Consider the following 72,089-nt stretch of genomic DNA (forward strand, 5'->3'; position numbering starts at 1 on the left):
CTACTATATAGAATAAAAGACACACATGCATAATTATTAAATAAATAATGTCATGCAAACATTGCTCACAAAAATTCGTACTAAAATGGAATAATTGAAGTTATTAATAAATGCTAAAACCGATTACATAAAGTATATCTTTCAGTATAAATCCCTAACAATATTAATGAGCTTTAAAATTTGAATCTAAAATTTTGCCTCAATAAACAATTAATTCATTTAAAACATAAGTATAATGTTATTGGAAAATGCTGAATGGTGCAAGCTCGTGATGACACGGGTTGTGTTGCATAACATTACTCAATATTATTATATTTGTATTTTGCTAACTTTAAAAAAAATTAAAATGTAAAAAAAATTGATTAGTTATAATTAGGGAGAAAATATCTTTAAAAGACATATATGTAAAACAATGTTAATTTTAGATCATCACTAAACACACACACACACACACACACACACACACACACACACACACAAATATATATATATATATATATATATATATGTTGCTGTCAAAAATCAAATGACCTCTATAAATCGTTCATTGATCACGACCACCTGAAAAGAATCTAGTGAGAATGGCTTGAAGGACTCGGGGTGTATTCCGGAGAATCACTTCGATGCCTAAGTAAGGGACTAATGGAAAGCTTTGTATTGCAACAATAGCAATAAGTTGAAATGAGTGAAAATGAAATGCTTACCTCCCATTGGGATCCCTTTTTTATAGTAACGAGAGCAAGTCTTTCCCTAACTTGGCATTCATGAGCTATCCTTATATCTAGAGGGAGTTACAAGCAACTCATGGATTACAAATAACTCATTGGCGATTAGGTAAGCTATCAATTGTAGCTCCCATAACTGCACTAGGGATTATTGATTGTTAAGTGGGAGTTATGCGAGATGCCCAATGTCACCGAAGGCCAACCTTGTGGCTACCCGCCTCAATGGGGCATATTTGCCAAATTTGAGCGAACTTATTTTGGCTGTATCAATATATATATATATATATATATATATATATATATATATAATGCTCTTAACAAGCAACTTTTTTTTTTTTATCATTATGAACAAAAAAAAAATTTGTGAACTTAATTATTTAGTTAACTAAATTATTATACAAACCTATAATTTGAATTTTTTTTTTAAACAAACCTACTTGTAAGTTAGTTAAATAAACCAACTTGCGAACTTAAAGAGTCGAGTATCATCTAACTCAAACTTGACTCATTTAGTTTTTGAATTTATAATTTAAATTCAAACTTGACTCATTAATCTTAATAAATTAGTTTGGACAAGTCATTATAAAGCACCAAACAACTTTTGAATGACTTGCCTTATTTATAGCTCTTCGACTATAATGTATATTCGATTCTTATAAATAGGGGTGAGCATAATTTGGGTTTAACCGAATTAATCGACCAAGTTCGGTAGGTTCGGTTTGGTTAATATAGAGGTTCAGTTCAGTTCAGTTACATATTTGGATAATTTCGGGTATTCGATTTTCGGTTCAGGTATGAGGAATTTTAATTCAGTTAACCGAAATACCTGAATTATTACTTATTTAAAAATTAAATATAAATTAGTAATATTAAATAAAACTGATATATTATATATTATATATTATATAATTGTTTGATTTTCTTAATTTATTTATTAAGTCAATATCATTCTTCTAAAAGAAAGGGTAAACATTAATTTTATTATTAATTTTAAAATTTACAATTATATTTTATTTTTTATAATTAATTTTAAATTATTTCAGTCAAATTTGGTTAATCGAATTATCCAAAAAGTTCATTTGGTCGGGTACGATTCGATTACAACATCTAATTCGGTTTGTTCGATTAGAGATTATTGTTAATAAAAAATTTTGATTAATTCGGTTAATTAACCGAATTTGGCCTAACCGACAATTTGCACACCCCTACTTATAAAAGAGACCAAGATTCTGATCTTAATTAAGGGGAAGATTTAGAATTAAAAAGGTTTTAAGAGTTTGTTTGAAATCACTTATAAAAAAAATACTTACCTAAAAAAGAAATTATTTAAAAGTTGTATGAAACTACTTATTATAAATACTTTTTTCATATAAATTTTTAAAAAAAAAAATATTTTAAAGTATATTTTTAAAAAGAATTACTTATTTAAGTTTTAATTAATACTATTTATTTATACATGTATTTATAACAAAAATAATTTTTTAAAAATATTTATTTTTAAGACTTTCCAAATATGAAGTTATTGAAGAATAGTATTTGTAATTTGTCTTAGGTGGAGCTAATTATAAATAAACACACCTTAAACTTACCAAAAACAAAAAAATAAAAATAAAAAGATATGAACTGAGGTAGTATAGGGAGTTTTTTCCCAATTTATATTTTTTTTTAAAAATATATTAAATAATAAATTTTTTGGAAAAATAATTCCCGGAATGATTCTGACGTGAAGTAGCGAGATTTGTCACATGTCATTTCGAGAATTAATTTCCTAAAAAATTATATATTATATTATATATATTTTTTAAAAAATAAATGGGAAAATAACTCCAGCATGGTCCTGCAAAACTAAAGCGTATAAAAGGCAATGACCCTTAATTGCTCACACTGCCACACCCATCACACTTCACAAGGGCTCCTCGGGAGCAGAGCATCCCAGTATGTTCGATTGTACCCTACATATGTAGGTCCTCTACCCTTCCTGACAATGAAATGCCCAAAACCCTGCCCACTGAACAGAGAAATCATGGAGATGAGGCCTCAACAGTCGGTGAGCATATGAGTAGTTAAAAAAATTAAAAGGAAGATCAAACACTTTTTAATATGCATTTTTACGTGTCATGTTCCAAAAATGTCTTTCAATTTTGATAAATTTATATTGAAACTAACAATTTTAGTTAATGGATAATTTAGTTAATTTAAATCCTAACCATAACTACTCATGAGTACCAATAATTAATCATAACTCTCATTAATTTATGCATGCACAATTCTGAGACAACAATGATGTGGTTGGAGGAGTTTCCATTGTCAGACTCATTAATACCTTGGAGCTGACCGTAGAGGCCTCATCTCTAGAGTTTTTTCTCAAATTATCTTTTTTTTTTTTTAAATATATTAAATAATATCTTTTTCTGGAAAATATTTTCCAGAATGACTCTGACGTAATCCCGCTACTCCAGGTAGCGAGATTTTGCCACGTGTATTAAGGCTGAGAATTGTAAATTGCAAATTATAAATTAAGCAAATCTCACTACTTGGAGTAGCGAGATTTCGCTGCCACGCGTCTCCACAAGAATATGGCCTCGCATTTAAATATCGCTACTTGGAGTAGCGAGATTTGCTTAATTTACAATTTTGTGATTTAGTTAAAAGGTAATATATAACAATCATATACTATAAATATACATTAATTATATTTAATTAAATAAGAAAATCTTTATTTATTTTATTATTTAGTAGGAAATATTTAAATGTTATGTTCCATTTATTACCGTTATCTGTAGCACAAAGAGAGTCGATGATCCATCAATTTATCATACTGTTTTTTTGATTGAAAAGTAAATATATTGATCAAAATGAGTATTTACATGGAACATTAGGCAAATATAGGGGGAAATGAGCCCCATCAAAATTACAAGCAATAAAGTTAACACTCAGGATCTTAAAAGAGCCTGAGCAAATCTAGGGACCTTTTGACCTAGTACCGTGTATATATGTTTCTGAATGGTCACAATCAACTCCATTAGGGATATGAATTTTCCTTCAAACCTTTTCCTATTTTTGGCATTCCATATGAGATAAATAGTAGAGGCCATACCAACTCTTTTACCAACCAAAAGGAACAATACAGGTTTCCTTCAAACCCAATAAGTCTATCACAAGTAGGTAGTTTCCTTAAAATTCCCAACAAAAGAGTGAAAGCATGTATAGGGGTACTTCCACTCTTCCAAACCACCATGGACGAAGGAATCGTAGTTTCTTTAGTTATCCAGAAGTTATAGCAAATGAAAAAGCTAGAATGATCGAGGTCCTATTCCTAAAAAAGCTGAAGCAATGCATTCAAGTGGTTCACACATCTTCACATAATCTGATTCTTAATTCCAATGAGCTTTTTGTATAGTGAGAATTCATCATTTGTTATCCTGGCCTCCCACAGACTTGAACCTTTCAGGTAGATTTGATTGACGCATTTGGACAAGACAAAGTCTTTTTTAGAGTGGATATTCCAGAGTGTTTTTGTGAGCAAGGAAAGATTCCAAGCTTTAAGATCCAGCACACCCAGACCACCTATCATTTCACATTCCCTCTCCTTTCCCATCTATCATTTCACAGTCCTTCTCCTTTCATTCAGTAGTAGTTGCACGTCACCAGCCGAGAAATTGTCGTGCAGTTTTTGTTGGGAGAAATGGGATGCACTAAGAGCCTTTACAGGTTTTTTTAGGCCTTGAAGTCTCCTCACCAATTTGAATTGCTCAAAGCCTTGGACTTGCGCATCCCAACCTTGTCTGATAATGTCGAGAAAGTTATGGTTTAGAGTCCACATGTTCAAAATTTTTAATGATCGTCTTCTCAGACACCCCTTTTCAAACAGGGAAATTAGGCACAACGAGTGATTAGAGAGAATCCTAGGGAAAAGGAATTCAACCTTAGCCCTCAGATCTCCTAGAATCCATCTCTGATTAGAAATCACCTTGGCCAATTTGCTCCAAACTATACCATTTGTCCAAGTACGGAAACACCCTGATGATCTCAGATCAGATAGATAAGTCATTACTCCTTCAATGACTACTACAATTATACTTATCGAGTCTTCTGCTCATTTCAAAACTTATTGTTCTTGATGTTGGGAATTAACATGAAATTCCCCAAGTGCCAGCAAGGAAGAAAGTATCAAAGGCTGCAGCACAGAAAAGTCGTTAACTGTTACAAAGATATCTGATGGGGAAGATGAAAATGATGATTTCAGTGATGAAGATTTTAAGGTGGATGTGGTAGCTGCTGGCCCAGAATTTGGAAAGAATGGGGATAAAAGAAAACAAGTAGCAACAAATGCCAAATCGGCAGCAACAGCTGCATGAAAGAAAAGAGGACAAGATAATAAGCAGCAGCCTCAGCTAGTAGGCCAGAAGTTGCTGACAGACATTTTGAAGCTTGCAGAGAATCCATGGATTTCACCAGAGAAGAAGAGTAGTTCAGTGTTCGGCAGGGTAGGTGGTAATGAAGAGAAGGCAGCGAGTAGCTGAGAGAAGTTGAATTCTGATTCTGCTTCTCCTTCAGACGACAATCCCCCTTTGGATTGTCTTTACATTTCCGAATGTTAAAACCATTTCACCCTTTATGAATCCTACAAAATTTAGAGATTTATAAATTATTTCCTTCTTCTATGTTATTAACATGTTCTAGCATATAGAGTTGGGACAACACTGTCCTGCATTTAATGTTTTTTAACTTTGACTTCTTCATCATATATGTATCCATTATCGATAGGAGTTAATAGAACTTCCTCCTTTACAAATCATAGGTTATTATTTTCGTCTGGCTCATGTTTAACTTTCTACATTTTGGATTGTCATTACATTTCTGATTTAATGATTGGTTCTATTGTGCCTTTGCTCGGCATTTGGTTTGTGCATTCAATGATTCCAAAGTATTCCAATGTTTTCCCTCGTTTAGTTCGAATTCCATTATCGAGAATAAAGATTTTTCATTGAAACTGTTTATTCATATCTAAATTCGCAACTTGGTATTAATTAACAAAAAATCTTAATTTATATTTAAAAAAATAAGACATACCCTCTTTTCCATATCAATCTTATTATGAACAAAAGATTAATGCTCCATGCCAAAGAATCTATTAGCAATATGTTTGTGGTCAAAACATTAAAATTCTTATGTTCATGAAAATTTTGTATTTTGAGTAACACAATTCCGAAGCATCCGAAAGTGGAAGGATACAATGATGCCATGAGCCAAATGTTGTAGAAATACAAATGGCTCGGTATACACTTTTTAGGATTTTATTTTTTTTGGGTAGTTCTAAAGATAAATCATCATATCATACAACTCTTTTACTGAGTATACATTTCAACCCTATTCAAGTTGAATTGCACCTAATTGAATTCCTTCCTTTTTCCTCAGGGGCCCGTTTGGTGTTACTTTCAATATTGTGAAAATAAAAGTAGAAATAAAACCTAAGAAGCATAAATAGAGAGACTAAATTATATTTCACAACGTTATATTCACGAGATTCATATACATTCAACTTATCAAAACACTATACTAATTTTAGCAGAATCCTGTTTACAAATTGAGCATATCCATCGACGCACCTGTGCAAAGAAAATATTATTCAAATACAATTGATACCAATATGTTCACAACGTTACACGAGATTCATATACAATGAACCTATCAAAATACTATACTAATTTCGGCAGAGTCCTGCTTACAAATTAACCATATCCATCCATGCACCTGTGGAAAGAAAACATTATTCAAATACAATTGATACCAGTATGTTCACAACGTTACATTCACGAGATTCGTATACATTCAACCTATCAAAACACTATACTAATTTCGGTAGAGTCCTGTTTACAAATTGAGCATATCCCTCGACGCACCTGTGCAAAGAAAATATTATTCAAATACAATTGATATCAGTATGTTCACAACGTTACATTCACGAGATTCGTATACATTCAACCTATCAAATTACTATAGTAATTTCAGTAGAGTCCTGTTTACAAATTGAGCATATCCATCGATGCACATGTGCAAAGAAAACATTATTCAAATATAATTGATACCAGGATGTTCACAATGTTACATTCACGAGATTCGTATACATTCAACCTATCAAATTACTATACTAATTTTGGCAGAGTCCTGTTTACAAATTGAGCATATCCATCGACACACCTGTGCAAAGAAAACATTATTCAAATACAATTGATACCAGTATGTTCACAACATTACATTCACAAGATTCGTATACATTGAACCTATCAAAATACTAAACTAATTTCGGTAGAGTCCTGTTTACAAATTGACTATATCCATCCACGCACCTGTGCAAAGAAAACATTCTTCAAATACAATTGATACCAGTATGTTCACAACGTTACATTCATAAGATTCGTATACATTTAACATATCAAATTACTACACTAAATGATACCTGCTTGGCACTTTACCTAGTGCTGCTCTATAGATTCAAAATTAAGAAAATTACATTATGTACAAGTGATACTCCAAACAATTACATTATGTACAAATGATATATTCTATACAAATAGATGCTGTACAAATGAAGTCATGAATAAATACATTATACCCAAATGAATAATGAATAAATACATTATGTACAAATGAAGTTGTAAACATATATCTGATGTACAAATGAAAGTATGAACTAATTAACAAATACATATATCGCCTACTCGGTACTGCATGGAGGTCGTCTCCGGTGTCGGGGTGGCTACTATTTGCGTCTGCCCTCACCTGGCTGCTCGTCCGCATCTGGCGTCTGGTCACGTCGAGGGACTGCATGTCTGTCGTCTCCGCCCATATGTACTGGATAATCTATCTCTAGGTGAAGCAGACGGGGAGCTATGTCGTATGTAGTCTCTGGACGAGTCTGAGCTAGCAACCCCGGTGCGTCCACCTCCTCCGCATCGAGAGGGTCGTCTAGTAAGTATGACATCGACGGCGTCATGGCAGAGTTAGATCGATAATCCGCCGGTCTACTGGAGGGTCCTGTAAAATCAGTAACTGTCGATGGGGCATACGGTGCAGACGGCCCAAACACATACTCCTCATGTACAATGGGTAGTGAGAAGGCCGGACTCGATGGACGGCTGGAGGTAGCTGCTCGACCCCTTCGTACTGGAGCTACTCGACCACCTCGTGGGGTCGGGGGCCGGCGTGGGGTAGGGATTCGTTGCCTGTTCTCGTAGACAATGTCCAAACCAGCTCTTGCTAAATCGCTCACAGCGGGGTCTGATGATAGTGAGTCGACTTGGTGTAATACGTCAGCCTGCAGCATACGAAAATAGTGCTTACAACATTGAATTGCTAATGTAAACGGTGACAAATTAGGTGTACATTTGAGTAAGCGTACGAGGCTCATGTAGATCGCCGCAGTCCTATCTACGAAGCAACGTGTGATCGACCTGTACCACGTGTAATACGGATCCTCCGGACGCATCGGGCCGTCTGCCTGCACTCCCTCCACAATGTACTCCCGCCTATGTCCCCACATACTCACGTACATCGTGTGCTCCGCAGCCCAATCTGTGTTCCCTCAACCGTGATCATCAATCTCGTGCAAGTCTTCCCCACGTACATCGACCCTCGAAGTACAGAAGTGGCTAGGGATGTCCTGTCGAAAGCCAAACTGGTGCATCACTCGGTCTAGGAGATGCCACTCGACAATATGAAAACATAAGAGTGACACTCGGGCAACCCAGAGGTCCGACCCAACTGCATAGCCAGTCGGTAGGTCGGCAACAATGTCATCAGTGTAGGGCGCCCATACGAACTGCGCATATACATATAGTAAATGTAAGAGGTGTGACGGGAATATATGCAAATATTGAAAAACACTGTCAATACACATAACCGAGACTACCTCGTGCTCTCGGTGCATGTCTAGCTCGAATCTGTACTAGGGCAGTGTGTGTTGCGCAACATTAGGCGCCAACAACTGATCCCTCCACCTGTACACAATGAAACGTAAGTTAATAAGGTGTAACCACCAGTACGGAGTACAACTCAAGGAAATGATTGTGAGTGGAGTTACTAACCTCCACACGAGTGGAGTTGGGTCAATCGGCCGTCCGTCCTTGTCCCTCTGAATAAGACGCTGGAGACCGCGGCGCGTATGAGCTAACGACATGAATCTCTCCCATGCCCAAACTTGCAATAAGCGGAGTGCTCCTCCGATCTGTGAGTGAGAAACGTCAGCGGCGTGGCACATCTCTCGGTACAGCCAAGCTAACGTCGCAGAGCCCCAACTATAATGACGTAACTCTGCTCGCTCCGCGAGCAGTGGAAGGAACATCAAGTGTGCGTAACTCCCTGATAGGTCGCAGAACAGCGTCCCACATATCAATTGCAGCATGTGGGCACGTGCGTGACACACTATAGTGTGATTATCGACATTAGCCAGAAGCTGGCGAAACATCTCCCCCTCTAGAAACCGCATGCGAATGCGGGCACCAACAAGCTCACCATCTAGAGGCACCACTCCTAACAATCTCTTGCACATGCGGCGAAGTCCTCCCCCCTGACCGATGCCTCCATCCTGTACTGGTCCAGCTGTACGACCAGTGACGACAACCCATCAATCGGTAGCCCGAACAACACCGTGACATCCTGTAATGTGATAGTCGCCTCCCTGTGCGGCAAGTGGAAAGTGTGTGTCTCTGGCCTCCATCGCTCCACCAACGCGGTCACAAGATGCCAATCCAACTAGATATGGCCAATCTGATATATCCCATAAAAACCCGCGTCACGTATCCAATCAATAATGCAAGGGTCTGCGCCTATCCTATCCTGTACGCTCTGATTGCCCCCTCGATAATATAACATGTTAGCATGCGAATCGGTCCACGCCCGACTAGACCGGTGCCGATCGTCCATACTCAGTAGACTAGTATCAGACGACCCTAGATTGATCCTACAAACAAGCCAGCATATTGAAAGCATAAACATAAAAATCATCAGAATTGAGTATATGTCACGGGTGCTTTGTATGGTGGAACCGAAAAAAAATCTCAGGGTTTATCCTATATGTGTACAAATGAAAATATCTCACCAAGTTTTCATCTGAAGATGCACTATTCTCGATTGATGAACACAGTGACTCAATTGCTTAGAGCCAAATTGAGCATGGAGCATTCGCGTGTTCATCAAAAAATGAAAGCGGCCTGAGGATCTTACATTAGGAATATAGGAAAAAGGCTCTCCTAACCCATGCCCAAGTTAATGAATCTTCACGTAGATGGATGCGGCTGACTTATTTACAATCGCCTTGTTCAGAAGGAGGGAGTAGAATGGTAGTTGAAAACTTGTCGTGACGCGAGGAGTACGAGTACGCAAATCGCCTTAACCTATAAGTTATAGGTCAGTGCGAAGGTCCAGCTGCATCCCCAGGTTGTGTCCTTCTCGGACATCTTGTGCGGTTATGTCCTTCTTGATGACATATGCTACACGTGATATGTTTCCGACCTTCCCGAGCATCCATCTCGTTCTGTATATGTGAGCTCCTAGGCCGACCTTTATGTCGAGCGTATGCAGGATTTGCCTACAATTTCGGCAACGAGCAAGTTGGCCAATATGCCTCATGCATAATTGGATAAAATTCGGTAGCATATGTTGCATAGTGCTCGGCAGTGCTCCAATATGGCTCAACATACTGGCTCGCATTTAGTCGTGTCTCGACACAGGCTACAAGAAGGTGAGAGCAGGGATAGTGTAAAGATTGCCACTTCCCGCAGGAGCATTCGCTCCTTTGGATGCTCAAAGTTTGGACATTGTTTCCTTTATGGGTCCCCGCTGTGCTGTCGTGATGCTAAAAGTACCCCTAGACCGGTTGAACGTCGTGACTCGTTGTCCGGTCGCCTTCAGCTTCCTTCTTTCCATCGCTAGCAATATATGTGGAGTCAACATATTTCCTCCAGATATTGCGTTACGAGCAGCCTCCCGTTGGCTATTAAAGTAATGTGCAACGCGATAAAATGTTAGTTGCACGATAGTCGTTATGGGAAGGCTACGTGCGCCTTTTAGGATGGCGTTGAAACATTCGACCAGGTTGGTGGTCATGTTTCGATACCTCTTTCCACCGTCGTGGCACTAAGTCCACATATGAGAAGGGATCTGATCGAATAACGACTTGGCTGGCTCTCCACCCTCATCGAATATCTTCTCCATCCACGTGTCAAATTTTCTCACCTGATGCTCTCTTCCCGCTCGCTCAACCATTCGTTTCATATTGACACTCCGCACTTTCGTATTAAAGTTGCTCACCACATGTTGAAGGCAGAATCAGTGGTGCGCACGTGGTGGTTGCCAATTAGGATTGTGCTGCACCGCAGTGATAATCCTTGGATGCCGATCTGATATGAGGCAAATGTCGTCCCTGTTAGTAATCAAACGCAGAGAATAGAGAAACCAATTCCATGTGTCGAGGCTTTCCTCTTGCACAATAGAGAATGCAAGGGGAAATATTTGCCTATTTGCATCGGGGCACATCGCAATAAGGAGTTTGCCCTTGTACTTACCGTACAAGTGTGTCCCGTCCACACATATAACAAGAGGGCAGTGACGAAAACCCTGAATAGATGCTGCAAATGACCAAAATACAGATACGAAGGTTGCGCTGTTAGTGTTACCTGGAACAAGAGTTGACCTCCACCTGATTATAGTCCCAGGATTGTACGCGCGCATCGCTTCCATCCACTTCAGTAACGTTTCATACGATTTCTCCCAATCGCCGAAGACTTGGGCTATTGCCTTCTGTTTGCCCAACTAAACCTTCTTATAAGAGATTGAATACCCGAATCGACGATCAATGAACTCCTTCAATGTAGCGATCGACGTCGACGCATCTCCCCTGATCATATTCACTATCTTCCCAGCAATAAGGGACAGCGTGATTTGGTTATGGTCTTGCGATATAAGTTCATTCAGACAAGTATGCGGACCACCATATTGGGTGATTTCGAAAAAACGGTGTATCATCCGATACATGGCACGCAATCTCCACTCGCAATCTTGGTCCTTACACCTAGCAACCAACAACTTAGGAGTAGATCGCACCACGTGGAAGTCATGGTGGGTGCGAGTGTGATATATTCGCACTGCGGCGATTAGCTGATCCTTTGATCCGAAGAGCATCCCCTTACTCAACTTAGAGGATTCTTCCCAACGAGTGACGCGTATAGGAAGCTCATCGACTGCAGTTAAATCTGCAGTAGCTAGGTCAATATGACCGTACATCGGAAGCTCGCCCATGAATTGCACGTCAAACGTTGCGTCGTCCGTGTCATGGGGAGGTAAGTTCATATCATCGGGGACATCATTTAACCCTTCACCCATTTCCTGCTCGTGCATGTGTTCGTCTTCAATATGAACATCGTTCGTAATGTTCATGCCCTCGTCCAATGCGTCGTTTGCAATGGCGAACAACGATACTGGTCCTGCACTCGGGATGTCTTCGCAACCTCCCTACGAAAACGTGTGAGGAACAGGTGCTTTGTACTCCAACGGCTAGAATGACGATCCTGGATATTCGTTAAAATCGACCGTGGACATAGTACGAACCTCCCCACCAACATCGACCTGATGTGTTTGTTCGGTGTTTTCACCGACTTCATCCAATTGCTCCGCGGGCGTGTCTGGCTGCCTAACCGTGACTACACCCACTTGAGGAATGGTCTCGACATACAATTGCATCGTTAAATATGTCTCACCGACACAGTGTGCGTCTAATACAATGCGCAGCCCATAATCATCTGATATGGGAACAGCCTCGTAGAAGGCTGTATTATTTAACTCTCGCGTAGGGTATCTTGCGGTCACCCGCAATGCATATTGATCTGGATCAATATGCAAATATTTATATATCTTCGTATATAATTTACTTAATTTACACCAACGGCCAATTCGAATAAGTCGAACTGGCCGACTACTATACCTAACACCATCTAATGCGGTTATAATGTTCCCCCTTATATATAAAAATACCGTCACTGGAGCACTGCTTGAGCTTCCGGCCATTTAGATCAGCGATCGGGAAATAAAAAAAACCTATGCAAGACAAAATTGTATGTATAAGTGATATGTGTAAATTAGACGAAATAACTAATAACTATAAACCAAATAGATGTATACAAATTCTAATGAATGAATGAACTTAGAGTTTGGACCTAACTTTCCCACCAAGAAAATAAATAGATGAATTCAACGTCTATGAATAAACAAACTCTAGAGTTTGGAGTTAAGTTCAATTTCCACCAACAAAGCAAATATATTAATTGAAAAGTGTAATGAATAAACTGTTAAAACATGAATATGTATTGATTTTCCCCATATGACATATTCTTCAGATTTTCCCAAAATGGCAATTCAACTTAGAATCCAAAGAACTATGAAATGGTGCTCTTAAGAGTAATTTTTCCAAAATGGTACTTCGTACTCTGGCTCATTATGGGTTGGGTTGCCACTTAATTTGAAGTTCAATTTTGTTCAGTAGCCTTTTGAGGATTCATTGCTGATCCGAACAGCTATACTCAAAGGAGTTGAAGGTATCTTTTGGAAAAATGTTACTTAGGACGCATAACATCTCAATTCATGAAATGGGAATGGGATCATCTTATGGCAAGTGCTTTAAAATGTGAACACTACATTTATATCGACATATTGGTGAAAAATACATAAATTCGGGGAGGAAAAAACTCATTACTACTCTCCTATAATAATGTGACCTTTTAGCTATCATCTCTACGGTGTTCCCAGTCAGCGTCATTGACGGTGACTAGTCGAGGCCAGCTTCGCCCCTCGTACCGTTGAATCTTTAATGGTGCTCTGTGGACTGTGGCCTCCTCAGCCACCCCCCACCCTAGGATCTTATACATACGGGGCTTGTCTCATGATGAATTCCCCACCTTATCCTTCCTTTGGATATTTTTATTTATTTTAAATATAATTTTTGCAAGTTTCAATTTTTTAGTGTGATTGGTGAACTAAATTATTAGGTAATTTTAATAAAGTATATTAATTTAGGCAAAGACACTAATCTTTCCAAAAATTTGATAAAAAAACAATCACATTTCCTAAGGTTTCAAGAATTTTAAATATCTCCTCAGGGGTTTTAAGAATTTTAAGGACGTCCGTTGACATTTCAAGAATTTTAAGGATCTCTCTTGAGATTTGTTAAAAATACACAAATCTCACTTTAAACTTTGCAAAAAGACAAGTTTTTTTTTTAAGAGAAAGTTCATTTTCTTTTGACAAACATCAAATAAGGTTTTTAACATTTTTGATACTTTAGGAGACGTCTGTGACATTTTTAAATTTCAGGAAAGATATTTGTCTTTTAAGCAAACTTAAAAAAAGATGAATATCTTTTATCCTATTAATTATTGTATTCTATTAATCATAAGAGAGGGAGAGGGGACTTAATCCCGTCACTAGGACCTCTTATTTGAGAATAAAAATTTCACAAATGATACTCCTTATATTATAATTATAAAGTTCTATTCTAATCTATTCCAAATGTTTCAAACATTCAGTTCAACTTGAACTTTATTACGTGGTTGGTTCAAGGTATGAGCTTGATTCATTAGGAATTGAAACTAAAATTCAAGGAAAACTAAAGTTTGAAATTAAATATAAGAAACATCAAAGGCACGTATATATATATATATATACTCTATGCGTTATCTATGAAATCTATCATAGGTATTACATTCTTAAATGAGCTAAAATTATTAAAGTTTGTGTAGGAAATAAAATAAGTGAATATTAAAATTCTAAAATTCATTAACTTGTAGAAAATTATATGCACGTAATACGATAAATGACAATACAATTTATAATTACAATGTGCACTCACATTAACTCAAAGCACAAATTAAAACCATACAATTTACATGTTCTTGAAAAACTTTAGTGGATGTGCCCAATTATATTAAAAACAGTAGAAGGAAATTCAAGGATTGAATAACAAAATTTCCCATCGATCTTTTGAAGGTAAACCATATGATCTAATTATAATTGCATAATTATATTAAAAAAAGCAAAATGAAATTCAACAAATTTAGTGAGTAGATGAAACTTCAACAAATTCTAGGGTAGGAAAGATAATGCATTTTACAATGAAACAACAATCCAAAAAAATAAAAATAAATATTGAACAACAGTTTGAATGAAAAAAATTAAATATTCTCAGCAAAAAATCATATTCAAATACCAAAAAAATGAAATACAAACCTTAAGAAAGGTGTTTATCCACGAATCTTTCAACACAAATCACAAACTCTGTCTCTCTGCTTATCAAAGCTTTGGATGAAATAAAAATAATTTAAAAATCTATGCACCGAATATGGAAAACATAACTTACCCCATCTCGTTCTTATATAACTCTTGATTTGAAGCCCGCAACGGTCACCTGAGCGCTCCGGAGTCTCCTTCAACGGTAACCTGCACTCGGCTTTGCAGCAAAGGTACTGTCTGTTCGCACAAGAAAGGAGGAAGAACGGGCGAGGTTATTCTGAAGCGAATCTCGCTACTCCAAGTAGTGAGATTTGCCACGCGTTGATAGCTGGGTGGATGGTCATTTCAAATCCGAAGTAAATCTCGCTACTTGGAGTAGCGAGATTTACCACACGTCAAAAGATGGTTGGCAGAGCATTAATTATCCGAAGAAAATCTCGCTACTTGGAGTAGCGAGATTTACCACACGTCAAAAGGCGGTTGGCAGAGCAAAAAGTATCCCAAGAAAATCTCGCTACTCCAAGTAGCGAGATTTGTCACGCGTCAACACGAGCCCTTCAGTTAAAAGTAAATCTCGCTACTTGGAGTAGCGAGATTACGTCAGAGTCATTCTGGGAAATATTTCCCAGAAAGAGGTATTATTTAATATATTTAAAAAAAAAAAGATAATTCGGAAAAAAACTCCTCATTTCCATGATTTCTCAGTTTAGTGGGCTGGGTTTTGGGCATTTCATTGTTAGGAGGGGCAGAGGACCTACATGTGTAGGGTACAATCGAACATACTAGGATGCTTTGTTCCTGAGGAGTCCTTGTGAAGTGTGATGGGTGCGTCAGTGTGAGCAATTAAGGGTGATTATCTTTTATATGCTTTGCTTTTGCAGTACCATGCCTGGAGTTTTTTATTTTAATTTTTTTTTAAATATATTAAATAGTATATTTTTTTTGAAAAAATAATTTCCGAAATGAAACGTGGCAAATCTTTTTAGTTCAAGTAACGAGATTACGTCAAAGTCATTTGGGAATTATTTTTTTTAAAAAATATTATTTAATATATATTTTTAAAAAAAGATAGATCGGAAAAAACTGGTAGTATAGGCCCTCAGTAGTCAGTAAGCTACGTGTAAGCAGTCTGAAACGGACACCCTCATTCCCATCCTGAGCGAGAGAGAGAGAGGGGTAGTGAGAGCGAGAGATTAAGAGAGAGAGAGAGAGAGAGAGAGAGAGAGAGAGAGAGGATTGAAGAAGAGAAACATGAGGATGCCATTCAAAGGAGGAATCGGGGGAGGAAGCGGAAACAGGGGCATGTTGAGGTCAGTCGGAAGAGGTGTTAGAGCCGGTGTTGGCAGTGTCCAAGACCCTTTCTCCACCTCCACCGCCACCGCCACCGCCACCGCCGCTTCTAGACCCACCCATCAAAAACCCACTTCCGCCAATCACCGCCCTCTCTCTTCCACATCCTCATTTTCTTCATCTAACCTTCCCATCCCTGCCACTTCCTTTGCTCCCGGTAGGCCCTCTCCTCTCTCTCGCTCTGATGAGTGGGACTGGGAGTGTGTGGACGCCATTGAGGATGAAAGAGCAAGTGGGTATTTCGATGACTATGTTTTTGGGTCTCTTCCTTCCAAGGATGAGGTTGAAACTGCCCTTTCTGCTCTTCGACAGTAAGCACTTCAATTTATTTTGCTTATTTTGTCTTATGGGTTCTTTTTTTCTTTGTTAGTTTTGCTCTGTTCCGTTTTGAACATAATATGTTGAAGTATGAGGGCGTTTTGTTAGCTATTCTTTATTATTATTTTTTATGTTATTGATTAAAATTAGACCAGGTGAAGTGATGTTTCTTGTTTGTGGCAATGATTCTAGTGATGATGGGTTTTTATTTTTTATTTTTTATTTTTATTTTATTTTAATGGTGCATTGCTTTTAACTAAAGATCTTAGGTTATATTTGGTTGGGATGTTTATTTTTAGGTGTAGAATAAAATATGGTGAGAATGTGACACAAATTGTATGTTGATATAATAATTTTAAAAAAGATACTCATGCAAAAATTTTTGGTGCCTCACTCAACATAGATAGAATAGGAGAATAAACATTCGATGACGAAATTTGGGAATAGTGATATAGGATGAGAATTAGGTTATTGGACGGATCTCTTTGACGAAATTTGGATAAAAAACAGGGTCTTGGGTCTTGAACCTAAAGGTGTTTAGCTAATTAGTTGTTGTTATGTGTTTATCGCTTTAATTTGTGGTAGGATTATGCGTATTTGGAAGTTATAGATGTGTCTTTTAAGAATTTTATTTATAGTTTATCGTATCTTTAAGATTTTATTTGTGATTTTTTTTTTTTTTTGTAATCTAGGCTTTCTTATAATAAGGTGTGAAATGTAAGAGTTTTCTCTTGTCTCTATTTCTCTTCCAATTCCTCTCTTGGCAGTGAATACTGATTGTTGTTCTGCATCATTTGGTTTCGGAATCCATTCATGATCTCCAACAACAACAACAACAAAACCAAGCCTTAGTCCCACTAAGTGGGGTCGGTTATATGAATCATTTTCCGCCAATTTATGCGATCATGGACCATTTCTTTTGATAGATTCAAAGACATTAAATCCTTACTCACTATCTCCTCTCAAGTTATTTTAGGTCTACCCCTACCCCTTCTACTGCCCCCCACAGTAACTAAGTCACTCTTCCTCACAGGTGCACTATAAGGCCTACGTTGCAAATGTCCATACCATCTGAGTTGTCCTTCCCTTATCTTATCTTCTATAGGAGTTACACCTAATTTACCACGAAAATGTTCATTCCTTAATTTATCTTTTAATGTTATACCACTCATCTATCTAAGCGTCCTCATCTCGGTAACTTTTACTTTTTGGATATTATGTTTCTTCGTCACCCAACATTTTGATCCATATAGCATAGCTGGTCTTATAGCTGTCCTATAAAATTTTCCTTTCAATTTTAAGGGTATTCTACGATCACATAGAATACTTGAAGAACTTCTCCATTTTACCCGACCTGCTTTAACTCTATGCATTACATTATCTTCAATTTCTCCTTCAGCTTGCATAATAGATCCAAGGTATCGAAATCTACAAGTACTATTTATTTTTTCATCATCAAGTTTAACTTTGTCTCCAATATTCCTTCTATCATTACTAAAATTACATGTCATACATTCTGTTTTATTTCTACTTATCTTAAAGCCTCTAGATTCCAAAGCTTCTCTCCATAATTCTAACTCAGCCTCTACTCCATCCCTAGTTTCGTCAATTAATACAATATCATCTGCAAACAACATACACTATGGAACCTCCTTTTGAATACTCTTAGTCAATTGGTCCATCACTAAAGTAAAAAGATAAGGACTCAAAGCAGATCCTTGATGTACACTTATGGTAATTGGAAATTCTCTAGTTTCTCCATCTATAGTCTTTACACTAGTCATTACTCCATCGTACATATCCTTAATGACATCGGTATACCTACAACATACACCCTTTTTTTCTAAAACCCACCATAGAATTTCCCTAGGTATCCTATCATATACTTTCTCAAGGTCAATAAATATCATATGCAAGTCCCTCTTCTTTTCCCTAAATTTTTCCATTAATCTTCTTAAAAGATAAATAGCTTCTGTGGTAGATCTCCCAGGCATAAAACCAAATTGATTTTCTAAGATCTTCGTTTCTAACCTTAATCTTTGTTCAACTACTCTTTCCCATAGTTTCATCGTATGACTCATAAGTTTAATTCCATGATAGTTATTACAATTTTGAATATCTTCTTTATTTTTGTATATAGGTATTAAAGTGCTTTTCCTCCATTCATCTGACATTTTCTTAGTTTTTACAATTGTATTAAATAAATTAGTTAACCATATAATTCCGTTATCACCCAAGCATTTCCAAACTTCAAGTGGGATGTTATCTGGTCCCATAGCTTTCCCATTTTTCATCTTTTTTAGTGCAAACTTAACTTCGTTAACTCTAATTTTTCGAATAAATCTTATATTTTTAGTCTTTTCCTCATTTGACAATTCTAAATTTAAGCCTTCCATTCTTCTATTTTTAATCCCCTATTTCCTCTCTCATTCATTATTTCTTCTTCCTTTCCTTTTGTTAAATTCCAGCCCCTTTCCCTTTGCAGTTAGCCAAAATAAAATAATAAAATAAATAAAATAAAAATTCCGCAGAATCCTTAAACTAATGTCTCTTCTCCATCTTTGGTCCTATCCCTTTACCCTCCTTTCTTGAGTCTACATTTCTCTGTTCATTGCCAGCACTCATCATTGAAGAACAGTTCATTGCAGAAATAACCAAAAATTACGGCTGCTGCCCCTCAGTTTCAAACCTCACTTTCTAATAATTATTATGCAAGATCTCCGCCATCATCAAAGACACAGACCTCTGAAAGCTTTTCTTTAAAATTTTGTCATTGCTACTTCTAATTGCAGAACTGTTCATCTCCAGAAAATAACCAAAATTATGGCAGTTGCCCCTCAGTTTTAAACACCATATTCCAAGAACCATTTTTCTGATACCTCCACTGCCATCAGAGACAGAGACCTCTGGAAAGCCCTACCCAAAGTTTTGTTTCTGTTTGACAACTGTAGATCTCCCACACGCTGGTCAAATGTCCTAGCCATTGCGCACGCTCAAAATCCCACCTTTTGTGGAGTTCTCTCTACACATCGTCAGTAGATTCACCACCCCTCAATCCACCAACAGCTAAATGGTCATCCTCAGAGGATGCTGTCCGGTTGTGCAAGTGCCCCATGTTCAGATGATGCAGGTGACTGAAATTCAGCAACTTATCTTGATCCGCAGCACAATAATTTGATTCCAGGCATGATATTTTGCATGCATGTGTGATATTTTGATCAAAATTGCTAGAAATCGGACTGCCATTGTATCATCAGCATTTTGGAGAATCAACTGATGCTGCCAGCAGTAAGAATCGGGCTCCGCTGCTGTATTTTGTGAGTTTCTGCATGGATTTGTTTAATCTGTGCAAGATACTCAAGGTTAAAGGTGAATCAAAGATATTTCTTGAGAAATCGAGAGTGAAGTTTGAGAAATTGCATGAATAGATCCTCAATTGTTGGCAAATGTGTTAGGTCCTTGGAGATATATAGTTGCAGTGTGTGTTGTCAACTCTGCTATTTTTTTATTTCTTCTCCCCTATCCATTCTTTACTTTGAGAGAATACGGTTAAATAGGAAAACTTGCAATCCTATTTTTGGTAATACAAATATCACAGCAAAGAGGATGATTCTATATTTGCATTTACAGCTATATCTTTCATAAGTTAATTTCTAACAGCTCACGCCAACACTCCCCCGCAAGTTGATGTATACAAGTCTCTGATGCACAACTTGTTGAGTGAGTTGTGAAACTCTTTGCTTGATTCCGCCTTTGTGAGTATGTCTGCTAGTTGGTCTTTGGACTTTCCAAATGGAAATCGAATTATTTTTGCTGCCAGGTTTTCCTTGATAAAATGTCGATCCACTTCCACATGTTTTGTACGGTCATGTTGGACTAGGTCGTGAGATATTGCAATAGCAGTTTTGTGGTCACAAAAGAGATCCATTTCTGAAGTAAAGGTGAAGCCTAGCTCAGTAAGTAGTCTCTTGATCCAGAGTAGTTCACAAAGCCCTTTTGCCATTCCATGGAATTCTGCTTTAGCACTGGAAAGTGCTACTACCTTTTGCTTATTGCTTCTCCATGTAACAAGATTCCCACCAACAAACATAAAATAACCTGAAGTAGATCTTCTGTCTAAGATATTTCTTGCCCAGTTTGCATCTGAATAGCCATTAATTCTTAAATAACTATTCTTTGAAAACATAAGTCCCTTCCTAGCGAGAACTTCATGTATCTTAGTATTCGGGTTACAGCATCCATATGATCTTCACTAGGATCATGCATGAATTGGCTAACTATGCTTACAACATATGCAATGTTTGGATGAGTATGTGAGAGGTATATAAGTTTGCCAACTAACCTTTGGTACCTCCCTTTATTCGTTGGTGCTTGATCGGAGTATTCTCCAAGTCAGTGGTTTTGAACAATTGGAGTGTCCACTAGTTTGCACACCTACATTCCTACTTCAGTTAATACATCCAACATATACTTCCTTTGGGAAAGAAATATTCCTTGTCTGGACCTGGCAACTTCAATTCCCAGAAAGTTCTTGAATCCTCCCAAGTTCTTCATCTCAAATTCGGTGGCCAACTCCTTTTGTAGTTTGGGTATTTCTTCTTGATCATCTCCTGTGATAATCATGTCATCCACATAGACTATCAACGCGGTTACCTTGCCCAATTTGTGCTTCAGGAACAGTGTATGGTCAGAGTTGCTTTGCTTGAACCCGTATTTCCTCATTGCTAGACTAAACCGCCAAAACCATGCTCGGGGCGATTGTTTCAATCCATATAGTGCTCGTTGCAGTTTGCACACAACCTCGATTTCAGTGGATGTCGTGTAGCTCGGAGGAAGGTCCATGTACACTTCTTCTTCAAGGTCGTCATGTAGAAAGGCATTTTTTACATCAAATTGATGTAATGGCCAGTCAAGGTTAGCTGCAAGAGATAACAATATCCTTGCAGTGCTCAGTTTTGCGACTGGGAAAAAGTCTCTTGGTAGTCTACCCCATATGTCTGTGTATAGCCTTTTGCCACCAGTCTTGCTTTGTACCTTTTGATCGATCCATCTGCCTTGTGTTTGATGGAAAATACCCATTTGCATCCTATTGCTTTCTTCCCTTCAGGTAATGAAAATATGGTCCATGTGTCATTCTTTAGTAGTGCCTCCATTTCTTCCTTTATTGCTTCAATCCATTTTGGATCAAACAAGGCTTCCTGAACTCCAGTTGGAACTTGACTTGAGGAAAGTACATGCACAAATGCTCTGAGGGGTTTGGATAATCTCCTAGTAGACATGTAGTTGGCAATTGGATACTGTGATCTTCACTCTTCAATATCAGGAGAGTATCTATTTGGTGGCTTGCCACGATTTTCCCTGAAAGGCAATGTATATCCAGTAGGAGTATTCAAGTAACTTATATTTGAAGGTGTGTCGAGAGTGCTTACCTTAGGGATATTCTCAGGAGATGGGTTTGCACGTATTGAGGAAGGTGGGGGGGGGGGGGGGAGCGTGGTTCAATTTTCGAAGGCTTACCATTTCCTGAAGGTGTATTATGCTCTGTAGGCCCATCCGGCCCTGTGGGCTCAACCGGCCCTGGGCTTGGTGCTTCGTCCGCCACTGTTTGGCTAGTCAAAGTGCAATCAATTCTGCTCTTCTTCTTGTGTCTCCCCTTGAAGAGAAGAATTGGGGGTCAGGAAAAAGGTGTTAGACTTCAGGAAGGTGACATCCATAGTCACATAGGTGCGTCGGGTAAAGGGATCATAGCATTGATAGCCTTTTTGGTGCATGACGTAGCCCAAGAAAAGGCAACGGAGAGCACACGAATCTAGTTTGGTTCTTTGATTTTTGTGAAGATGTACATAAGCCCCACACCCAAATACTCGGGGAGGGAGCATTAGGGCTGTGGGTTAAGAGACATGGGACACCAGAACTGGAGCGGAGTCTTAAAATTTAAGACTTTGGAGGGTAGTCTGTTGAGCAAATATACAACGATAGACACTGCATCAGACTAGTATCGAGTCGGCACATGAGTTCATGTTGTAAAGCTCGTGCAGCTTCGAGAATATGGCGGTTCTTCTTCCACTCAGCTACGCCGTTTTGCTGAGAAGTCTGAGGACATGATGTCTCATGAACGAGTCCATGGTGTTCAAAATAGGTGCGGAAGCGCTAATTAACATATTTGCCGCCATTATCAGAGCGGAAAACTCGTAGCTTAGTTGAAACCTGAGTTTGGATCATTGCATGGAATGATTGAAACACGTGTAACACTTCATCCTTATGTTTTATCAAGTAAAGCCAAGTCATACGGGTACAGTCGTCAACAAAAATAACAAACCAATGAACACCGGACCCAGTAGAGATAGGGGAAGGACCCCACACATCAGAGTGAACTAAAGCAAAGGGAATAGTGCTTTTATTCATACTTCGCGGATAGGAAGTATGGTGACTTTTGGCTAAAATACAGTAATTACATTAAGGTCAGACAACACCATATTTGAAAAAATATCAAGTAATAAATGTTTCAGATAACTAAAATTTGGATGCCCCAAACGTCGATGCCTTAGCCAGATTTGTCATTCCCTCCCATCACTTTGTATGTGATGAGCATGACCCACGCTGACGTCTTCCATGTAGTATAGGCCCCCCCTTTTAGTACCACGCCCAATTATCTCCTTGGTGAGAATATCCTGAAGAAGAGAAAATGTAAAATAAATTAGGACAACACAATTTAATTCAGTAGTAACTTGACTAACAGATAGTAACTTATGTGAAAGCGATGGTACAAGTAACGTATTCGACAATTGGAGGGAAGGAGACAGATATACGGATCCGGCCCCTGTGACCGAAGAGACAACCCCATTAGCATTTGCAACACTAATGTGTCGCGGTGGAGATGTCGTAGTAAAATCGGTAGCTGCAAAATTCATGTGGATTGTGGCTTCAGAGTCAAGGAGCCAAGCACCACGATCAACATCACAGGAGGAGATAACTAAACCAGAGCCAAAGTTACCTATATTGGAGACGGGTCCCGCAATTTGGGAAGAATCGGCTTGGGGAATCAAGGGAAGGTGGGGTTCGGCTGACACTACAACCACCTTGCCCGTGTTCGCATCAACTGAGTCCTTCTTCTTTGCTTGCAACTCATACCACCAATCAGGGTAACCATTTTTTTAAACCAATTCTCACTTGTGTGGCGCTAGTTCCCAATGGGAAAATTTTGTTCTATTAGGAATAGTCAGTGACTTAGAGGATGCAGTGGATTTTCCAGTGGGCTGGTTGGAGACCGCAACAAAGTGTGAGGTGGCTAAACTCAGTTTCCGCCCTTTGGTGGCCGGAACCGTGGCGGAGGTATTGTTGGGGTTGCCAGCGCTCATGACTACCTGCCAGAGAGCCTCCTTGCGAACATGAGCATAAGCGTGATCAATGGAAGGAAATTGGCGCATCTAAAGCACATTGCTACGGATGTTGTCGAGACGATCAACAAGACTGTCAAGGAAGGTGTAAACGCGATCCTCTTGGAGTAGGTTGTTGTAGTGGTGGATGTCGGTGGCGCATTCCATCTGATTCGGATGGCGGAAATCGATTTCCCGCCAAAGTCCTTGTAGTTCGGTGTAGAACTTCTCAAGAGAGCCGCCGGCTTGTCGCAGGTGAGCCACACGTTGCCGGAGTTCGTAGACTTGAGAAGTATCGTTGCCATCGAAATAAGTCGTAGCAATGGCATCCTAGACCAATTTTGCAGTGGGAAATCAGATGAAATTGCCAATGAGTGCCGGATCCATAGAATTTATCAACCATCCTTTGACAATGGCATTATTGGTACGCCATTTTTGAAAGGATGGGTTTGGCTGCGGCGGTGGTGGACAGTCGCCGTTGATATAGCCTAGTTTGTCTTTGCCGGAAATGTACATCTCGACAACCTGGGACCAAAGGGCGTAGTTGGAACCATCCAACTTGATGCCGATTGGAGCGGTTGAGTTTTCGGTGGTCAAAGTTGGGACCTGGACTTTGGATAAAGCTTCGGTCATTTGGTTGGTAAGGGTAGTGAAGATGGAGTTGGTATGTGGTGAAAAGTCACCGGAGTTGATGTTAACATTGGTGTTGGCCATAGCTAGAAGGCATAGATCAAACAAAGAAAGCTAGAGTTTTTTTGGTGGAGGGAGCCAAGGATTGGATTCCTTGCTCTGATACCATGTCAACTCTGCTATCTTTTTATTTCTCCTCCCCTATCCATTCTTTACATTGAGAGAATACTGTAAAATAGGAAAACTTGCAATCTTATTTTTGGTAATACAAATTTCACAGCAAAGAGGATGATTCTATATTTACATTTACAGCTATATCTTCCCTAAGTTGGTTAACAGCTCACGCCAACATGTGTGTGTGTGTGTGTTGCAAAAGTGAAGTAGTTGTTTAATAGGGCATAAAACATGGAGAATGCATTGGAGGGTTGTTTCACTAATGCTTTGAATAGGCTAACAACTAAAGTTGCAGACTTGGGTAAGAGGTACCAAATAGGAATGTAGTATGGCTGCTGTTGCTTCCTGCACTTTTGAGTTGACTGAAGACCAAACTGATCATTTAAATAGGGGAATTAAATAGGAAATTTCAAATTTCAATGGTGATGATTCTCTTGATGAATTTGATGATTGAGTGTATTCTTTGGAGTACTATTGGAGATGGTATGACGTGAATGAAGCTCAAAAGTTTTATTTGGATGAATTGAAATTGAAGGGACTTACAAGCATTTGGTGGATAAAATAATAGTAGTTTTTAGGAGGAGCTGGGGAGGAGATATGGTGAGATCACAATATGGGATGAGATGAAGTGACGCATGCGGGAGCAATTTTTACCTTCTGACTACCTGCAATGAAAATGGGATGAGATGAAGCGACCCATGTGGGAGAAATTTTTAACTTCAAACTGCCAACAGCATGTTCATTGCAACTTGTTGATTTGAAGCAAGTAGAAAAGTCAATGGTTGATTGCACATGTAGGTTTTATAATTAGGCTACTTGTGCCAACATAGAGTTGAAGGAGGACGTGCTTTGTACGTGAAAGGGTTTGTTAATGCTTGATATGTAAGCTTTTAGGTAAAGTGGTATTTTAACATGGTATCAGAACTGGTTACTGAGAGGTCCTGGATTCTAGTCTCATTGCTCACATTTATCATGCGGTGTCTAAAAATAATTGTATTCCCTATAATGGGTGTTATTTATTGTGTGTTTATCTCTCCTTGCTATAAAGCTGCACATGCAGGGGAGTAAAGCTTGGTATACATTGTTGGCCCACAATCTAATAGCTTAATCTTTTAGGTAAAGTGATAATCTAACAAGGCTGAAGCCAGTTATTGCCGCCAATCTTGTTGCACTTCTTGTTACATTTGGAGATGTAGCGCTAGTTGCCGCTTGGATAGGGAGGATATGTTGCGTAATCCTCCTAAGACAAGACTACTTACCCTTAGAGATTATATCACTCTCCAATACAACTTTTAAGGTCTAACCAACAATCAAATGCTTTAAATGCCAAGGTCTTGGGCATCGAGTTGCTTAACCTTATTTCTCAATATATTCCTAAGCACTCCACTGGATTCCAAAAGTTGCAGAAAATTCTCTCTATATTGCAAGTGTTTAACCAGCAATTAATCTTCATATATTGGATGGAATAATGAGTAATGAGCCCTTGCAAACTGGTTTCAAATTATGTACTTGACTTGAAAAGAGTGCAAAATTTATGCATGCCATCCATTTGGAGGTGCATCTTACAATAAAAAATGTCTGTCCATGTTAACATACATATATATATTTATGTCAGTTCAAGCCCCTGGCTTCCAATGCTGATTTAAAAAGATTCTTTGGTCTTTTCAGTATATTATTGGCACCTACAGGCTAAAAGCAATTGCTAGCCAAACACATCTTGACGTGTTCATTTTTCAAGAATTTTTAACCCAAGGGAAAAATTGATCCAGCAAGAATTGTTAAAGGTAAGATTGCTCCAGTTAAGACATAAAATCCATTTTCTCAATTCGTTAACATGATGAGGGGATTACTTGTCGAAACATGGAATTTGCTTTGGATCTTAGCCAGCTGAACGAGTTAAATTACTTTAAATGGCTAGTTATATTTGCAACCAATTGCCTTAAGTTCTACTCTCTACTCTTCAACAGTAATCGGTTGATTTAGACAAGAAGTACATGGTTGTAAGTACATCATACAAATATCATCCGTAGCCAAGCCTGTCCCTGTGTAGAGTTATTTACTTTGTCTATAATTGCTTGTGGCTGCATGAGTTCTTCTATTTTGAATTTACTTTAATATCAATAAATATGATTGCAAATAGAAGTGGAAATATGATTTCTTTTTAGTTCTTTTATTTATTTAATTATTTAGTTGTTTTTGCTTTGATACTGTTGTTGTTGGGGTGCATGGGTTTGGTGATGGATAATTTCTGAGATATTGGTGGCATTCCTTGTGCTCTTGAAATTGTTTATCATCTTAAATTTGTTGTTTTCATCATTATTGTAATAAAGATTCTTATAAAAAAAATTGTAGAAGTGATGATAAGGAAAAATGCCTCAGTTTCCCCAACAAGTCAAATTACTCTACATACAATCATGGTTTTAAATAAAGGCCGCGACCGTTACGTAACAGTTTTTTGGGTTACCGATACCGTTACACACCGCGAAATCAGTGGGAAGAAAATTCATGGCCGTAGTGGCCATTACGGACCGCAATCGTTACGTAAAGGCCGCTACGGCTATTATGTAACCGCTATAGGACTGTTACACCAAATTATTATTATTTTTTTTATACTTTTTCTTCTCACTTTTTCCCTCTCTTTCATATATCATTCTCAACATACCTAGTGGCAAGAGGGGGAAAATATTATAATGAGGATGACAATGATACAAAAGTTACTATTTTTTTGAATACTCACAGTAGATGCATTAATTAGCAATTTGAATATACTAACTTGTTAGGAAAATATTTTATTTTGATAATATTAGTAATGTGATATTTATGTTCTATATTTTTCAACTTCAACCTTCTTTCTTTTCTCGTTATATTATATTTGTATTATTTGTATGTCTTATGTGTCTAATAGATTATGGAGTGTATAATGTATTTTTTTTATTAATTAATTTAGCACACACAAGAATTTATCACAGATAAGAACAATGAGAAGTATAAATACGCTCATACACGTAATTTTTCTATCAATGGTGGTTTAAAACAAATGTAAACTTGTTTCCCTTACCAAATAAATTAGTTACACGAACTCAAGGATCCAAAATACACTAAAACTCTTTCTAAGAAGGGCTAAAAGCTTAAAACATGCAAGTACGCTAATATGCACAAGGTTGTGCTTGCTTCAAAAAATTCACGGCCGTTACACCGCTTCCCATTATGTAACATCCGTTACTCCCGCTTCCCGTTCCACCCGTTACCGTTATGTTACGCTACCTGCTACCCGCTACTGCGATTTAAAACCATGCATACAATGCACACTTTTCTCATATTTAATCTAAACAGAGTACTGATGAAGATGGCAATGCCAATGATGATCATGATGATAAAACAAGAGCCTGTGTGTTATGATCTACCTCCAATCGAACTAAATCCCTGCTACAAATAGAATGAAATAGCTAATTTGATCTAAAGTTGCTTTATATGCTTCCTACATGCACCACATAACAAAAAGTTTGACTGCTATAACTGAAGAAAGTGAAACTGAAAAATTGAAGTACTTACGCCTTTCACATCAACAACAAGCTTCTGTGTGTAATTCATGATACTAAGAAGCCAAAGAAATGAGTGGGTTAAAAGCTAGAAATTTCTAATCCTAGTGCTGGACCTGCCAAAAGGAAAAAAAAGAAAATTGAAATGTTTGTTTATACAGGATGCAGTTTTTTTGTTTTTAACAAAACAATGAAAAACATTCTTGCTTCACTGTCACTTCTTTTTTGAAGGTGCTTGTCAACCAGTGATGTCAATGTTTATCTCCTTTTAAATGTTATGTAACATAACATAATTAGAATCTGAATAAAATTTTTATGAACAAATACGTCTCTAGATGTAGATGCTAAAATTTTAATCTTAAGTGCTTGATAGTTTAGTTGATTGGATGCTGCTTTTTTTTTTTTTTTTTAATTCCCCCCCTTTTCCCACCTTTTAAAAAACCAAATTTCAAAACTAAGCAGTGGATTGAATTAATGTATGTGCACTTAAACTTTCTCCTGCTGGATGGAGAGTTTCAAACTCGAAAAAAAAAAAAGCTGTCCATAGGTAGGATACACATATCTTGACTCGAGCACTTTGAATCTTTTACAAGCATTTTGTTTGCTTGTATCAAAATTAGACTATGTTCCAAGAGTTCCATGTATAAGGACATAAGAAAAAGACATGTAGTGTGGGAGTTTTGTGCAAACTAACAGCCAGTATTTCCCTGCTTTTCAGTTCCACTTGTGAATAAATTGGCTGATATACATACTGACTTGTCTTTTTGATCAAGATGTTGAGACTCCTATTAAATATTTTCTTTAACAGCCTTATTTTAGTTTGATAGAGGATACATATCTGGGTAATCTTCTCTTTAATATCATTTTTTTTCAATGTTTGTAAGTAGCTACACAGAAAGAGAGGAGAGATCTTGGGCCTTCTATAGTGGGAAAAGGGAACCTTAGATTGATAAGTGTTTGAGGTGGAATGGACCCATGATAAGTGGTCCATGGCCATGGGGAACAGGACATTTTGTCATGGGTTGTCATGGGTGTGGGCCTCTTTGATTGGGGTGGTAGATTGGTCTGGGATCCTAACATGTCTTGTCCCATGCTAGTGAACCTGGAGTACTAATTTCGTAGTGGAATGGACGTGTGATAAATGGTGTTGGGGTTGGCTCCATGGCCATATGAGGCAGGGATGCTGCATAATGGGATCTGCACAAGGGTGTAGGTGCCTCTGATGACTGATGGGAGTGCCAGGATCGGCAAGGGAGCTTGTTCAATCACATTGACAGGCCTTGCTGCACCTCATAAATAAAAGAAGTCTTAGGGTCATATCACAGGGCAGGGCTCCAACACATAACCTAGTTAACTTCACCTAACAAGCCCCAAGAACACCCTCATTCTATATGATTTTGAACTTTGTAACACACTCCCATACCTAAATCTTTAGCCTTCTGCATGGTTGAACCACTCTCTGCCCACCCTTCCACTGTGCCTGTCCACCCTCTTGAATGCGTGGTAAATTGGCAGGATCACCCTCTCTAATGCTGAACTCTGTAACATATTAAGGCCCCATTTGGATCAAGGATTTTGTCTGAGGAAATGAAAGGAAAGCAAAATAAGAAGGAAATGCATTTTCTATTGTATTTTTTCTCTATGTCGAATAGCATTAAAAAATGGAAAGTAGTCTACATCGATAGACCAAGAAAATCCTTGAAGAAAAATATGTGCTAAGGAAGATGTAAAGTGCTGCATCTAAGGATGAACGGGAAAGGAAGGGAAGAAGACCTGCTGTGACCATTTCGCGTGGTTCGGGGGGCACTTGAGTCAGCCGTCGGCACCCGACAAGACACAGTGTCTTGACCCCCTATCATGATGGGAATGGAAACCAGAAGCATGACCGGGATCTTCATGGTCCAAGATAATAAAACCATCAGTAACAGTAACGTAAGCTTGAGACTTTTTGGTTGAAATATGGTCGAAAGAAAAAATCTCTATTTTATAGGACTTCTTCAAAGGAATCAAAGATTGTTCTTGTTCCTATATAATTCTCATGTTGAAATTTTGTTCATTGATTTGCTATATACTTTATTTTCCTTCTTGCTTTCCTTAATACCCAAACATGAAAAGTGAATTCCTTTATATTTTCCTCTTCTTTACCTCATATTTTCCAAATTCCAAACGGGGCCTAAATGGTGGGGGAAGGGACACTTCACTTTGACCAGTCAACTGAGGTGCAAGAAACCCATTTGTGCATCCCCTCACCGGATATTAGCTGGAAATATTATTTAACAGCTTATATGGTGGGCGAAGGGAAACTTCTTTAACAAGTCATTCGAGATGGAACAATCCCATTTTGTGTATTTTCTTGGCAGATTTTAATTAGAAATATCATTTAATTAGAAGTATTATTCTATCTATTTGAGTCTTGAAAGTTTTTCTTTTCTCCTATAGCATAGTCTTCTTGAACTTTTGCTTGCTCTGGTTTGCATTTGCATTCACTGCCAAGCAAATAATGTCAATGGTTGGAAATTGTTTTGTATGAGGGTTCTTGAACCTTCATGTGCAGGGTTCAACAATAAACTTACTAATACTTCAGACAAGGATGTGGCAGATCAGAAAACTGTTCCAACTAGTTTGATGCATGTTGCTTCCTCAATTGGGTCAGATTCAGATTCGAATGAGCCCTCTTGGCAACTGTATAATTCAACAATGTTCCAAACTCATGGATCTAGCAGAGTTTATGATGCTTTCCATTTGTTGCAAACCGAGCCATCTGTTCAGGTGCCTTCTATTATCATGTTTCACCCTCCCAGATTTTAAATTATGAATTCAGCATCAGTATTGATAAATTTTTTAAAAATTGCAAATGGTTGAAATACCAAAATGGTCTAAGATTGAAACTAAATGTCATGTTTCTTTTCTTTAAGATTATTGATTCAAAGTTCCAGCCAGCATATAGATACAAATGCCCATTTTCAAATATTAAGACTTTTTCTTCCAAGTAGAATTATACAGTTAGTACAAAAAATTGTTACATAAGAATACATGCATTAGGAATTTACAAGAAAATATGTGTGTCGGCTGAATTATATAAAGTGCTTGTCCATTTATACTGTTCCTAACAACTAGAATCACCCACATACGTAGATATGTACGCGCGCGCGCACACACACACACACACACACACACCAATTTCTTGTCAAAAAATAATTTTATCTGTTTCAAGTAGGTGTAGATATCAATTTCTTGTCTGCTTGTTCAAAAACTTGCTGAGGGTCTATGTCCTTTCTCGTGGGTATTTATTTTTTTGGAAATTTCATTGTCTGTAGAGAATGGTCATTTCATTATCATCGGATAAGGCTGTTTGGGATGCTGTTTTGAGCAATGAGGTGGTAAAAGAGGTCAGAGAGTCATGCTATGCAGGTCTGTACAAAGTTGACTACATACAGTGAATGAAACTTCCATGTTCAATCATTTTACATGGAGAAGCATACGTAACATGTTTAATATTTTGCAAAATGTTTGTTCCTCTCAAATGGACTGAAGTTGCATGGATGTTGATGGACTGACCTTGGTTTTCTAAAATTTAAATATTGTTTTATTGGCGGGCTTAATTCACATACTTCTCTTTTATTTATTACTTTATTTCTCTCTCTCTCTCTCTCTCTCTCTCTCTCTCTCTCTCTCTCTATGTGTGTGTGTGTGTGTAAATATAATTTAATGAACATACAAACACATGGAAATCATTTGAATTTGATGATTCACTTACAGAATGTTTTTTCTCACTATTTTTATGTAATATTGTCAATAATATGCCCCATAGCTCATTCAAAGAAATTAGTTACTCAAAAGTTCAGGATAAAACTGTTTGTTTTGAAACAAAAGAGAAAAATAGGGAAAGAAGGAAATGAGGGTTCTGGTCAATTGTTGCTGTAATTTTTTCCTGGTTTTGAACTGAACATTTTTGTCTTTTCCATGCAAAGCAGACGTAAAATTTCATTTTCCTTTTTCCCTTTTTTTCTGTGAGTGGAAGAGGAGGGGTGGTCCGTTAAACAGCAAAACCAAGTTGAGGGCCTGAGAATTTCTTTAAATGATGCAACACTTGAGGACATAGAGAGAGAAGAGTGAGAGCTTTAGAAATCTGCATTTGGGGAAATTTTCTTGCAGCCATGGAGTAGATATTGCAAAATTAAGATGAAAAACTGCCAGAAATTTCTGCCAGTGTGTCCGTGAAGATAATTTGAAACCTTAGCTGAACTTCATGAAACCTGCATTCTATTTCATGCCTTATTTTAACCCCTCAATAAAAGTTGCATAATGATGAAATATTCTCTATTTAGCTTCCACAAATTTGTTGTGGATTGTAGATGCTTGAGTCAGTTTGTTGGCCTGAGATTTGCCTCTAGATTCAATTGCCTCTAGCCTATTGAGCTATTGGCAAAAGGCTTTAGGCTTTTAGTCCATGATATGATTTGGAGGGATAAGCCTTTTGTATCACCTGGAGCGGGAAAACAGGGACGGATAGGCTGGGTGGTGAGTGCCAAAAGGTTTGATTGCCAAATCATCTTTTTGTGAATGCTTGTGCTGGTGGGCGGAGGCTGGCGTTTGGAATGGGTTGAGTATTCCCCTGCAGATTTCTGATCTGCATGTGCACGCCTGTGTTTTAATGCTTCATGCTGATAAATTATTTGTACTTGGTCTATATTGCATTAGCAAAAACAGACTAAACTACTCTTACCTCTCTCCCACACATATAATGTAGACACTTTGAATTTTCAACATTCTTGCAGCTGAAAACAATTCTCTGAAAAGCCCAGATGAGAGTTCTAGTGCTTCTAGTCCAGCAAGAAGCATACTAGGCTTGTTTTTTGACAGCACCAAGGCAAAAGTTACGGACCTAATTGAGAAAATTACAAAGCTTGTGAATCAGCTGTTTCAATCTCCGGATGCTGAGAAGGCAACAGGAGGAGCTGCTCCAAATACCTTTGGGGAAAGGTTGAAATCTTCATTCCTGATCTCTGTCGTGGTCCTGTTGATTGTGGTTGCGACTCGAGCACGCAGAGCTTGATCATCATTTGACGACATTACAGCTAGATTTCCTCAAGTGGGTCATTTGTAGGAGTGCTGGCTTCCTGTTTGGTTGTATCATTGCACATATTTTTATTGAAGTTTGGGAAGGGACTTGTTTTCTCTCTTTTCTGGTTGGGAAAGTAGTGTGCAAGTTGTGTACAGAAGGGTCACTTGAGGACTTTAATGCAGGCCATCGCCAGGATGTTTTGCATTGCGTGTTCATGCACAAGTAGATGGTTTTTTTGTTTTTGTTTTTAACAGGATAATTGCAATTTGAAAAAAATATAATATTTTTTAATGCTTTACTTGTTAGTTTTTCTCTTACCTGGCTGTTAATAAAGTATTTTATTATATATTAAATCAACTAAGAAGATACCATGTATTGGGATTTTTCTTAATTTGTCTTTTTTACCAAGTTTATAGAAAATTGATCATTCAAAATTTAACAATATTATAGTATGAACAACAAAAAAGGAAACATGAAGAAAAAATAATCAGAAGTTTTTATGGTCTATCCTTGTTTCTTATTTTCTATTTCTATTCTCAACATTAAAAATAAAAATAAAAATTTAAAGACGCATTTGTTTCTATTAGTTTTTTTTATTTTTGTTGCTGATTTTTAACTACTTATCAAAAAATTAAAAATTAGATTTTATGATTTTTAATTGTTGTGAAAATTTATTGTCACAAATTTTAATATTCAGAAATAGGTTTTTTTCATTAAATTATTCATTTCATACACTTAAATTAAAATAAAATTAAATGATCATATAAATTTAAATATAATTTAAATAAAAATATATATAATTTATAAAAAATAATAATAAAATCACTACAAAATACTTTTACTATTTTTCAATTGTGATGTGTAATAAAATTTTTATTGTAAAGCAAATTTTGAAAGTAGAACAATTAAATAAACTAATTATAATAAAATTTATTTTTATTATAATAGTTTCTTTAATATGTATTATTTGTAATTTTATTATTTTAATTATATTTTTATAATATTTATTTAATGATGGAAATGAGCATTTTCTAATTAAGTTTTTAGTTTGTACTATAAAAATGTTAACCAGTAGTTTCTGTTTTTAATTTTTGATTATCGTTTCTCCAACAACCCCTAAAATTCTCATGTTTACCGATTCAGAATTTAACATTTGATTAACCTAATTGATCAATTATTCCACCTTGCTGATTTGGAAGTCATTGGGATCTTAATGACCAAGTTTCAATCCTCTTCCATGTATAAAGATAAATATCATGTAATGGTTACTTTTCCAAATCCATCACCTAATTTATAGCCCATGAATTTCATCATTTGAAATTCTTAGGAAGTTGTGCCAATTGATACATTGCTCAATAAAAAAACTAAAGGCCCTATACAAACTTTTTTTATAAACTGCTTTGAATTCCTTATTTCTACATTTTCTTTCCTTACAATTGTCATATTTCCTTCCATTTCCATGTTCTAGATGTTCTACAGATTTTGTTTTGTTTTTATCTGCCTGAGGAAGAGAAGGGGCAACATACTCGGATGATCAGACAAGGAAATATTAGAGCTTAACTGTGCATCATATACATCACATGAAGCTCATGACCTTACTTGCCCATTACGAATTCCTAATTGCATCCCATGCTTCACAGAAAAATGTACTTTCAGAATTTGACCAGGAATAAGATGTAGGCCATGATTACAATTTATATATACTAAGAGATTTTACAGGCTAGCTGGCCAGCATTGTTAGTAAATCTTGCTCATCCAAATATACAAACTGTTGCCTACCATGTTGAATGTTCTCCTATGTTCTCCTCCAAGGTAGCATTTAGCCCAAATTGATCACATCATTCAAGAGAAAATCAACATCAGGAGTGATAACAGCCCTCTTGTCGAGGTCTCCAAGGCAGCAACAGTGTTTCTCATTGGTATTGATTGCCACCACATCTTGGGCAAATATACAATCTGAACCAGGTGAAACCTGCACATCAAACAATTTTTGTTTATATACCCTACCATAACCACAAGTTCATTGTGTTGAGGAATCTAATATTGCAGTGAGCTCTTGGAAATGCACGACACGGATACAATGCCGATCATGTGCATTCTAAACTCCCACTTCTACATAGGTAATCTGCAGGTGCCACCGTGCCATGGAAACCCATGGCACTTGTGCCTCAAGTTACTAGGCACATTTCCGCTAATCTTTTAATGGGGTTAGCACAAGAATTGAAGCCCAGGGCACTTACCACCCAGTTAACAAGCACATTTCCAGTTATATGTAATAGAGTTAGTACAGCTTCCAAATATATCTTTTGTTTTATTTCTAGTTTTTGGTAGCAAGTCCTTACATCATAGAAGCAGCAAAACTTTTGAACAGAAACAACACTGTTAGTGTTGGCACAATTGTCAGCACTCATTCCCCAAGACTATAACTAGGTTTCCAGCAATCTGTAGTGGAGTCTTTTATCTATTTATTTATTTATTTTTTTGTGATAAGAGAAAATTTTTATTAAAGATCGAACAACGTAAAAAAGAAGAGGACAAGAAGTCCTCAATAACAGTACGTCAACAGAAAGATTACAATAGAGCTGCCTTATCCCTTTGAACGTAAGGCTGTGAGAAACCCCCTACAAAACCAAAAGAGTGGACCCAAAAAGAAGCCAGGAATACCACTCCATCCCAGAAGAAGTCCAGACAATCTGCGCAGGTCTTAAAAATTCTCGCATTCCTCTCAGTCTAATGAGTCCATAAGACAGCAAGTACAGCTCCACTACATGGAACATTGCCATCTTGACTTGGGCTAAAACCCCTACATCTCACCAACAAAAGATCGCCCACGTTCTGAGGCACCACCCAGTCTTCAGAAAAATAAGAGAAAAGACCATTCCATAATTGTGTTTTGTCACCTTAACAATGCAAAAACAGGTGAGCATTCATTTTGTTAAACTCACAGCACATGACACACATATTGGGACTGAGAGACTTGTAGGGCCTTGTTTTCTGAAGCAAGTCTTGCGTGTTAATCCTATAAGAATCACAGTCCAAACAAAGGTCCCAATCTTCCAATGAATATCCTTCCAATGATGCGGCTCCAAAGGAAAAGGAAAGGAGAGTTGGGTCTTGAGAGATGTGAGAAGAAAGATTTTGAAATGAACAGCCATGAAAAAATCACCCTCCCACACTCTCGCCTTCCCTATTGGAAGGCGCAAAGTGGTCCAAAATGGAAGTAAAGTGGTAAGCTCATTACCCTCTTTCATCGAGATTCCTGAAAAATGGAAATCCCATGAAAAAGAGCCCCCGTCAAAAAGAGTTGAATGAGCTGATAGGTGCATGGGAAAGAAGAGAGCTTGAACAAATAATGCACCTTTAGCTCCAAAGAAGTATCACCCGCACAAACATCATCCCAAAAGTGAACACTTCTACCATTTCTCACTATGAAGTGAGTGAAAGGGAAGAAGAGACTTGCCATCTGGAATTTCCGGAGGCATGCATGAGAAATAAAACCACTTCCTACCATCTCCTATCCATTACGATGGAGCCAATATTTACATAGAATCACCCTGTGCTTTACTTCCAGGGGAAACCTCCACATTTACCAATTAGGGAGAGATGTTTTCTGACACCATATTGCCATGTCCTGGTCCCCTTCAGGTTTGGATCTACTAACGACCTCCCTACTAAGTGTTCTCTCTTACCCTCCTAAGAGCCCAACCATAGGAAATCATGCATCAACCTCTCTAATGTCCTAGCTACTTTCAAGGGCACTCTAAAGAGGGAAAATAATTAAATAGGTATGTGGGAGAGAGAGAGAGAGAGAGAGAGAGAGAGGGAGGCACTAATCAGTGTGGCACAACACCCTAGAGACAAATAAGTCCTTTTCCAACCCTCCAACCTCCTATCCACCTTCTCAGTCACTGACTGATGGAAACAAAATTTAGGTTGCCCCCTAGCAGGAGGCCAAGGTAAGATAGTGGCCACTCAAGGGATACACAGCATGTTAAGGTTGTGAACCTCTCCAAGTCCCTAATACCCAAACTGATGCCGGCTACCCCACTCTTGGAAAAGTTGATCTTTAATCCCGATATCTTCTCAAATATTTTTAAGCAAGACGATGACCTTAAAGAAATTCACAACATTGTCTTCAAGAAAAAGCATGATATCATCAGCAAACTGAAGATGAGATGCCTCCACTTCCTCCCTCCCCATGGGAAGGCCATTGGTCACCCCCAAACCCTGTGCATGCAAGATCACCCTACTCAACATGTCAACCACCAAGATGAACAAGAAAGGAGCCAATAACTGACAAGCAGATTGAGTACAGGCAGCCTACAATTCAATTCCTCCACACCTCCCCAAAACCATTCCTACTCATCACCTTATCCAAGAAGCCCCAATTAACCCTGTAATAGGCTTTCTGAAAGTCCAATTTAAAAAAACAGGCCTCTCCTACCCCTCCTAACATCCTCCATCATCTGGTCAGCCACAAGCACTGCTTTAAAATTTGTCTGTCAAGGATAGACGCAGACTGTGCCATGGTAACTGTTTCCCAAAGACACCACGAATTCTTTTAGTGAAGACCTTGGAGAGGATTTTGTAAAGACTAGTGACAAGACCAACAGATCTGAAGGCCCTCACTCTCAGGGATCTCTCCTTGGGGACAAGGATGATAAAGGTAAGAGTTTGCACTGATAATCATCACCACATTACAATGAAATTCTTTGAGAAACTTCAGGAGATCATCTTTCAAGACCTCCCAGTTCTCCTGAAAGAAATCCATCACAAAGCCATTAGGGCCACGAGCCTTATCTCTGCTCAGACTGAGAAAAGAAGGCACATTATAGGCATGGCTGGCTAATAGAAGGAAAGTGGAGGTTCAAGGTTGTTCATCCAAATAAAATGGTTGCAGGGTCAAGGCTGTGGCATTGCGCTTCACAATAACCTTTAAAAACGGAAACCTAGGACAGTACAGAATACCTTGGACACCTGATGGCTAGGCTTGAATAAGTAGCCCCTGGATAAATAAGCAACAGTTCTACAATGAAATGAAAACCCCAGCAATACAAGGCAATAATAGGAGTACCTAGATTTTCGGCCAAGGACATAGAAACCAGTTCTCAATCAGACCAAAGATGACCAATGATGCAGCTAATATGGAGTGGAACTGCCTGCTTCATAGCCTACAGTTTCCAATATGTGGGATTCAACCACATGGAGAGAAGGTGTGGAAGGAGTGAGGGCAGGACTTAGGATGTCATTAGTCTGGATATCCTAGATCAAATGCTTAAATATCTGAGAAGTTTCTCTTGAATGGACCAGGATGCAACAGTTCAGAGTAAAGCCAAGGAGTTTCTAAGGCCCTTCGAAGTAAAATCTCATGCTGGCAAAACAATCAATTGATGCAGGAATCGAATAGCCACCTGTTAGCCAAGACGTGGCAACAATCTACTCACATCATGGAGGCCTAGGGGTGGGGTCAAGTCTCAGTGGAATTGTGGCACTTGGGAATGGTATGAGGGACTTGACTAGGAATCTCACAATTAGCTATAGCTTTCGATGCAATGAGGCCTTCAGCATCAAGCATAGTGGCAACAAGACAAGCATATGAGAGCATTCTCATCCTCCTCTTCATGACACTGATAAAATCTTTATGTTGAGGGTATTGATGTTAAGATTTTGATGCAGCTCTTCTTCCAAAGGATTGTGAAACAGGTGCATATGTACACAGGAATGTTCATGTTCTCAATCATTGTACAATACACTGGCTCCCTAATCACAATATTTATATAAAGCAACATTATTCACAAAAGAGGATAGAAATACCCGCACACTGAAATTAAAAGCAAGTTTGCAAAATAACTCACATCATATAGAACTCCCCCTAGCTTCAACTTGACAGCTCCACTCTTGTAAACCAGCATTTTGCCCAAATATCCCCCTGATAACTCTTCCAACTTGCAGCCCTTTCCTGAAACACCTGTGCCTCTCAATAATGTTGAACTGCCAGCTATCTCTTTCCCCATTTCTCCAGCTGAAGCAAATACACTCCCCGTTGATATTGAACTGTCAACTTTTTCTTTCCCTGCTGCACTTGCTGACCGCTTAATCAAGGGCAGGTTAGGAGGAAGTTGGAGAAAAATCATCCTTCCTTTCTCAGTTTCCTCCTGTCATCACTCACAAGATATTTTAAAAAATAAGTTCTGTAAAATAAATTACTCCAGTAAACACTATTTAATGTTTTGAGCAGTCAAGTTACCAACCAGCAACCCAAGCTCGACAGCAGGATTTAGAGTGTTTTCATCATACTCCAAACCAGTTCCAGCCTCCCCAAATTCTGCTTTATCAAGTTTTTCTACAAGTAAAGTATTATATTAGTAAAAAATATGGTGTTCATTTATTTATGCCATTTGTATACTGTGCGATGAACCCACTCATACATCCTAAGACATATTTTAAAATAAATTGCAACAAAGTGATATAACATTTTAATTTCATGGCTCTGCTAAGAGCTAGAGAAGAAATATCAAATTTTAGTGCATTAATTTATATACACTCTTGACTATGTCATCATAATTCTGTTTTTATTCTCTTAACTGTTTAGGTAACTGATACAAATCAAACACCTGACCAGCACCACACCCATGCCATGCTTGCACCATAGGAATGGTTAACAGCCAGGGAGCCATTGTGGCTCGGGCTCCAGAGTATTAATCTATCGGAGAATTTGGTTACTTCAAAATATTGAAAATAATTCAAGCATAAGCTAACAAGTTTGCTTACGTGAGGATGACTGGTTGAGCTATTTCTCAAAACACAATTTTATGGAGAAAATTAAATAATTTTTTCCTTATCTAGCTTCAAACTGCATCTACTCCAATCATACCTCTCGTTCTCTCTCTCTCAAACACATGATAATCTCATGATAGTGAACTATAATATTGAATTTCTTGAAGTTGCTTCCTTGATTTCTGGTTGATGGTTATCCATTATGATTCTCTCTCTCTCTCTCAAGCGCATGATATTTTCTTGTTGGATTCTCACAGTTTGCTACTTCTTGAAATTATAATCTTGAATTTCACAAAGTTGCTTCCTCAATTTTTGTTTGATGGTTATCTATTCTGGACATTCTGGAAGCCTCCGCCCTCAACACATCCCCTGGGTATCCAAAGAAATACCAAAGCAAAAGGTCTAAGAAGAAAGATTATGTTGGAGGTCAACGACTACTTTTATGCAGCTTCCATCTCCCTGATCATGCTGTGCAGTTGAAAATAATCAGGATCCCTTTATAATTCTAGAGTTTTTTTTTTAATATATATATATATATATATATATATAAATTCAGGATCCTTTGTAATGAATGCGGAGACTAGCTGAATCTAGCCCCATTAAAAAAGAAAACAGAGCATTTTTTCCTTGGGCAAGAATCAACTTGGACATGAATCGTTTTGATTCATTTGACTAAGTCAATCTCAATTTTGGAATATGCCCACAATATTGGAGCCTAAACAGTCTCAAACTTTTGATCTTTAGTGACTTCCATTGATAACATTATTACTATATGGAGGGGGCTAACAAAAACAAATAGAATCCCAAATGCTTTTATATTTTAATTATTAAATGCTTTCAAACAAAAACAAAACAATATTTTGTAAGGAATAATTATAAGTAGATTTTTTTCAGAACAATTCAAAACAATAAAACTGTGCAAAAATCATCATATCATATTATCTACGCAAATATTTTTACTACCTTTGTCTAACCAGAATTACCTAAGAGTAATTTACTAGAAATGATGTGGCAATATTTGGTTGATTCTTTACCCAAAGGTTGTTACAAGTGTTTATTTGAATATGGAGGTGGCTTCCAAGCAGTAATTTCTAGCAATGAAGTCAAAAATGCCACGCACCCCCAAGTTATATGAGGTTGAAATGGCTCCACCCCTTCAAGTGTGGCACATCATTAGTTTATTCTTCTTCCACATGCATATGAGTATTAGTGAGAGCTGTGATGTTTAATGGAAGACATTTTGTGTAATATTGTAATAGTAGTAAGGGTTCTTGTAGAGAACATGTGATGTGATCATCAGGAATCTCCACATTTATTTCTAATATAGTTATTTACTACTCCTTGCAATCACTGGATTAGACAGTCAAAACATGATTCTGCACATCCAGGTGCATGCACACTGCTAGTTACAATCTGTGTGCATGCTACATCCTGAATATCTAATGTTTTGATTGCAGGTTACAGGCCACGATCTGGGTAATTGATATCTTTTACATGTACTACAAATTATCCAGAATTCATCTTGTGATATTTGGTATTCCTTGCAGAATTTAGCCATTCATTTTTATTGGCAAACATTTTTGGCACATTCCGCAAGACAGGGGGGTGAATCCTTAAGGTTGTGCAATAGGGATGTTTCACGAGTTTGTTCTTGAGGAGGGTTTAGTTTGTGACATTTTCAGCATTCCCGGGAATGTGATGTTCATGGCATCTCATTCCCATGTTTCTTTTGTGCTGAAATCTGACATCGTGAAAATCTCACCTTTCGTCACAATGAAGGGATTCCCACAAAACATGGGAATCCCATTCCCATGCTCTCCACAGGTAAGATTTCCATGAAATCTTATTTTCTGGATTAAATTGCCCGCAATATTTTGGCTGGTTTGCACATTAATGTGCCTAGCGTAAAGTATTATTACACATTATTATTATATTCATTATAATAAGCCATTACAATAAAAAAAACATTAATTAAAAAATAAAATATCATTATTATTCAGTTGTAATAATATAACATAGTAGTTGAAATTTTAAAACCACATTTCCATTTATTATTTTAGTTAATTACATTATTATGTGCTAAAAATTTTTATTTATGATGGATAAAATTTTTAGGGCATTGATTTAATTTGGTACATATTCTTAATAAGTTAGTTTTTGTGCTGTAAGTATGATTATTCTTCATAAATTGTTCGTCAAGGGTGAATAGCAATTGTCAAGATTTGATTAAAATGAATGACCCAACTTGAAGATGGGTCTCTCCCTCTATTTATTATACAAATTAAATACATTCTAATGACAACAATACACTTACTAACTCTCACTAATTAACATACTAACACAATAATAATAATAACTACAATTTGTTTTACTTTTCCAAGAAATCAAATTCCTACCAACCAAGATATAATACTCAGTTGTGAATTTTTAGTTGGATGGTGATCCATACAAATTTGCATCTGTATATCCATGGATATAGGTGTGACCCTGATCACGATATAAAAGACTCCAGGGTGCACCTTTGAGATATCTCAAGACGCAAATTACTGCGTCCCAATGACTAGTCCTCAGAGAATCTAGAAATTGACTCATAACACTTGTTGCAAAAGATATATCCAACCAAGTGACTGAGATAATTCAACTTTCCAACAAGTCTCCGGCATTATCCAGGATTCGATAGCAAATCATCCATATCCAACAGTAACTTCTTTTTAGGATCCATATGTTTAGATCCCAACAAGCTAGTTTCATCCAACAGATCAAGAACATACTTCCTTTGTGACAAAACAGTTCTGATATGAGACTAGATACTTCTATACCCAAGAAGTATTTCAACGGTCCCAAATCTTTGGACTGAAACCTAGTTCGTAGAAAAAGTTCGAGACTCTGAATACCTTTATCATCATCACTTGCAATAGCAATATCATCCACATAAACAACAAGAAGGATCCTACCCAATGAAGTATGACGATAAAACACATAATGATCCACAACACAATGTCATAGACCAAACTCAAATAATACGACACTAAAACGACCAAAACATGCTGTGGGAGATTGTTTTAAACCATATAAAGCTTTTTGAGCTGACACACTAAGATTGACTTCCTCTAAGCAACAAACTCAAGTGATTGCTCCATATAAACCTCCTCCTCAAGGTCACCATGCAAGAAGACATTTTTCACAACTGATGCAGAGGCTAGTGACAAGTAGTAGTAAAGGAGATGAACAGACGTACTAATGTAAGTTTGACAACCAGAGAAAAAGTATCAGAATAATCCAGACCATATACCTGAGTGTATCCCTTAGCATCAAGACCGACCTTTAGACGAGCCACAAAACCATCAAGGTTGACTTTCACATTGTAAACCCAGCGACAACCAACCACAGACTTGTTAGGAGGAAAAAGTACCAAGTCCCAAGTACCATTGTCATGTAAAACATTCATCTCTTCAATCGTAGCATCCCTCCACCCGAAATGGGCTAAGGCTTCCGAAACAGATTTAGGAAGAGTAGTAAATGATAAAGCAATAACAAAACAATAATATGAGGGTGATTAGTAATTATAGCAACATAGTTGGAAATGGGATGTTGAGTACATGTGAGTTTACCTTTTGAACAGCAATAAGAGGATCAACATCATAGGAAGTATGATCATTAGACAAGGAAACCAAAGGCGTGGTAGTAGAAGCTAGAGGGGACTCTCTTCCTTGGAGCTGTTGTCATGAATACACCTTCAAATCAAGATGATCAAGCCGATTAGAAGGACTCAAACTATGTGAAGACTCAAATGGTTGGTTGGACAAGGACAATAACGTAGAATTTGGAAGATAAGGCAAAGGAAGAGACTCATTGAGCTCACAAGCGCTTAGTGACTGGGTGTAGTAAGGTGTAGACTCAAAGAAGGTAACATCGGCATAAATAAAGAAGCAATGCAGCACACAACTATAATAACGATATCCTTTTTGAGTATATAAGTAGCCAAGAAAGACACATTTTATAGCACGAGGATCCAACTTATCCACCCCAGGAGTTAGTTGATGAACAAAGGACACACACCCAAATATACGAGAAGGAAGAGAAGGTAAAAGTGAATTAGGAAAGAGAATGGAGTAGAGAATTTTACCACTAAGAACAGAGGATAGCATTCTATTGATCAAAAATCAAGCAGTAAGTACAACATCACTCCAAAACACTTTATGTACATGCATTTGATAAAAAGGTGCGACTGATGTCAAGAAGATGTCTATTTTTCCTCTCAGCAACCCCATTTTTTTTAGGAGTGTGGGCATAGGATGATTGATGAATAATACCAAACTGAGCCATATAAGTAGTGAATTGTGCACTGAAAAACTCTTTAGCATCATCGCTTCAAAGTATTCAAACTGGCAAACCAAATTGAGTATTTCAAAACAAAAGGCACAAAATACATGAAAAAACTCGGAACAATCTTTCATTAAACATAACCAAGTCATTTTTGAATAATTATCCACAAAAGTTACAAAGTACCAAAAACCCAACTTGGACACAACACTAATAGGACCCCAAAAATCAGAATGAACTAACATAAAAGGGCTTGCAACACTCAAGAAGTGAAAGGAACACAATGGTGCTTTCCCAACTGACAAGACTCACAATCGAGACTAGACACATAACTCAAACTAGGAACAAGACCTTATACCTTTTCCAATGAAGGATGACCAAGGCGACAATGAATTTGGAAAGGTGTGGTAGCACCAGTGTAGGCGGTAGAAGGAGATAACAACTCAAAGTGATAAGTCCACCAGCTTCACGACCTTTGCCAATCATCTTCCTCGTCTTCAAATCCTGAATAACCACAAAATCAGCGAAGAATGTCACTGAATAATTCATGGATTTAGTAATTTTTCTAACAAACATAAGATTGAAAGGAAATTTGGGAATATATAAAACCAAAGGAAGAGAAATAGAAGAAATGAGATTTACAGTCCCAATTCCCTTGACTGCAGTGGTGGATCCATCAGGAAGAGTACACAAGGTAAATTTTCAGAATATTGACAAGTGGAGAAGACACTAGGTATACCAGTGATGGAATTAGCGGTAGCGGAGTCTATGACCCAAGGACTAGGAAGAGAAGTACTGGATGATAGATATATTGTGTGATTACCTGTTTGGGCAAGAGATGCAATGGGAAGAGAAGCTTGTTGTGACGCTTGATACTGCTAGAACTAGGGATAATCTTCCTCTGACATGAATACAGTACTTTGCCCCCTACTCGGCCCCAAAGGTAAGTAGTCAATGGTTGCTGCAATGGTTGCCCCTAAAGGTGTGAAGGCAGCGGTGGCTGCATTGGCAACACATGAAGGTTTGCTGTGAAGATTCCAACACTGGTCAATAGTATGATTACTCCGTCCACAATGAATGCACTTGCGAGGAGTACCTCTATCTAGTCTGTCTTCCACTACGACACTCAAACCACCTCGATAACTTTTGCATTTGTTTGTTAGAGAACTAGAATCACCCTGTGTAGCAAATGCTATCCTCTCAGAGCCAAATGCAAGATCAGGAGAATTCGTGCTAAAGGAGGCATAAAGGAGTAAAGGACACAAGAATAGACATCGGCAAATGATGGCAGCTTGACACTACTAAGTATTTGGGACCAGATTGCCTCAAACTCGGGTCTCAAACCTACTAGAACACAAAGAACTATCATTTGCTCCCTTTGCTTCTGCATCTCATGAATGTCGGCAGTTATGGCTTGCATGACGCTAAGCTCCTCATGAATATGCTTCATCTCTCCAAAATGATTTGCAATACTCCTATCTCCTTTTTGTAACTAAAAGTACTCCTGAGATAAATCATACATACGTGTAATGTTACTGGAGTATAGAAGTTTGACATAATCCCCAAATCTCCTTCCACGTATCGAGATGCATATACATCCGTGCAATTTGTGGCTCCATTGAATTCCATAAGAAGGAAACAATCAAGGCATCTTCATGAACCCACACGTCTTTTCTCTTCTCATCAGAGGGATCAGATTGGAGCAAGTGGTCTAATTTCCCTAATCTTGCTAAATAAATTCGAGCAACTTTAGACCATTGAACATAGTTCTTTCCATCCAACTTTTGAGTTGTTATTTTTGGTAGCGATGTAGGAAACAAAATTTTTGGATTCATCGATTCCATTCCACCACTCACAAATTAGCAACCACACACACAAGAAGAACAATCAAAACTAATCGAGACAATCACAAACTATGTGAAGCACTAACACAATCACGAACGAGGTGATCAACTCACCAATGGATATAACACTGTCACATCCTCACAACTGAACATACAAACACTACCACGACTCCAAAAAACTCACAAAGAAGCCTTCACAAACCCTGAACAGAGATTAAATGAATACCTTGAGTGCATGGTTGAACAAGGTTGAATTTTTTAGCAAAAAACTGGCCTAACAGCTTGATAATAAAGTTTAGAGAAGGAATCAAAACATGGCAAAGGAAAAGCAAAGTGGCCGGAACTTCACTTACATGTGGGCACGTGGGGTTGGCCCTGCTGGCATTTGGCCGGCGCATGGGGGCACCTCCAGCAATGGGGTTTTGTGGGGTTAGGCTTTGCCACCACATTTTTTTTTTTTTTTTGGGGTGGGGGGGGGGGGGTGTATGGTTAGTTTTGTGAAATAATATGGGATGGAGATGGATCTGGAAAGGACAGCCGTGGGAATGGTATTTTCTGGCAACGGCTGAGAGGAATAGGGTTCAGGTTGGATCACGCTTTGATATCATGTTAAGATTGATTAAAATGAATGACCTAACTTGAAGTTAGGTTTCTCCCTCTATTTATAATACAAATTAAATACATTCTAATGACAATAATACCCTTGTTAACTCTCACAAATTAACATACTAACACACTCAATAATAATAATATTAAAAGACATAAATAACCTCTAATAGTAATATTTTCTAAATGCCTACCAAGATTATCATGTTCAATCAAACACTAACATGGGCACATCTTATAATGCAAACTTAAAAAAAATATTCCTAGGGATCCCATTCCCAAAAATGATTTTCCAAGGGAATATTTTTTTATCCTTGAGGAAATCATGGATGCATTCAAGATTTCATTGCTGAAACTGCTCAATCTAGCAAGCAGAACAATCATGCTCATCAAAGGCAACCACCCAATAATTTTATGATGATTATAGGCCCGAAGGTCACAGAATCTTCAAATTGAAAAACAGATGAATATTTTCATGTTCAGCAAGAATATAAACAGGTTCAATGGTATGTGTATGAAAATTCACCAATTGATGTATTTCATGTTTCACTCCATGAAGGTGTATGGTTGGTTTTCTGAAATAATATGGATGGAGATGGATCTGGAAAGGACAGCCGTGGGAATGGTGTTTTCTGGCGACGGCTGAGAGGAATATGGTTCAGGTTGGATCACGCTTTGATATCATGTTAAGATTTGATTAAAATGAATGACCTAACTTGAAGATAGGTCTTTCCCTCTATTTATAATACAAATTAAATACATTCTAATGACAATAAACCCTTGCTAACTCTCACAAATTAACATACTAACACACTCAATAATAATAATACTAAAAGACATAAATAACCTCTAACAGTAAAATTTTCTAAATGCCCACCAAGATTATCATGTTCAATCAAACACTAACATGGGCACATCTTATAATGCAAACCAAAAAAAAATATTCCTAGGGATCCCATTCCCAAAAATGTTTTTCCAAGGGAATATTGTTTATCCTTGAGGAATTCATGGATGCATTCAAGATTTCATTGCTGAAACTGCTCAATCTAGCAAGCAGAACAATCATGCTCATCAAAGGCAACCACCCAATAATTTTATGATGATTATAGGCCCAAAGGTCACAGAATCTTCAAATTGAAAAACAGATATATATTTTCATGTTCAGCAAGAATATAAACAGGTTCACTGGTATGTGTATGAAAATTCACCAATTGATGTATTTCATGTTTCACTCCATGGAGGGTTCCTTTCAAAATTCATAGCCAAAAAAAATCTAGTTTTGGGATCCAAAATACTGCCAGTTTTGGAAGCCAAAATACAGTTGAATTTTAGAAAGTCAAGATCCTGCCAATTTCAAGCACCAAGTTGCCAATAGCCATAAGAACCTAGTGGGAGAAAATTAAGGAAATTGATTTAGGGTTAGAATTTGTGAAGGAAATTGGGAAATAGGTGAACTTAGGGCTAGATAATTAGGGATCCAAATCTGGTTTGGGGCAATACGTCCAAACAATGGGGACAAGAAAGCATACAATATTAGAATCATACTAAATAGGCTCTATGAATCAATCATAGGGGAAAAACAAAGCCGCACACTTTATGGGGTTTCTTGGATGAACATGCAGAAAATGTAGACAGTTATTTACTCAACAAAAATCCAAGCAGAGTGTTAGATTACCACCTACCTAAAAGCTTAAGCCTTCCCCTGCACATACAGCCCAATTACATGTGGAGATATAAATAAACAATAAACAATACTGGCAACAAAAAATAAGATAATTTTTTACAACCACACAAAAAATGGACTTCAAAGCTTTTATCATATGCAGGGAAATTACAGCTAGTGAAGTCAGATTTACAGAATATACAAATGAATTGGTAAACTGCTATTCAATTACCTAATAGGGCAATAAAAGATCTTGAAAAGAAGTTCAAAGCTTTTTTATAGAAGTGCAGAGACTGGAATATTAAAGCATGCAAAGTTAAATGGGAAGAGGCTTGCAAGCAACTGATGGAGGAGGTTTGGGCCTGAAATTGATAGCTGACCAATGTTTTAAACAACAGCCGTAACGTTACATAATGCCGTTATGTAACAGGTTTTTGGGTTTACACATTGCGAAATCAGTGTGAAGAAAAATCACGTCCGTAGCAGCCATTCCAGACTGCAACCTTTACGTAAAAGCTGTTACAGCTGTTACTTAAAGGCTGCTATGGACATTAAGTAATCGCTACAGGACTGTCACGTTTTTTTTTTTCTTGAAAATTTTCTTTTCACTTTTGATTTTTGGTCCCTTTTATAAATTATTCTCAATATACCATGTGAAAAGAGGAAGGAAAAGATTAGATAGAGGATGATAATGATACAAAATACAATGTGTGTTTTTTTTTTTTAAATACTCACAAGATATGGGCTAATTAACGATTTGATAGCACTGATTGTTAAGAGGATATTTTGCAGCTTCCATTGTGATTTGCTACTTCTTGTTAGTGTGAGTCATGGTTCTTCATTATTGGCAAGGCATCTTAAAATTTCAGTAGAAATAACAAGGGCATTTTCATTGTGTTAGTTAATAATATCAGTAACTGCTCATAAAATATATTTCAAACATACCTGGGTCTCCAGAGTAAGGTCGTCTTAAAGGAAGAGTTGTAGGATAGTAGATGCGGTTATAATCCTGAAATGGCATTAAGAAAACCAGATGGTCAGCACATGTGTGCCTGGAGAGAGAGAGTTGCGTGAGGACTATTTCTTACCCAAGGTTCTCTGTATTCTTTCTTCATCTGAGCTGGATCATTAGCGGCATCTGAAGAAGACACCAATGCTTCAAGTTTGGCAGTCGAAGGCAAAGAAAAGAAGGCTTGCTCATTATCTGAAGAATCTTCCAACCCAGACTGACTGCTTTTAGCACTAATCCCATCCTGAGAAATGCCATATGTCCTTATGGAAGTTGATGGTGTAGCTCCAGGACCAAATGCAACTTGCACTGAAGCTGCAAGTTTGGACTCCACAAATGAGCAGGTATAATTATCATGATGATGATGAAGACGACAGTGGCTATGACAATTATGATGATGAATATGATGGTGACAAAAACATTGACTAAACAACTATTTGAATCAGAAACAGCTAGGAGGTCCTCGCACACATGGGGTGCAGGGAGAGCATATTGCCTTATTCCACCCCTATCTGGACTGGCCAACTGTGTGATTAGATCACAATCTAGCCTCTCCACAACCAAACAAATATTTCAACTAATTTCTTCCTATAGGCAAAGTCATTACTCACATACATGTACAGAATATCTAAAAACAGGGAGTTTCGCTATTCTGTTATCTAACCAGACAATGCATTCTTCTAGTCTGCAACACTAGTCTGTCAACCTCTAAATGTCCTTTAGTTTCTCCTAACTGATAATACTTCACCAGCTAGCACAATCTTCTCCAGGAATTCAAGAAAGTACACCGGCCAGTTTCAAATTAGGACTGCTTTATAGCCTTTAATTAAGTCAGAAATTGTTCGTCAAGGAAACTGTCAAATGTTCCTTCATATTTATACGAGCATGAGATACCATTAATTTATATTTTCAGTTTGGGTTTACCTACAAGTGGAAGAGTCCATACACGATAACATAACATAATATTCCTCTTTAAATTAAGTCTCTTCAATCAGTAAACCAACTTGCATGATATGTTTATCATCGAATCCTCTAAAACAGCACTATGGCAGCAAGAGTGATAATGAATAGAGTTTGAAATTCTAATTCATTTTATTACCATATGTAGTAGTTTTTTATAGAAGAAGTTCAAATCAGGAATTGAAATTGTTCTTGCAACAGAGGTAGCTTTATTGTCCCCTAGAAGAACACCCGAATAGTTTGAGCATGGGACATTCTGTCACAGGTACAAACCTTGTGAAGCTGGGTTTGGAATGGGAATGGACTACCCCCTGTTGTGTTACTTACGCCAAGTGGGCCATATATATTTGTCCTGTGGGGCATATATATTCTTATATACCATAATAGTTATCTGGGGCTATGCATTATCCTATTCAGAAATGGAGGCAAGAATGTCTATGATCCACCTTCCCAGACCTTGCAATAAACAGGGTTTTATCCCCTAGTTTGAACCTTTTTATTCAACTCTTTCATAAGCCATTTTGCAGCTCCTCCTGACTTATTTTTCAAAACATTACCTTCCCTAACATTTTCTCCTAAATCAAATTAGTTTGGGCCTAATTTTATTCTCTTCCAAGCTGACTGAAACAATAAGCCCAATGTAACCAATGCCAAAAAACCACCAATATCCAAAAATTCTGTAACTTATTGACAAATATTCTCTATGCATAGCCCAAATTTATTATCAACTCAACAAATCCCTAGCTCCTGGTGTCAGCAACATGAGTCCTTGTTTGTTCTCAGCCATGTTAAGACGTAAGTGCCTTGATTCCAAGTTACCTCGGACCAGTCAAACACATTGTTTATGCAGGGCCTGAATATATGTCTATTATGTACACATTAAGCATTTCACTAAGGTTTTTCAGTGATCAACAGGCAAGAAAGTGTATCTGCATCAAATGGTAATCTCAAATTTTGCTTGCAAAAACTAAAGATTGAAACAAGATAACTAATTCAGATGGAGATATCACTTGTTAAATCTTCATTATGCCATTTAGAGCAGAGAGGTTTGAGTTCCTGTTTAAGTAAGGTTGTGAGAAGTTTTGAGTTATTCCAACTAATACTGCATCAAAATTACAGCAAAATAATAATGCATTGGAATGAAGTCCATAATTAAGCTCCCAGATCTTCATCACTCAACGTTTGGAAGTTGAATTCCACAACAAAAACAAGTGTTTGTTGTGAAAAATAAATAAAAAGTAAAATAAAAAAATGCTCATAAAATTGATTATTCAATTAGGTCACTAGAACAAAGAAAAACCACGCATAACTGCCCAAGATGACATTTAAAATTTTTCAAAGCAACTGCGTTGTTGTGGCCATTAGGATACCAAAGCCTCTAACAATTTTTTGTCACATTATCCATTATGATAATTCCTGCACAATTTAATAGCATAATTTTGGGATAACTTCTCTATTGCTCAGGTCCTCTCACTCAAGTCATACTAGATTAACCATTATGTGGCATTATAATGGCTATTACCAGATGACTGCATTTTCTTGTACCAACAAACTTCCACACACGATGTGGTCTTTTAGTCCTTAAACAAACCAACCAGGTGAGACAATACAAAAACTAGATGACAGGAATTTGCTTCATCAATAACGAATCAACATAGTATAAAGAACAGAACAAGTGAAACTTTGTGTCAATACTCAAATCAATGACAATGAAGTACAAAGTAACAAGAAATTACAGTTCTTTTCGACTTTAGGCCTTTGTCTCCTCAGATCCTCCTGTAAATAGCATAAAAATTGTGCATTTAAATATGTAATTATAATAAGCATTTTGAATCACATCATATACTTGTTGGCCATGTCTGCACCTGTTGAAAACAATTCTTCCAGAAAAGGTGAGTCATCTTCCTTTTTAATTCCCACACAATCACAACAGCCCGTGACATATTACAAAGGGGAACGATCAGAGTTCATTAAATATGCCACTAGCGTGTATTAACAAAATACAACTTTGCCAAGCATATGACTCCACAAATGCAATGAAAGCCCAAGAGCTACAAGCTTCAGGCCCTGGTTCAAAGTAAGGATTTCATCAACACTTGGGATTCTAAAAACCCCTTCTTTCAACTCCATTTGTTGGATAATAAAACCTAGAATTTGGAATATCCTCCTGGAATACTGAATCTTAAAACCCCAAAATCCCTTGTTCAAATTTCACATTTTTAGAATATAATTTGTGATATCCCAACTGACAGGCATGGATATTTGGATGTAAAGACGATCTTTGTCAAATCCCTCCAATAACAAAGTCACCCAACTAAGGGAGATTATTAATCTAGGACTTGTAAATATTGAACTATGAAATCCCACTGTTTACAAGATTTTGTCCAAACTAGCTCCAAGAGTCACGTCAACCCACAGTGAAAGACACCCTCTTTCAAATGAAATTGCTGTATTACTAAAGAGTTTCTAGTTAAGACAACATGCTTATCTAAATTGACAAAATTCACAACTTCAAATAACAATATTTTCATATAGCTCGAGAAAACTAAGAAAAATTAACAAAATAAAGTTTTAAAATGATTCATGTTATTTTAGTATGAAAAGAAAGGTTGGCTTTGTGCACAATGTTCATGATTAAGTGCTTCTATAATAGCATCAAGGCATTGTACGAGGAGGAATCCTCGCGCACACCTTTTTTTTTTTTTTTGGAAAGAGCCGGAAGCCAGCCATATAGCAGCCCCGTCCCAAATTTATTAATAACCCTCACTAAAAGGACACTTGGGGCTTACATAATAACCAAATATAACACCCCATACATCAAACCAAATATTTAAGCTACTCTTGTTTTCCATCAAAATAAATGAACAATAACTAATAACCCCATCCATATATTTAAGCTACTCTTGTTTTCCATCAAAAATCAATGTGGGATTATCTAAAACCAAATATTCTCAACTCACTGGTGACTCCCTTAGCCAGAAGTCATTTATGATTGTTTTAAGTTTCATGCAATCTACCAGAATCCTTGACTCTGACCATTAGAAAGGGATTAAACCATGGGAAATTGGGAATCCATTCTGAACAGATGGTGTAACCAAAAAAAAAATCATAGAGAGGGCACAGTAGACACACATACAAAGAAATAAATAAATGTAGTAAAAAATATATGAACAACAAAATAGGGATATAAGGGATTATACCTAAAGGGATTTATGTTTACATAAAACTCCCATTTTCTTTATTCTTATTGTCTTAGTGTAATAGTGTAATAGTATTTCCAGCGGAGACAACCCTCTGATTTACTTACACGACTCTTTTCCTTTCTATTTCTTTGAAATTCTAGGCCATAAATATATATTTTTTTCTCATCATGTCTCTTATCAAATCCAAGAAATTATAATGACGTGTCAATTATGAAAAGCCCACGAATTTCTTCATCTTCTATTTCTAATTTTCTAAAAAATCTACAAAAAAACCACCTTGTTTTTTAATTTTCTATCATCTATAGTTATATGGAGAACTTGAAAAATAATTAAAAAATTTCTAAGTTTCCTAATTCCTATACAAATATTGAGAAATTAAAATATATCCGGTAATTTTTTTTTTATTCTTTAAAAATAAAAAGTAAAAATTAAAAAGCATTTTCCGCATTAAAATAAGCCCTTAGTTTTTTGTGTTTTTTTATCTACACAAGGTTTAAAAAGTAAAAAGCCAAAAGAGCTAACACACAAATGGATAATGTAATATATATAATATATAATATATATAATGAGTGTGTGTGTAGGGAGAGAGAGACACAGAGAGAGAGAGAGTACATTGAAACGGCGTAAGAGAATCTGGGTCTCGGCAGCTTCTTCATCATCAACACCTCTTTCCCTGCAAATGCAAAAATACAGTATACAAAACAGATATATAAAAATATTCATAAAATTTACCAAAAGAATAAATTATAGAATGAAGGATATAACAAGTACGTTTTGGGTACGGGGGGTTTCGCCTTTCTGGGAGGAGGAGCTTTTGGGGTAAACTTAAACTGCAGACCAGAGCATCAGGAAAGCTATCAGGATAGAAGTCTCAATATTTCAATTGGAAATGATATTGAAGAGGATGAAAAGAGAATAAAGTTGTGAAACTGTACCTTTCTAGGTGAAGAGGAGGGCATGTCCTGAGCCATGGGGTTTCTGCATGTGTAATATGTGTATTTGTTAGATCTGTAAGCGAAATGAAAGCTGAAAGCAAGGGAACCGAGCACATATCAGCAAAATTTGCGGTCGAATGATCAATTTTCTTGTTTCAGAGAAAAATTAGGGTTTTTTCTGTAGGAAGAAGAAGAAGAAGAAGACGACGACGATGGATGAGATAAAAAAAAGAGAAAAAGATAAACGAACGACCTGAAATTCGAACCAGCGACCTATCGTCCCGAAGCGCGGCTGGTTACCAACGCGCAACATAAACTTTATACACACGAGCATTAATTTTTTTATATTTATAATAATACGTATAAATAATGATTGCCTACTCATATTTTACTAGCCTTTTGCACACCCTCCAATTTCTTTTTCTTCAAACCAAAAATATAATTCAGGATAATTGATCATTAAGGAAATTAATCATGTGATTATGATAAGTTATTAGTAAATAAATTAAATTACTAAAATAACTCATATGTTGAACTTCGATTTTATAATAATGGGGGACATGTTTATAATCACGTGAATATCCACCCGTGAGAGTTTTTTATTAAATATTATTTAAAATCTTGGAACAACTTTGTCTCACAAGTCATAACAAACGTTAGTCTTATTTTGAAAATTTAAATAAAAATTTAAATGTAGATCTTGACTGTGATAATTTTAAATTCGTTTCATTTCTTTCTTGCCACATATGGCGGCGGATGTGGCGGTCCCAAGTGCCAAGGGGAAGATGTAGTAGAAGACATGAAATTTTAGAAAGTGAGATAAGAGGCTTGGAGGTATTTAATAAAATTTAGCATTCAACATTGATTCTTGAATTCAGTTCTAAATCTGTCAAGTATGTTTTAATATAATTGAACCCGTCTTTAAATCTTAATGCTAAGTTAAATTAGTCATTCGATAACTAACATCTAATATATGTATTTCTCAATTTTAACCCTATGAATTATTAAGAGCAAAATTTTTTGTTAAAAATAAGAGGCATTTTCAGAACTAAAAATATTTTTTTGTCATAGCAAAATAGTAAAAAATTAGTTAAATACATTCTATTTTAATTAAAATATTGTAAAAATAAAAAAATTAATTAATCATAAATAAAAATTAATACAAGTCTAGCTTTGATGAGTTTTGTAGGTTTGTTTGGACTTCTTCCATCTATTACTATTGGGAAGCCTTATTCATTGATTTTGAAGATGTTTTGGTTAATTTTGTAAGAATTTCAAATCAAATCTTCCTTGATTTCAAAGTGAGATGCATAGGATTAAAGATTTTTGAAGCTTTGCCTTATTTTCCCACTAAATTGTAGACTAACATTTGTTGTATGTGCTTCTTTGTACATTGACTATTTTGTCTCATAATATGTTTGTGGCTTAACTCTTCCAAAGTAAGAAAAGATTAATAGCAATAGACACCAAGTAATGATATGTAAAACCATCCTCCGTACAATTAGAAATCATAAGTGTTAGCCTTGATGGCTACATCATCATTATTTAATGTATTTTGATGATATTAACCTATATGTTGTTTCTAGTGTTTTCCTATCTTTGCATATTATGCTTAGTACAGGTACAAGTGACACATTCACGAAGTATTGGATTGAAGGCAAAGATTAAATCAAGTTGACGATCGAAGTAGGAAAGATCAAAAGGTCACGTACTCGGATTAACCCAAACACAACCGATGGAAGCTTCATCATTGAATTATTTGTAATATGGGTTGTGTGTGGTAGGAACTTAGTCTAACTCTTGCGCTTTGTTTCTGCATAATTTTTGAGCAAGAGTTGAGTCAATGCATGCATATTAAGACACTTGAGTTTATAGGATTGCACTAAAAGTCACAAACTCAATTTATAGTTTTCAAAGTTAAAAACAAAGAGTTTGTCAAAAGAATCCTAAACCCAAATATGTTTTTAAAAGGGACAAGTTTTCAAACATCTTGGTCTTTTGCACTTCTTCATACTTCGTCTCAGTTTTATCAAAAAAAGTCTTATGTCCTAAGGGTTCAAAGAAAGTAAAGTATATTTTCAATAAATGACATACAAGTATATAAGATATCAAAATAGTTTTTCAAATGTGTTTTTTTTAACAAGATATCTTATATTCTAGGAGAAACTCATTTGGACAAGTATTAAACTTTATTATACTTAATATTTTTCATATACTTTTGTCCAAGAATCTTTTAAGTGATTAAAAGGCTTCTTGGTTGGGTTTAAAACCTTAGTTATGCACCGATCATCATTCTTGAACACCTTTCAGTATTTGGGGCATAACTTTTGCTAAAAAAAGTCCAAAATGGACGATCTTGGTGTCCCTGGAAAGCTAAGAAAAAATCCCACAACTTTTATATTGATACCTTTTTCTGATTTAGGGAACTGGTTGATGAGAACAAGGGATTCGTCCAAGAGTAGCAGTGCATGACTAGTCGACGAGAGCAGGGTACTAGCCGACAAGGCCAACAGGCAGAACTACTCCAACAAGCGAAAAATGACTAGTTTATCAAATAAAATATCTTTTCTTCCCCTCAACGGCTAGTTAACAACTCCTTTGGCTCTTAGGCTATAAATACAAGTTATTAGACTTGCATTAACATGGTTTTGAAGGTCTTTGATCATTCTTAAAAAAAAAACATCATTTTACGCAAAACCTAACACATTGCATATTAATTTTTCATTACATGTTCTCATTCTCTCTTGTTCACTTATTGTGTTTGATTCAATTCTTGAGATAATAGTGTGAGGTTTGGGTTGTAATTTATATTTACTCATTTGAGGAGCATTGTGTTGTATTTCCATCTTTTTGTAAGGTTCTTTATGAACCATTTGGTGAAGGTTCGTTGTGAACTGAAGTGAAGGCTCTTGGTAAACACGGTAGAGATTTGTTCCTAAGTGTAAAGTTTGGTACCTGAGTTGTAAGACTTGCTCCGCTGGTGAAGGAGTACTTATAGTGGATTGTGGAATCCTTAGCTTGGTGCTAAGGCGTGGACGTAGGTTTAGTTCCGAACGACGTTAAATCTCCAATGTTAAGCTTTCTCTCCCTTAATTCTTTTATTTATGTCTTGTGCATGATTCATATTTCATATATTGTGATATAATTACTTGTATCTTGCCAAACATTCTTTTTTATAGAAAAATACGCATTCTGCGAAAAGAGTCTATTCACCCCCCCTCTAGACTATATACTCCCGAGGCTGGATGCCTAACAAGTGGTATCAGAACCAGAAACTTGCATTTAACAGAGTAAAATCTAGAGCGTAAAGATCAAATGGAGTATTTGGCAAGCAACTCTTCACAAGGGCAATCTGTGACAAGACCACCTATGTTCAACGGCTCCAATTATCCAATATGGAAAAATAAAATGGTCATCTTCATTCAATCCCACAACTTGGAATTACAGAAAATCATCTCCAAAGGAGACTACATCTTCAAAAATGAAGAAGGGGAACCGAAAGAAATAAAGGAGCTATCAATAAGTGAAATAAGGTTAGTAGAGCTCAATTTTAAAGCAAAACATTTTCTTTATTGTGTTGAATATAGTCATGTTTGTGGATGTACCGCAAAGAAATATGGGATATGCTTCAAAGCAACCATGAAGAGCCTAGGAAAGAAAATGACCTCACCTTAGATTTATCTAGTGCTATTCATCAAAACGCACTAAGAGAAGTACTTTGCTTCGTAGTAAATGAACTAAAAGAAATTAGTTCAGAAGATGATGATGAATGTACTCCTTATAATGAATTAGCAGAAACTTGTGCTAAATTGTATGATAATCTTATTTCAACAAAGAGGAGGAACAATTCTTTTGAGAAAGATGTTGCCATGTTTAAACATACGGAATCCTCATTGATAAAAGAAAAAGATCCTTTTAAGAATAAGAATGAGGAGCTTATCTTAAATTCTCAAAAAGAGCATGAAACTTTGAAAGAAAAGATAGAAAATTTGGAAGGAAAATTGTCAAAATATAAGGGTAAGGAACTTTGTCTTTGTTTTATCTTAAAAGAAGAAAATAGCTCTTTGAAAAATAAAAATGAAGAACTTGTTTCAAATGCTCAAAAAGACCATGGATCTTTTCAAGTAGAGATAGGGATTTTGAAAAATCAAATGACAAATATTGTAAAAGAAAATACTCTCTTGAAAAAGAAAAAAGAAAATTATGGTAAAGTCACAAAAGGAAGAGAAAACTCCAAAAGGTTTTTAGGAGTTAAAAGAAATAGCGTTTACAAGAAAATTTTGAAATCCTGTTGCAAACCACATGGTCATGCCTCAATAAGCAAAAATAATACAAATAAATCAAGACCCTCACACGAAAATAAAAATTGTTTATATTGTGAAAGAAAAAATTGCATAAGATATTTTTGCCCTTTTAGAGTAGTTAGAGGCAAACAAAAGAAATTAGACTGGGTTGTGAAGAAAAACCCATTGACACCCAAGGAAGAATGGGTACCCAAAGGAAACATGTGATCTTTAAATTGTTCTTTCCTTAGAACCTAGGATTAGAAAATAGGTTTTAGGTAGACTTAACCCACCTAGGTAAAAGTATTTGATGTGCTCAAAGTTTAAAAATCCTATATTATGCATTTAAATTATTTGATTACTTTGTTGGGAATTTTTTTTGGAAGATTCAAGCCAATGCTGATGAGTTCAAATGTTGAAACCGATATGATGCTAAAATTGTATATATAAATGATTGGTTTATGTCTTTTTGAAGTATTGGCTATTGTTTAAGCGATGAAATAACATGTGCTCCAAGTTTGTTAAATGGAAAAATCTTATTTTTCTCTTGTGAATTTCTAAGGTTTTGATTTTTTTTTTTAAAAGCATGCAAAACATATCCCATACATAGACTTGAGCTTTAGTGAAAGCTAATCATGACAACTTTTGGAAAATTTGCATTGAATGATTGATCTACATCATATGGTATTTTCTTAAAAATCATCATTCATGTTTTTGCAAGAAAGTTATTCTTGGTTTTTCAAGTGTTATAGTTTAACAAATCTTTTAGCATATGTGTTTAACACACACTCACCTCACCACCATGGTAGCACATTTTAAGGGGAAGAAATTAGTTTTTAGAAAAATGATTAGTATCTCTCTTTTTAATGATGATCAAAGGGGGAGAAGATAAATATTTTGGTGTCATCTTTGTTAAGAGAATGTTGTTATAGCTGGAGCAAGGAGACAGCCAGGAGGAGTTGAGTTGGAAAACGCAGTGAAATTAATCTCACGCGGTGCAATTTATATCTATTTACATCATGATTGTAACTTCCCATATTTTTTGATTGATTATGTTTAAATTGTAATTAAATAGCGATTGGAAGATCAGCCCTATAAATAGAGGGATGAGGAATTACACAAAACAGTGAGAAGCTCAGAGAGAGCAGAGAGGAAGAAGGGAGGAAGAGAGGGAGAAAAAGAGAGAGAATTGTAATTTTTCCGGCAATAGTGAATATTTGGTGTGTGCTTCGTAAACGTAAGTCGATATTGATCGAACCACATTAAATCTTTGGTGTCACATTGATCTGGATGCTCACAGGTGCCTAACAAGTGGTATTAGAGCCCAGTTGGAGCAGGAAAGCCAGATTGGAAGTGATCTTGAAATCAGAGCTCTGTCAAGTGGATCAAAACCAAGTTTTGAGGCCACCATCGCATTCAACTTGCTGAGATGAAGAGAATTGTGCAAGCCGGAGCTCGAACGGAGTTCAGACGAAGGCTTATGCGCCCTCACGCGCCTTGCTGGAGTAAGATGCCTCACCACGCGCTGGCCATGTGCCGGTAACTAGCTCCCTTACTCGCCGCATGCGTTGCACGCGTCGTCCTCGCCCGGTCAACCTCGACCCGACTGGAGAGAACCTGACCCGACCCGGACACTGACTCAGACCAGATCAACCCAAGACCCAGTCCGCGAGAACCGGATCCGACCTGTAGGCATAGACCCGTCCACGTCAGCATTGCTGAGTTAATCGCTGTCAGAGCACCACGTCAGCCAACCGGGTGCCACATCAGTAGGAGTGCCACGCCAGCAGAGGTGTCACATCAACCACCAGGTCAAAAAGTGGACCCCACTGCCATGTCATCGTGCCACTTCGGCCGCCACGTTAGCAGAGTTGACCAGGTTTGACCCAACTTTGACTAAGCTTTTTGAAGTTGTTTTGGGTCTGTTTTTTGAGTGACTTGAACCATTTCTAGAGTTTTCAATCGTTCCAGGTCCAACCGCGCTATCCATTTGAGCTAATTTCATTTTTATACCAAAAAATTGAGATGTCAAATGAAAAGAGCTCAAAAATCAAAATGTTCAACGAAAACAATTTCAGTTTTTGGAAGATGCAAACAGAAGATTATTTGTTTGGGAAGGAATTGCACTTACCATTGAAGGGTAAGCTAGCATCCATGAACAAGGACGAGTGGGAGTTGCTTGATCGAAAAGCCCTCGAAGCCATCAGAATGATGTTGTCGAAATCTGTGGCATTCAATATCAAGCATATAACATCCACGAAGTCTCTAATGGATGCGCTCTCTAATATATACGAGCAGCCTTCAGCCGCAAATAAGGCACATCTCATGAAAATACTATTTACGATGAATATGTCTGCAGGTGAAAGTTTCAGCAGACATTTGAATAACTTCAATAAGTTGTCTGATCAACTTGCCTCAGTCGGGATAACATTTGATAATGAGATTCGGGCCCTACTGATTCTTAGTCAGTTGCCTGAAAGTTGGGATTGTGTCGTTACTGCCATCAGTAGCTCCGCAGGAAAATTGAAGCTTGTATACGATGAAGTCGTCAACATGATTTTGACGGAGGAAATAAGAATGCAGTCGAACCATGGCTCCACTTCAAGTTCAGCCTTGAACATGGAGAGTCAAGGCAGAGGAAACAGGCATGGACGATCAAACAACCGTGGCAGATCTAGGCCCAGGCGGTCTAAATCCAAAAATCCCAAAGGTACGTAGGACACAGGTTCCCAGAGCACAAAAGTTATTAAGTGCTGGAACTATGGAAAAACTAGTCATTACAAGAACCAGTGCAGAAGTCAGAAGAAAGAATACGAGACAAGGGCAAAAACAGAAGCAAATATTGCTCTCGAAAATGATGAGATGTTGATCTGCTCTTTGGAGAGCAAGCAGGAGTCTTGGGTGTTAGACTCTGAGGCTTCATTCCATGCCACTTGCAGCAGAAATTGCCTGGAGGAGTATACATCAGGTAATTTTGGTAAAGTTTATCTGGGCAATGATCAACCGTGCGACATTGTCGGTAAGGGGACAGTAAAGATCAAAATAAATTGGCACGTTTGGAAACTAAGAGATGTCAGGTATATTCCAAACCTGAGGGAGAATTTGATCTCAGTCTGTCAATTGGCAGATGAAGGTTATAACACATCTTTCATGGGTGATGAATAGAAAATTTTGAAGGGTGCATTGACAATTGCTCGAGGTAAGAAAAGTGGTACTCTTTATGTAACTCCTGATATTTGTAGGTCTATTACAGTTGCTATAGGAAATGATGATAACAACTTATGGCATCAACGACTCAAAAACATGAGTGAGAAGGGACTCAAGGGTAATGCACTCAAAGGGTAAGTTGAGTGATTTACAGTCGGTGCAGATTGACACATGTGAGTATTCGGGAAGCAGAAGAGAGTTAGTTTCTAGGCAAATATCAATACCCCGAAGAAAAAGAGACTTGAGCTAGTCCATTCAGATGTATGGGGACCAACAACCATTTCGTCTATAGGAGGAAAGCATTACTACGTCACGTTTATCGATGATCATTCACGGAAGGTATGAGTTTACTTCCTGAAGTATAATTCTGATGTTTTTGATGCTTTTAAACTTTGGAAAGCGATGGTAGAAAACAAAATTGGTTTGAAAATCAAAAAGCTGAGAACAGATAATGGTGGAGAGTATGTTGACATCGAGTTCAAGAAATTATACTATGAGCATGGTATTAGAATGGAAAGAACTGTTCCAAGTACGCCTCAATACAATGGCGTAGTAGAGCGGATGAACAGAACGTTGACAGAGAAAGCCATAAGCATGCGTATGCAGTCAGGCCTGCCAAAGATGTTTTGGACAGAAGCAGTCAACACAGCAACTTATTTGATCAATAGAAGTCCTTCAGTACCATTAGACTACAATCTACCTAAAGGAATTTGGAGTAACAAAGATAAGACTTTCACATTTGAAAGTTTTTGGTTGTGTCGCATATGTACATGATCATGTCAGGAATAAGCTAGATCTGAAATCCCAAAAATGCACTTTCATCAGTTATGGTGGAGATGAATTTGGATATCGCATTTTGGATGATGAAAATAAAAGGGTGATCAGAAGCAGAGATGTGATTTTTGATGAAAATATGATGTACAAGGATAAACACACAACAGAGTCTGAAACAAACTTTGTCGATGTGGATAATGTTTTAAAAGGTGTAGGGACACATCAGTAGAACACAGAGAATCCTCAGTAGACTACCGAGATTCCTCAGGCAGAGGAACATGTGGAGCAGATTATTGCACCACCACTTCCTACTCCAGTACCAGAGCTTAGGAGATCTTCTCGGCAGCACGTACCAAATAGGAGATATGTGAAACATTTACTTCTTACAGATGGAGGAGAACTTGAATGTTATGTTGAAGCATGTCAGGTAGGAGAAGCGAGCAAGTGGGAGCTTGCAATGAAAGACGAGATAAAGTCTCTTAACTCCAACAAAACATTAAGTTGTCAAATGGTAAGAAGGCTCTTCACAAAAAATGGGTTTATAGAATCAAGGAGGAGCATGAAGGCTCCAGAAAGTACAAGGCTCGGTTGGTAGTTAAAGGGTTCGAGCAGAAGGAAGGAATTGACTACACCAACATTTTCGCACCAGTTGTGAAGTTGACAACCATCAGATCTGTTTTGAGTATTGTTGCCTTAGAGGGTTTACATCTTGAACAGTTAGATGTAAAGACGGCATTTCTTCACGGTGATCTTGATGAGGAAATCTATATGCAACAACTAGAAGGCTTCTCAGAAAAAGGTAAAGAGAATCTTGTATACAAATTGAAAAAGAGTTTGTATGGTCTCAAACAAGCTCCTAGATAGTGGTACAAGAAATTCGACAGTTGTATGCAGAGGAACAATTTTTAGAAATGCAATGCCGACCACTACTACTACTTCAAAAGGTGTCGTGCTAGTTATATTATTCTACTGTTATATGTTGATGATATGCTAGTCGCAAGATCAGATATTTAAGAGATCGGGAAATTGAAGAAGCAACTGTCAGAAGAATTTGATATGAAAGACTTGGGTCTTGCAAAGCAGATTCTTGGGATGCGGATCTATAGAGATGAGCAACAAGGCACGTTGCAATTACCTCAGTCAGAGTACATCAGCCATGTTTTACAAAGGTTCAACATGAGCAGCGCCAAGGCTGTAAATCCACCATTGGCAGGTCATTTTAGTCTCTCAAAGGATCATTCTCCCCAAACAGATGAAGGGAAAGACTTTATGGCTAAGGTACCATATGCCTCAACTGTTGGAAGTCTAATGTATGCTATGGTGGGCACCAAACCGAAATATTGGCCAAGCAGTGGGAGCTGTCAGCAGGTATATGTCAAATCCAGGGAAGACACACTGGGAAGCAGTGAAATAGATTTTGAGATATCTTCGTGACACTATTGATAAGTGCCTATGTTTCGGCAAAAGTGATATGAAAATCCAAGGATTCGCAGATGCTGATTTTACAGGTGAGATTGATCATTGCAGAAGCACCACTGGGTACATATTCACTATTGGCTCAACAGTTGTTAGTTGGATGTCACAGATACAGAAGATTGTTGTTTTATCCACTACAGAAGCTGAATATGTGGCAGTGACAGAAGCCAATAAAGAGATGATTTGGTTTCAGGGTTTGTTAATGGAGCTTGGATTAAAGTAGGAGAGGAACATTTTGTACAGTGACAATCAGAGTGCGATTCATCTGGCAAAGAACTCAACATTTCATTCCAGAACTAAGCATATTGGATTGCGTTACCACTTCGTCATATCTTTGATAGAGGACGGTGTGTTGATACTTGAAAAAATCCAAGGTAGTAGAAATCCGACATATATATTAACTAAGGTGGTGACTACAGAGAAGCTGAAGTTGTGTTCAACTTCAGTTGGTCTTCATGCTTGAAGACACATATTATGAGCACATCATTTATTCATGATACTCTGGTGAGGAGGCGCCTCTGTCTCCAAGTGGGAGATTGTTATAGCTGGAACCAGGAGACAACCAGAAGGAGCTGAGTTGGAAAACATGGTGAAATTAATCTCACGCGGTGTAATTTATATCTATTTACCACATGATTGTAACTTCCCATATTTTTTAATTGATTATGTTTAAATTGTAATTAAACAGTGATTGGAAGATCAGCCCTATAAATAGAGGGCTGAGGAATGACACAAAACAGTGAGAAGCTTAGAGAGAGCAGAGAGGAAGAAGGGAGGAAGAGAGGGAGAGAGAGAGACAGAATTGTAATTTTTTCGGCGATAGTGAATATTTGGTGTGTGCTCCGTGGACATAGGTCGATATTGACCGAACCACGTTAAATCTTTGGTGTCACATTGATCTGGATGCTCACAGGTTCCTAACAAATGTTGTGTGATGTTATGTGTGGGGGAGAATGAAATGCATGTGGGGTAGAATGCATGTGGTAATTCAAAGATAATATGAAAGTTCTAATTGCGTACTTGTTTTATCTTACATGAACTTTCTATTTTATGGTGTGCATGTTTAAAACTTTAATAGATATGAAAAATATAGTTAAATTATTTTAAACCTTATATGGATTAAGTAAGAGGGAGCAAATTATAGATATGCATATAGTAAAGGGGGAGCATATTTTAGTCTTATCTAAGAATATGCATAAATTAAGGGGGAGCTTTAAATTTTATCTTATAGGAGAACACCAATGGTTTACCATCATTAAAAAGAGGGAGAATGTTAGCCTTAGAGGCTATGTGAGCTTAATTACATTGTTTTGATGATAACGACCCATTAGTGGTTCTTGATTAGCTTATCTTTGCATATCAAGTCATGGTTAGTATAAATATGAATGCAAAGATTAAGTAAATTAGTAATAGGTTAGACATCATCAAAAATGGGGAGAATGTTAGCCTTGGTGGCTACACCATCATTGTTTAATGTGTTTTGATGATATTAACCTATATGTTGTTCGTAGTGTTTTCCTATCTTTGCAGATTATGCTTAATACAGGTACTAGTGACACATTCACGAAATACTGGATCGAAGGCAAAGTTTGGATCGAGTTGACGATCGAAGTAGGAAAGATTAGAAGGTCACGTATTCGGATGAACACAAACACAACTGATGAAAGCTTCATCATTGAATTATTTGTAATAAGGGTTGTGTGTAGTAGGAACTTGTTGTAACTCTTGCATTTTGTTTCTACATAATTTCTGAACAAGAGGTGAGTCAACTCTTGCATACTAGGACACTTGAGTTTATAGGATTGCACTAAAAATCACAAACTCAATTCATAGTTTTCAAAGTTAAAGCCAAAGAGTTTGTCAAAAGAATCCTAAACCAAAATATGTTTTTAAAAGGGACAAGTTTTCAAACATTTTGGTATTTTGAACTTCTTCATACTTAGTCCCAGTTTTATCAAAACAAATCTTATGTCCTAAGGGTTCAAAGAAAGTAAGGTATATTTTCAATAAAGGACATACAAGTATATATGACATCAAAATGATTTTTCAAATGTGTTTTTATTAACAAGATATCTTATATTTAAGGAGAAACTCATTTGGACAAGTATTAAATTTTATTAGACTTAATATTTTTCATATAACTTTGTCCAAGAATGTTTTAAGTGATTAAAAGGCTTCTTGGTTGGGTTTAAAACATCAGTTATGCACTGATCATCATTCTTGAACATCCTTTGATATTTGGAGCATAACTTTTGCTAAAAAAAATCCAAAAATGACGATCTTGGTGTCCCTGGAAAGCTAAGAAAAAACTCCACAACTTTTATGTTGATGCCTTTCTATGATTCAGGTAACTTGTCGACGAGAATAGGAGATTTGCCAATGAGTAGCGGTGTGTGACTAGTCGATGAGAGTAAGGTATTAGTCGAAGAGTCTAACGGGCAAAAAACGGCTAGTTTATCAAGTAAAATATTTGTTCTTCCCCTCAATGGCTAGTTAACGGTTCCTTTGGCTCTTGGGCTATAAATACAAGTTATTAGACTTGTATTAACATAGTTTTGAAGGTCTTTGATCATTTTTAGTGAAAAACATCATTTTATACAAAATCTAGCACATTGCATATTAGTTCTTCATCACATGTGCTCATTCTCTATTACTCACTTATTGTGTTTGATTCAATTCTTGAGAGAACAGTGTGAGGTTTGGGTTGTAATTTATATTTGCTCATTTGAGGAGCATTGTGTTGTATTTCCATCTTCTTATAAGGTTTTTTGTGAACCGTTTGATGAAGGTTCGTTGTGAACCGAAGTGAAGGTTTTTGGTGAGCACGGTAGGGATTTGTTCCCGAGTGCAGGGTTTGGCACCCGAGTTGTAAGGCTTGCTCCGCCGATGAAGGAGTACTCATAATGGATTGTGGAATCCTTAACTTGGTGCTAAGGCGTGGACGTAGGCTTGGTGCCAAACCACGTTAAATCTCCGATGTTAAGTTTTCTCTCCCTTAACTCTTTTATTTATGTCTTGTGCATGATTTATATTTCATATATTATGATATAACTACTTGTATCTTACCAAGCATTCTATTTTGTAGAAAAATACGCATTCTACTCTAAAAGAGTCTATTCACCCCCCCTCTAGACTATATACTCCCGGGACTAGGACGCCTAACAATAAGTATTGTTGATATTACAAATCTTGTCATAATCTAATTAGATCCCATAAGTTAACTTCATACAATATTTTAAACTAGTAGGATTTCAATTTCCTTACATAAACAAGTCATAAATTGTGAGTCTTTGCATTCCATTAGGACCCATTTGCTTAATTTTCACTTCCATCTCCTTCATTTTTCTCTCTGATTAGTATCACAAATTAATCAAATTTAGAAAGAAAAAAAAAAGATTATCTGTAATAACTCTATTATAAATTAAACCATTCCTTCATCGATGTAGCATGTCTATAACAAAAAAAACTATTAATCAATATATTGCGATAAAGTGCCAAAATCTTCGAGCGTGCGAGTGAACAACATCATAAAGATAATATTTATCTATAATATTTATCAAATGAGTTCAACAAATTAAATGGTACTTTAGAATCAACATCCAAATTATGATATTCTTTGCGCAAATGTTGAGATCATGTACTAGCACAGGGATGCAAGAAGTTAAAGCTGGGTCAGAAACAACATTTTGTAATACCTTTGCATCCTGGGCTATTCCTTTCATCTTATCAAAATAAATTTGAATGCTATAAGAAATCACAAATAATACTGGCATTTTGATAACATTAACTCATGTAAAGTGTTTGTTTCTCTAAAGGAAAAATTGGTTTCGTTTAATGCAGCAACATCTAGATTAATTAATTAATTAAATACTTTAAAGATATGACAAAGCCTTTTGTGATGACTTAGAACATCTAGATTTGAGCCAAATGTAGTTGGCATGATCATCTCTCTTCCAAACTGCATCATTGCATTTAAGACCTCATGAAATGAAGCATGATGGTTTGTAAAGAATGTTAAAATTTAAGTTTCATTATTGTATTATGATATTAATATGCAAGGAAATTTTCATTTTTACTTCCACGATTAAATATCAACTATTGACAAGCCATCATTATCTCTAATTCTTGGTATCCTTTTGCTCAAGTTCTTTGCATGTACCACTAAATTAATGCAAAACACTTCCATATTGTTGAGCTTTTTATCCATTATATGACATGTAATAACAATATTAATGAAAAAAAATAAAAACACTAAAACCAAAAGAAAACACATCTATAGTAAAAGCAAAGGAGAGCATATCAATGTTGATATCAAATTACTAGCACAAGAAATCAAGAGCACCATATCATCTATAAGTATATTCTAAATAAAAGAGTATAGTCTTGGGTATATCGAAATAAAAGAGTACAATTCCAAATGCATCCTAAGAAAAAGAATTCCTTGTCAAGTACATGCATAATAAATAGTATTGTCAAGTCCCAAACCAGCCAAATGGGATTTAGGGTGTGATGTGATCCAATCACCCGTATCTGATACCATAACTTCAATTACGCAGCGAAAAAATAAATAAACATCCTTAATAATATATCAGAGTTCTATATAAACATCCCAAAAAGAATTTCCCAACATCTAGTATCCATATATATATCTCAGAAAACTAAAAACATAAATAAAAAATACAACCAAAATCTGTACCCTCTCACAAAAATTACTATGCAAACAAACCCAATCCCGAGCTCGCTAAGCTCAATCATGCGGAGGTCCTGAAAAAAAAAAAGATGATATTCATATCGAGGTGAGACACATCTTAGTAAGACGAAATAGATTAATACCAGTGTGTGGCTATCATGAGGTTTGTGTACAAAATATAATCATCATTTACAAATTAATGAATAATTATGAAATCATTCTCTGTCCTTACTTACACACATGCAGCGTATTTTATTAACGAGAGTTTTCCAATGATTGGGGTGATTGCTCGCCCATATAAGTAGCACCCCTCTGCTCTGATACCTTATGCAACCGGGTATGGCTACAATTGAAGCTCATCAGGGCACTCATCTTACTCAGTAAGTCCTCAGGTGGATAGTTTGTAGGGGTGAGCAAACGGTCGGTTCGGCCAAATTCGGTTAATTAACCGAATTAACCAAAAATTTTGGTTAAAGAATAGTGTTAACTGAACCGACCGAACCATTGGGCCTCACCGAACCGAACCCGATCGACTTTATTTTCAGGTAATTCAGTTAACCTAATTTAACCGAGAAATATGAGGGAAGGGGGAATTGGGAAGGTAAATCCAGAACAAGGGAAGGGGGAAGTCAGGAAGGAGTCGGGGGAGATGATTGAGCTCGGGTGAGCTTGACGTCGATGACGATGAGGAGTTGGGGGTGGTTCTTGGTGACGATGGCTGGCCAGTGGCGACGGCGATGGCATCACGTGAAGATGGTGGTGCCGTGGTGCAGAGCAGTGAGCTCAGGTGAGCGAGAAAGAGGCAGTTACTCAATGAGGGCTTCCGACTTCTCACTTCAGAGAGCAGTTACTGTGTTGCACTGTTGGTGATGATGGCCGGCGACGGCGATGGCTTCTGACTTCAGAGAGCAGTGACTGTGTTGGTGATGATGGTCGGCGAAGGCGACGGCGATGACGACGGCGATGGCGACGACGACGGTGAAAGGCAGTGAGGGACTTACATGTTCTGACTTCTGTGAGACTGAGAGCAGTGAGAGTGTGAGACTGAGAGTATGAGAGGGAATGAATGAAATCGGATTTTAATTTACTAATTTATATTTAAAATTTAATTAATTCGTAAATCGGTTAATCGGTTAACCGAATTAATATTCTTCATTAACCGAACCGAAACCCGATTAACCGAAATATTGGAAAACATAACCGAACCGAATTTTTTAACCGAACCGAATCAACCAATTTCGGTCGGTTAATTCGGTTAATTCGGTTTTCCCCGAATTATGCTCACCCCTAATAGTTTGTCTCATATTCATATACATTCAAACAATTATTTATTAGCGAAGGTTCCCGAGGATAGGGAAGATTATCCGCCCATACAAGTAGCTTCCCTCTGGCCTAATACATTATGCAGTCCAGTATGGCTACATCTGATACCTATCAGGGCAGTCACGTTTTTTAGTAAGCCCTTGGACGGAGAGTTTACCTCGCCCCAAATACATATAATACTACTATATATAATACATTTAATACTACAATTCACATTCGCTGAGATTGAGGCGTTACGTATCATCGTCCCTTAATCTAGCTATACACATTAGGCATTCGCTGAGAGGCGTTACGTATTGCTGTCCCTCACAGCAAGCCCTCGGGCTAAATCCCGAGAATTGGGGCGTTTCATCTCACCGTCCTCCTTTGCCTTTCACAATAATCGTCACCGGGGTGTTATGTCTCGCTGTCCCTCGGGACCCTTTTTGTAATTTATATTCACAATCAATGTTCTTATATTATACGTTAGTTAAATTTACAATTATGCATTTAGAACTCACTGTCAGATGGATAAACACTGTCATGCTTCCCCCCATGACAGGTTGTGCAGCCCGAAAGCTGGACTTAACCCTAGTCGACTCACCAGAGTTAAATCAACACCACATTCTACAATCTGTAAGTCCGATTGGCTTTCCCACACTGGTCCGGACTCCAGGGGGAACTCTACCTTACACAGTACATTCAACTATCCCATCTCCACATTTTCTTTAAGACGTGTGGGTGCACTAATCTCTGCCAAAAATCATACGCAATAGTACTATGCCTCACTATGGTCCACCGAAGTTCTCAAATCATAAATTGCAATTTAACATTCACATTTAGTTCTGATTAACAATACACATGCAAATAATCCCAGTACATTTCAGTATTTCCAACTTGTCATACATTATATATCACAACTCAATTCAGTATTTTTCATTTTACTCATGCCACACATTTCAAATAATACGCATAAATATCTCATTAAAATAGTAAGTCAACCCATATTCATCATCAGTTTTACCGAAAATACACATTTAATCATCTCCATAATTTTCAGAAAACTCATTACTTTAATCATTCCATTTTCACAAATAATAACTAATATCACAACCCTAGGTTCAAAAACATTACAGTTCAAACAGTTGGTTTTTTTCAAAATTCACATGATAATTATATTCATATACATATATGTTTTCCATTTTAACTGGTAAAATTCACAAAAATACTAGTTTAATTTATTCCCCTTACCTGATTTCTTGAATTACGCCTGCAGGGAACTCGAAATTATACCCACGACACTCACCGAAACCATAAATTCATAAATCCTAATTTATCAATTTCACCCCAAATAAAATATTATTTTAAAATTTCGTAAACTCATAAACTTCAAATAAATAATTAAATTACCAAAACCACAAATTTGATCAATTTCGTAAATTTTATCCTAACCTTGGATTGGTGCCTGAAAAAACCCAATTCAAAAATTTGCTCCTCTAGACTTCTAGAGAAATCTTCCTAGAACCACGTGGTGGTTTCAAATTGTCAGTTAGGTTGAAGATTTGAGAGAAATTGAGAAG

The 72,089-nt window shown here is 37.0% G+C and overlaps 2 protein-coding genes across 3 annotated transcripts; one reads left to right on the plus strand and one right to left on the minus strand.

Annotated features, from left to right (window-relative positions):
- The first annotated feature begins 16,101 nt into the window (after positions 1-16,101).
- LOC131146590 (uncharacterized) lies at positions 16,102-33,762 on the plus strand. The gene is made up of 4 exons (XM_058096267.1): positions 16,102-16,666; positions 30,924-31,161; positions 31,710-31,803; positions 33,171-33,762. The coding sequence occupies exons 1-4, from the start codon at positions 16,257-16,259 to the stop codon at positions 33,446-33,448; spliced, it is 1,020 nt and encodes a 339-aa protein (XP_057952250.1). The 5' UTR covers positions 16,102-16,256; the 3' UTR covers positions 33,449-33,762.
- Positions 33,763-34,988: 1,226 nt separating this feature from the next.
- LOC131146591 (DNA-directed RNA polymerase III subunit rpc4-like) lies at positions 34,989-55,100 on the minus strand. Of its 2 annotated transcripts, none has more exons than XM_058096268.1 (10): positions 55,031-55,100; positions 54,778-54,868; positions 54,614-54,672; positions 54,455-54,515; positions 52,376-52,415; positions 49,759-49,994; positions 49,616-49,679; positions 39,709-39,800; positions 39,313-39,612; positions 34,989-35,429 (listed from the first exon to the last, which is right to left on the minus strand). In XM_058096268.1, exons 2-10 carry the CDS (start codon positions 54,811-54,813, stop codon positions 35,277-35,279), a joined length of 1,041 nt encoding a protein of 346 aa, XP_057952251.1. In that variant the 5' UTR covers positions 54,814-54,868; positions 55,031-55,100; the 3' UTR covers positions 34,989-35,276. The 2 variants fall into 2 exon arrangements, with proteins under 2 accessions (XP_057952251.1, XP_057952252.1); XM_058096269.1 differs by having other exon boundaries at positions 54,778-54,820; positions 55,031-55,099.
- Positions 55,101-72,089: the final 16,989 nt, after the last annotated feature.

Source organism: Malania oleifera, chromosome 13 (genome assembly GCF_029873635.1).
Source record: "Malania oleifera isolate guangnan ecotype guangnan chromosome 13, ASM2987363v1, whole genome shotgun sequence".
Classification (NCBI taxonomy): Eukaryota; Viridiplantae; Streptophyta; class Magnoliopsida; order Santalales; family Ximeniaceae; genus Malania; species Malania oleifera.

What these genes read in the sequence shown, in the direction of transcription:
- LOC131146590 (XM_058096267.1), top strand. Translation starts at nt 16,257, where the DNA reads ATGAGGATGCCATTCAAAGGAGGAATCGGGGGAGGAAGCGGAAACAGG. An exon ending in GCCCTTTCTGCTCTTCGACA is followed by an intron (nt 16,667 to 30,923) that starts GTAAGCACTTCA and finishes GTTTTGTATGAG; the next exon opens with GGTTCTTGAACCTTCATGTG. An exon ending in AAACCGAGCCATCTGTTCAG is followed by an intron (nt 31,162 to 31,709) that starts GTGCCTTCTATT and finishes CATTGTCTGTAG; the next exon opens with AGAATGGTCATTTCATTATC.
- LOC131146591 (XM_058096268.1), bottom strand. Translation starts at nt 54,813, where the DNA reads ATGGCTCAGGACATGCCCTCCTCTTCACCTAGAAAG. An exon ending in AAACCCCCCGTACCCAAAAC is followed by an intron (nt 54,516 to 54,613) that starts GTACTTGTTATA and finishes TTGCATTTGCAG; the next exon opens with GGAAAGAGGTGTTGATGATG. An exon ending in GCCTAAAGTCGAAAAGAACT is followed by an intron (nt 49,995 to 52,375) that starts GTAATTTCTTGT and finishes CCAAACTTGCAG; the next exon opens with CTTCAGTGCAAGTTGCATTT.